This window comes from Rosa chinensis, chromosome 4 (assembly GCF_002994745.2).
Source record: "Rosa chinensis cultivar Old Blush chromosome 4, RchiOBHm-V2, whole genome shotgun sequence".
Classification (NCBI taxonomy): Eukaryota; Viridiplantae; Streptophyta; class Magnoliopsida; order Rosales; family Rosaceae; genus Rosa; species Rosa chinensis.
Genome location: NC_037091.1, coordinates 60,113,553 through 60,184,458, shown reverse-complemented (window position 1 = coordinate 60,184,458; position 70,906 = coordinate 60,113,553). Strand labels below are relative to the sequence as shown.

The 70,906-nt window shown below is 40.0% G+C and overlaps 5 protein-coding genes, 1 long non-coding RNA gene and 1 pseudogene across 32 annotated transcripts; 3 read left to right on the top strand and 4 right to left on the bottom strand.

Moving 5' to 3' along the window:
- Positions 1-408: 408 nt before the first annotated feature.
- On the bottom strand, positions 409-12,049 carry LOC112197898 (protein PHYLLO, chloroplastic). Of its 9 annotated transcripts, none has more exons than XM_024338848.2 (28): positions 11,825-12,049; positions 11,535-11,744; positions 11,251-11,456; positions 10,987-11,104; positions 10,720-10,836; positions 10,150-10,251; positions 9,828-9,908; positions 9,664-9,741; positions 9,342-9,446; positions 9,076-9,270; positions 8,656-8,754; positions 7,901-8,467; positions 7,203-7,427; positions 6,065-6,361; positions 5,915-5,982; positions 5,648-5,806; positions 4,951-5,076; positions 4,727-4,846; positions 4,521-4,638; positions 4,278-4,433; positions 3,862-4,101; positions 3,581-3,748; positions 3,233-3,376; positions 2,235-2,696; positions 1,710-2,009; positions 1,467-1,624; positions 1,205-1,315; positions 409-1,120 (listed from the first exon to the last, which is right to left on the bottom strand). In XM_024338848.2, the coding sequence occupies exons 1-28, from the start codon at positions 11,960-11,962 to the stop codon at positions 862-864; spliced, it is 5,127 nt and encodes a 1,708-aa protein (XP_024194616.1). In that variant the 5' UTR covers positions 11,963-12,049; the 3' UTR covers positions 409-861. The 9 variants fall into 9 exon arrangements, with proteins under 9 accessions (XP_024194616.1, XP_024194617.1, XP_024194618.1 ...); XM_024338849.2 differs by having other exon boundaries at positions 1,205-1,312; XM_024338850.2 differs by having other exon boundaries at positions 9,664-9,732.
- Positions 12,050-12,709: 660 nt separating this feature from the next.
- LOC112199685 (uncharacterized mitochondrial protein AtMg00810-like) lies at positions 12,710-13,481 on the bottom strand. The gene is made up of 2 exons (XM_024340662.1): positions 13,455-13,481; positions 12,710-13,351 (listed from the first exon to the last, which is right to left on the bottom strand). Exons 1-2 carry the CDS (start codon positions 13,479-13,481, stop codon positions 12,710-12,712), a joined length of 669 nt encoding a protein of 222 aa, XP_024196430.1.
- Positions 13,482-25,080: 11,599 nt separating this feature from the next.
- LOC121052573 lies at positions 25,081-25,836 on the top strand. The gene is made up of 3 exons (XR_005809497.1): positions 25,081-25,457; positions 25,549-25,590; positions 25,755-25,836. It is a non-coding gene; the product is annotated as an uncharacterized LOC121052573 (long non-coding RNA).
- A 6,469-nt stretch (positions 25,837-32,305) lies between these two features.
- Positions 32,306-33,939, top strand: LOC112195846 (fe(2+) transport protein 1). Its single transcript, XM_024336063.2, has 3 exons — positions 32,306-33,067; positions 33,168-33,317; positions 33,408-33,939. The coding sequence occupies exons 1-3, from the start codon at positions 32,471-32,473 to the stop codon at positions 33,711-33,713; spliced, it is 1,053 nt and encodes a 350-aa protein (XP_024191831.1). The 5' UTR covers positions 32,306-32,470; the 3' UTR covers positions 33,714-33,939.
- Positions 33,940-52,614: 18,675 nt separating this feature from the next.
- On the top strand, positions 52,615-54,323 carry LOC112200312 (basic leucine zipper 43). The gene has a single exon (XM_024341338.2). The coding sequence runs from the start codon at positions 52,752-52,754 to the stop codon at positions 53,340-53,342; it is 591 nt and encodes a 196-aa protein (XP_024197106.1). The 5' UTR covers positions 52,615-52,751; the 3' UTR covers positions 53,343-54,323.
- Positions 54,324-56,445: 2,122 nt separating this feature from the next.
- Positions 56,446-61,938, bottom strand: LOC112196625 (leucine-rich repeat receptor protein kinase HPCA1-like). Of its 19 annotated transcripts, none has more exons than XR_005810225.1 (10): positions 61,850-61,912; positions 61,675-61,726; positions 61,086-61,160; positions 58,716-58,787; positions 58,450-58,611; positions 58,266-58,340; positions 57,995-58,072; positions 57,533-57,756; positions 56,983-57,061; positions 56,446-56,602 (listed from the first exon to the last, which is right to left on the bottom strand). XR_005810225.1 is itself a non-coding variant. In XM_040518945.1 (6 exons), exons 1-5 carry the CDS (start codon positions 61,154-61,156, stop codon positions 58,042-58,044), a joined length of 456 nt encoding a protein of 151 aa, XP_040374879.1. In that variant the 5' UTR covers positions 61,157-61,937; the 3' UTR covers positions 57,068-57,756; positions 57,995-58,041. The 19 variants fall into 19 exon arrangements, 1 of the variants encoding a protein (XP_040374879.1); XR_005810224.1 differs by having other exon boundaries at positions 61,828-61,899; XR_005810216.1 differs by having other exon boundaries at positions 61,086-61,205; positions 61,675-61,938.
- A 2,843-nt stretch (positions 61,939-64,781) lies between these two features.
- On the bottom strand, positions 64,782-66,191 carry LOC112199684 (annotated as a pseudogene).
- Between the last annotated feature and the right edge of the window lie 4,715 nt (positions 66,192-70,906).

Below are 70,906 nucleotides of genomic sequence, written 5' to 3'. Positions count from 1 at the left end.
GTCACTTTCTGTTCTCTGTTTTGTTTTATTTATTTAGTATAGTAAATCAACTCTGATTCCCCTGAAATTTTGTGTGACTCGTTCTTAGCGTGTCTAGTTCGTGTCTGTAAATTTTCATAATTTTTCGTTGAGTCTAGATAGGGTTTTTAATTTCGTCTTTATTAGAGGTCAGTTTTAGTGTTTTGTCTGTTTTCGAGTCTAGATTTGCATATTAAGCACAATCCTCTGCGGGAGACCCCTTCTTTCCTATACTACGATTGACTAATATTTGTGATTGCAGGGTTAAATTATTACGCCTATTTTAGGTGTACCAATATCTGACCATATTTCTTCCCCATAATTTGTTTTTGTTGTTTACATTTGGCCATAGTTACTGATTGAAGACATTTTTTGCTTGAGCATTCACTATAGTAATCATCCACCCCCTTTGAACTGGGAGTGCATACTTCAAATTACAGAAAACATGGAGCCTCCATGAATATAGCATTATTGAAAAGGTGCTCTCAAAGTAGTATACAAAGTACCTTGGCCAACGGCCATCATCATTGCATCTTGGGAGTTTTAATCTGTCGTAGACTATCTAGTATCTATCTTATTCTGGTCCGGATGCATGCCAACCAAAACCGAGTATAACTGTTTCATTTACGATACCGCGTCACATGTGACACATGATCAACATTCTCAGACTAAATCCTTGTTAGACCATCTCCTATAGCAGCTGACATAGATGCCGAGTTCAGTTGAATAACTAATGCGCAGAATCTTAGAACCAGCAAAAGCTGACGAGCACACGATGTGAATAAGCTGCAGATGATTACAGCATCCTTGAATGGATGTATGGTGGTTAATTTAGTACAAACCTCAGTTCAGTTTCGTCACAAATTGCCTTAATGCCCTGATTACAGGGAGAGGGTTTTCCAGATGAGCAGCATGTCCACAATCTGGGATCTCAACAATCTCACAAAGGTCGTTGGGTGCGCCATCATCTCCAGTCAATTTGCCATTGCCACTACCAATCGCAAGGAACATATCCTGAGCTATTGTCTTGAATTTTTTATCTTTCTCTCCAACAATGAGCAAAAGAGGCGTTTTGCAGTGCTTCAAGTCTTCCCACAATGGCCTAACATGCAAAAAGAATGATTTAACTTTGAATCAGAATATTTTCTGAGAAACAAACATTAAGTAAAGTACTCAGATTACTTACAGCTGCCTCCCAACACTTAAAGCAGACAGAACTTTAGCAAGACTCTGCACATCTCCATGATGCAGGCGGTTGGCGGCTATCTGATGAAAGTGAGGGTGTTCCCTTAAGCTGCTAAAATATTAACAAGGTTACAGATGTATACACAAGAATTTTTTTAGTGTAATGAAGGAAATCATAGGAAAAAAAAAAACACCTAAACCCTAAAACCTATAAAAAAAAAAAAAAAAAAAAACACCATAAAGGAGATGAATCTTAGAATCACCTGTTCCAAAGCTCTCCAGCATACCAGGTGTCTAGAAAGTGCTTTAAGCCATATGCAACAAGGAAGCGTGCTCTAGAGTCATCTTCAGCTCTACGAATTTTTCTTGCCATTCCATCGTTTAATCCAGGGCTGCCAGATATGATAATAGCTCCCTTAACCTTCATGATAAAACCAATACTTAACACCACAGAAACACGTGTTAAGCTCAAATTTGAACTAATATTCTTCAAACCACAGACATACTTTTTTAGTAAGCTTCAGAGCCATGCAAAGGGCGATCCTGGCTCCCATAGAATATCCGACAAGGGTAACCTTCCCAGGAGTAATATGCTCAATCACTTTACATAAAAGATCGGCAACTACCTCAACACACAAACCTGAAGCCTGTACAGCATCCTTATCACCATGACTTTGTATCTTGGTTCCACCATGACCAGGAAGGTCAATAGAAACGCATCTTCCACATCCTGATAAGGCCTTCATGATAGCAATCCAATCTTCACCAGTTCCAAGAAACCCATGAAGAAATACAAATACATTATCCTGCATCAGCTTAATTTTGGTCAATTGAGAATACAATTTAAGGAAGGTAACAGATATCAATGCATATCAAACTTTAAACATGATGGCTACTGAATGCAAGGCAATAGAATGGAGAAATTTATGTCCACAAGATACTCGGGAATGCAGCATTGCAGCTAGAGAAAGGAAAATATAAAAAGGAATTGAGAGAGAGTAAGTGGATAAGTCAATGAAATAGTATCTAACATCATATCCTTGTCCAATCTCCTGAATTTTGATGGAGCAAGATAAACCCTTTGAATCTAAAGGCAACTGGTATATACAAACTTGCTCTCCAGTAACCCTTCTATGAATTATGTTTCCATTGATTTGAAATTGCTGCAGAACTCGATCAGAATCAGCAACAGATGCTTCTACGAACCCACTACGTGGATTACGATTTATCTTGAGAGGAGTAGTCGTCAAATCTTCTTTTAGCCAGCGGTAAGTTCCTAACCCATGGGCTATGGATGAGGCTAATGGATAGTTCATCATTGTACAAATCTCTGAATTCATCTGGTTGAGATAACAGGAAAACTGAATATATGCTGACAAACCTAGGCTGCTTTCAAATGCAGCACTAACAACAGCCATTTTCTGGTGCTGCTGGGCCCATTGGGCAATTATTGCTGCATTTTCAAAGCCACCAACAACACTTGGCTTGATGACCTGGTAGAACAAATATAGGAAACCAAAGTCAGGAAGAAACCATTGAATTATTGCAGTAGTGTTCATAAATTTCAAGAATAATCAACTTGCAGAAAAATAAATTCATTCTTTGGTAATTAAATGATTTCCTGTGATTTTACCACTTTGTATTACTCATTTATTGTTCACTTTCCCACAATGCCACTGTATTATTCAAAAGAGGATTCAGCAATGGTGATGAACCCAAGATAATCCTATGTACCAGCAATGCACTTGAAGTGCATGAAGCTTGACACTTGTGGACAATTTTACCTGCCTAAGCAATTGAAGCAGTGGCTGGAATATGGCATCGAGTAGCTTATATGGATCATTTACCAGTACGACATTGTTTCTAACTATGTAATCTTCAAACTTAACTCTACCAGATATGACTTTAAAAAGTTGATATCAGCTCTAGTAGTTTATGCATATGGCATACCTAACCCCAGTTTCTTTGCTACAATGACATGCTAATAAGTGCATCCATATATTTTACACCCTTGAACATGAATACTTACAACAGCTACTATTCCTGGATGGGCATACTTTGAGAGCTTTATAAGTGGATGTTCTCCAATATTGTCAATAGTTTCATCCAGTGCCACAGGCAACCCACTTTCTTTGCAAAACTTGATAATATCTTCTTCAATTTGAACAGGTTCCTGAAATAAATAAGCAGTCCTACGGTTAATAGTTACAATAAATTAATATGGACAAGTACCATCAACCCTAAATTGATACAAACAGAAGGTGCAGCACAAATTGGAATCATCAAATTATCAAAGCCTGCCTACAATGCCAACAAGAACTATCCATCCAGATGAAGATGTCGAATAAAATTTTAAGAAAATTTTAAGACATTATACCTCAATATACTGCAGATCACAATCCTTTACCAAGGAACCAAACTGGATAGCTTCATCATAGGTCCAGTTCCGATTGGCATCTGCACGAATTTTAATATGGTATCCAACTTTTTTTCTTACTTCTTGTATAACTGCAGCATCCTGTAAGGGACTCCCACAACGAGCTACCTTTTGCAAAATCATTGGAACAAACCAAAGCATTTGTTTAATTTGATGTATAGATTACCCACATTTACATATGCTCTGTAAGAATGATGTTTTGAATTACAAGAGAGTAGTACCTTAATCTTTACTGCAGTAAATCCTTCTTCAACAAGTGTAGCAATAGCATCAGCTACTTGTGTGGGTGTCCCACTGGAATCAACAAGGGCACAAATCTGAACTGTTGACGACGATTTAAATATATCTCCAACTATCTGGGGATGGAGTATTCCTAATAAATTGGAACCTTTTCTATTTGCTATGGCATTGAGAATTGCCATTTCCAAACCACATCTCACACTAGGAAAGAGCGTACATGGCTGCATCACAGTCAAAAGAAAATGTTCTCTGAAGCAAAACTCCACAATAAACAACACAAGATATATTTATATGTTATTAAACAATGCTTCATCCTTTTCTCTTTCTGATAAGAGGCAACGTTTCCTTTTTCTCTAAATTTTTATACTATATGAACATGAAAAGTAAGTCGATATACCAGGATTCCAAGGTTGGACCATATCCAAGATGAAAACGAGCCCTTTAGCAGAGGAAGGAAGCAACTGATATGAGATCCTTTCATCATATGGATGAGAAACCTCAGTTGCTCTTCTACATCTAGAAGGTTTTCTTTGTAGATGTCTAGGGGTGAAACCTGTTCAATGGAAGTCATGAATGGTCATATAATAATCATAAGTACTCAAGTGGAGTAAGGAGAAAAAATATTAAACCAACAGCTAACCTCGCCAAGCCCAAAGCTTCCATCTTCAAAATACAAAGTTAAAATAAACCCTTCCCTGTGGAAGCTGGTGGTACCGCCATCAACAGAAACCATAGTATGAGGAGCACACAGTGGCATTCTATAACAAAAAACAGTATAGTTAAATCAAATATTTTATATTCAGCGTATCAAATATTTAAGTTTATTCCAAGGAGAACAAAATTCACCTAAACAGTGAGTACTCCATTCTATGGACTCTGCAGAGTAAAGTGCCATCTAATATCGAGTCTTGACTAGAAGGCTTTATGACTTGATCTGCTGCTTGGCATGCAAATGTTTTTAAAGTACTGAGATAAAGAAACAACATTTATCAGACGTGAAATGAGCAAATATGTTAACCATCAGTTGATAAGCTTTTTGTTTTCTTCATCAAGGTAGTGTAACCACCAACCTGTGAAAGCTGGCATTGGTATCTATGCAGCTCTCAACTTCAATGACACAATCCATCCCTCCATGTTGAGATGTGAATAACGCTTCTTCAAAATCCAACTTTGTCGTCGCATGTAGATGCATCACACTGCAAAATTAGAACTTTATTAAGTCTTAAGAAACAATTGATTTGCATATACATGACACTAAGTCAACAATGGAAATCAAATAAGCAAGTACCCATTGAGTTTCTCATCATAGATTCAGGCAGACTCTAGCTAGATTCCAAATAACATATTTGTCTGGTCTTCCACCTATTGGAATTGTACACCTTGTGATATCAAAGATAAGATAAGCTCTCTATTCATACCACTGCATGAATTTATTTTGGCTATCCTCACTACAGAAAGCAGTATAAAATTGATATCCCCTATCTTGGCAATGTGCTGTGTATTGTCTCACAGGTTATGAATTAAGTGGGTGATCACTATTCCAATATCCTCACATCCTATTTGATTTTAGTTATCTTTTGAATTGACTTTCAGGACACATAGCACCTTTAATCTCCTCCAATTCCGACTCTTCGAATAATGAAAAACAACAAAATGATTTGAAACTTTTCTTGTTCTTTTTGTTCAAAATTATCCCAGAATAAAAATGTATGCTTGTATGACTACATGAATAACATCTTCAAATGAACTCTATACAAAGAAGTTTACCCATGTGCTACACAAAGCTCACGGATTGATATGTTGTGAGAAGTGTAGAAATATTGGTTTAGTATTCTTGGTCTGACTCTATCTGCAAGAGGAAGGAGACTGAATATTGCACCACCATGATTGTTAATCACAACTATTGTCATTGGTTTCCGGAACGTCCTTCACCGCATCATAAATATGTTAAATCAAGAGGAACAAGATACATGTATGGGGGATATACCAGAAGACAACTCAGAATCCTGAAAAACTAATAGAAAAAGTTCTTACCTCTGGTTCACAATTGCTAAGCCATTTGTATCATGGAGGAAGGAAACATCCCCAATCACGCAAAGTACCTGAAACAAACCAACAAGCACCTTAGTGCTCCTGGTTTTTTTTTTTTTTTCCCAAGAAAGGGAGACAAGTATCAAAACTTACTCGTTTATTGCATCCTACAGCAAAGCCAACAGCTGTACTGAGTAACCCATCAATACCACTTGCACCTCTATTCCCAGCCACCCGAATCATTTGACAGGGTAGTTTATAATTCATGGCAACAATACTACGTGTATACTCTGACCAACCACGCCCATACATATCTGCATCACGTATTGCCATACTGTTCCCAATGAAAAGAGCAGATTCAGCTGAAAGTGCTTCTGAAATTAGGTATGCGACTTGAGGTTCTGTCAAGGAGTGTCTAGCAGAAATTTGAAATGACAACTCCCTTTCAACCTATAAGAGAGAAATAGAGAACATAAAAAAGAAACCCCAGAAAAGGAGAAAAATATATATAAAGAATAAATATGAAGTCTATCATTCCACCATGATTTTCAAGAAGTTTCACTCATTTTATCATCTATCTAGATTAAATGAGGCTCTGAGAAAAGGGAAAAAAATTAAAACTTTCCAACTCCTCTGTTCCAATAGATAAGATACATGTATGCATTAGGACAGAGCTACTGTGAATTTTCACCTTCATTCAAAGGTGTCAAATTGCGGACCAAGTGGTGTGTCAAAGGTTTAAAGAACAAGACCAATTGTCAGCCTGTATTCAAGTATCAACATGGATCACATGCACGTTGTGCGTGCAAAGTTGATAGAGGTAAGGAAGAAAATGGGGTGTGTTGGATATTAATGAACCAGTTGGAAGTACTATAGCCTTGAGTTCAGAATATATTTTGCAGTTGTTTAAAGTACCAAAGGTATACTTCATCAACAAAAGAAAAGTATTACGGTATACTTGAGATCTTGTATATGAAGTAGAAAGGAAATGTCTAACTAAAAATATAGATAGTAACTCTGGAAGAAATTATTCAAAAGAAGAAAAGAAATAACAATAACTATAATTTAGTAAACCAGATATATCCTAGCCTAACTAGTATGTGACCAAGTGGGTGTCTTTAGGTGATAGTAATCAGACGAACTTTACTATGTCTCTTCCAAGTCCAACCAGTGCTGGCACCAGCAAGACCACCCAACAAAACCATTTGGAGGTTTTTGTTGAAACATGTCAAAAGAATCTACCAAATAGTTTAATATAAGATTTAGAGCCTAATTCCTTGAAATTCATTACCATTGCATTTATCATTTGAAGATAAGTGCTCCATTCCTTGCTGAGATGGGGAAATTCAGCTTTAAGGATATAATCAGCAAATTCAAAAATGTTACTGTGGACTCTATGAGTTACAATATGAGAAGGATCGTGACGAAATGGATGCTTGTCAACCATGATATATGAGCAGGGAAAGGATTCCTCTAGCATCTTAGCAATACGCTTGCTTGTAATCCTGCTCCCAATCTGTTTGTCACAAAAAGCAAGGCAGAAAATTAACAAGAGAGGAAATAGCTCCACAGGCAATTGACATCTGTAGTGTGAAGTTCACAACCAAGGTTATGAGACTAGTAAAGTCCACACAATGGATATAAATTTAGCATATTAACTTATGGCATTTCAGATTTCTCTTCAACTACCACCATTATACCAACAATCCCAACTTCCTAAAACTATAAAGCCAAGACCAGGCACTGCATTATCAGAGTTTATTGGGCTATAATTTTAGAATTAAGGTTACAAAGTAATTCTATTTGTCGAGAATAACTAGGTTACAATTACGAATACTCTTACAATGCAAAAAATTATTCTACATTTGCATTTTCCCCCCAGCAACTATAGCCAAGGTGACTGACTTCCATAAAGAATAAAAAACACCTCTACGGCCATAAAATAAGCCAAGTAGCAGAGGTGAGTGGAGGATGGAGGAAGTGGTATACCTGAATAATCACATCAATGTTAATCCATTTACTGACAGAATCTGACAGTAGGGCATGGTCAAGATGATCAACAAACAATAAATCATTGTCAACTTCAGGGAAACTAGTCAAAAGCTTTCTCAATCGTAATCCTGACAAGATGTCAGCTATAACAGGCCAGTGAAGGTGTTTAGCCAAGAGAAGAACTGCCCACATCTCATCTTCTGAATGGATTGCACCGATAAGTAGAAGACCCTTGTTAGTTCCCTTAATTACATTTAGAATTTCTGACATTCCGCCACAACCATCATTGCTTGTATGAGCATGTTGTACTTGAATATACTTGGTAAATGGTTCAGAATTAGACATCCAATGGTTTAATCCATTTAAACAACTCAACATCCATTTTCTAGGGCTATCTTCTAGTGGCTCCCTGAAAGGACAGTTAATATGAACAGGCCCACATGGTGAAGAGGTTGCCCAATGTACAGCATTGTCGAGTGTTGTAAGCACCATGCGAGCTGAAATATGATCTGTGGGTGCAGGAAGGCTAAAGAAAAACCGTGCAAAAGAGCCAAAATGGTTTACCTGGCATACAAATTCTAAAACATGAAACTAAAGAAAAATACAATCCATAATCTCAGTGAAGCAACTTATTTATGCTTTTATGAAACTATGCTAGTATAGAAGCTTTATACCTCATAAATTGACAGATTCTTGAATGACACAATTTCCATTGAAATAAAACTGGAAAGTTTCAATTGATTCTTATATACCTGATTGATTGCTTGGTTTGCTCCAGCATCCTGAAGTTCTGCAGGACGATCAGCTGTGAGCAATATAAGTGGTACAAAATCTTGACTAGCCTCGACCACCTGGACATTTTTCTTCAATGTTAGCACAACAGCAGATTATTTAAGAAATTATTGCGTCATAAACACATGCGGAATGAGGGTTCATAACATTAACAATGAAATGAGAAAGATTCATCATAGCAATGACAAAAACCACAGAAAAAAAAAAATTAATAAAAATGCCCCAGAAGGCCAAGTGGCTGACTAAAGTATGAATACCATAACATTGCAGAACTGATGAGAATAAAAGACGAACAGTTTTTGAAATACCTTATAGGTTACAAAGCTAAAAGTCACAGAAGATAGATATAAATGTCTCTCATAAAGTTCTAATAGACTCACAGCAGGAAGAAGATTTGAAACTGCAGTGCCAGATGATGTTATGATTACTGCTGGTTTGCCAGATCCTCTTGCATACCCAACAGCATGAAATGCAAGTGAGCGTTCATCATAACATACAATACATGTAATAAGTGGATGAGTGGATGCAGCAACAGCAAGGGGGGATGATCTTGATCCTGGAGCTACACAAAAATACTAGAATGAAGAAGGAATTAGAAAAACATACGACATCAAAGATGAAATAGAAAAGCAAAGCTTAATCTCACCGTCAAACCAAGTCGAGAACATTCTTCAACTATAAGTGATGCCCAAACAGTGTTGATGTTGCCACAATCTTGCACTGAGAAGCACATTTTACTGGCATGATCCAACTGATAGTAGAAAGAGACAAAAATCCTGAACAATATTCAATGAAGTTTGTTCCCTCTAAAATATTTTAATTAAAACTAATAAGTGGAAGAGAAGTATGACTAGGATGTATGTGACATGGTGCATTATCACAAGCCACTCCTGTTTTCTACTTGACAGTGCTCCAAAGCATGCAATGTGACTTTTCCTATATTTATCTAAATAAGGACAGTATCATACCATTTTATTAGCAACAGCCATGGTAGGTGATAGCCTCACACAAAACTGGGAGGAAGACGGAGCCTCTTTCTGCAAAAGCTACAAAATGGTAACAGAACAACAGTAATTGTCTATATAAGACTCAAATACTAAGTCAGGCTCCACAGAAGAAAATGAACAATTACCAGGAAAGGAAGGGGGGATACCAGTGCCATGATGTCAGACAAAATGTTTTTTCCACCTGCTAACAGCATGTTCATGTGTACCTACAAAGTCCTGTTAATCAGAGATTGAATATGAAACAAATGGACAGCCAAGTTAATATGGAACCATTAACAAAATTCCAACCCAGATTCTAAAGTTAAACTTGCGAACAACAAAGAGATCCAGCAACTTATATAAATTGGTTTTTAGCAATCTCAACATTGAGAATCATGTAAATACTATATAGATGAGACAAATAAAACTGTTTAGTAAAAAATTATTTCAACATGTGGATAGTTATACCATAGAAACCATTCCATCCTCCAGAAGATTGAGCTTCCTAAGAGTAGATCTTATATTTGTGGTGTGGGATTTCTTTGTTGTGGAACAAACTTGACAGGTAACCTGACAAACATATATAACAATGAAATCATGCGTAGAGGAATGAGTACAGCTACGAAAAATTGAAACTGCTTCTTAAGACTTCAACTTCATCTGTTGTAATTAATGAACGATTCTCGGGAGGAACAGATAACACCAAAAAAAAAAAAAAAAAGAACAATATATTTTCAACGTTTAGAAGATATGTTTATGACAATGTAAGATTGCTTTAAATAAAAAATAAAAACAAAATAACTGTGAGGAATGAATGAATCACAAAGAATTTGAATATGCCTAGATAACATTTATCAGCAATAATTGAAAAACCATAGTCTGAAAATTTCATCAAATTTGTTAATGTACATGAGTAATGGCCCTTAATCTTTCTAATTACCAACCAAACACTAAAATATACTAATTCCAACAAATGGCGAGAAAAAAAAAATACAGAAGCAGAATAGTGGAAAAAGGGAGACTAAAACCTCACGATACCTGGTTGAAACATAACTCATAAGAAAGAACAGCTTCCTCAAATGTACAAAGGGAAGACTCACTCCAACCAATAGTTGCTGCTAATACAGAAGCGCCCTCATGCTCATGTAACTCAATCTGTTAAAACACTGCACACCTTAAATAGTAATTCTACTGAATAAACCTCAATCTAAAGAATCTAAATTTCAAAACTTAAAAGGAAAATCGAAAGGATGCACTGAATAATCACATTAACAAGGATACCAAATAAAAAAAATGCAAGTTTACCTGAGGAATAAAAAAGTAATATGAACCTGGCTCATGCTTCATATAAGACGACTCTTGGTCGTAATTAATATCCATAAAACCATAAGCTATTACAAAAGCTGATTCATTTGATAGAATTCTGCAGAGAAAAAAAATGATGGATATCTCCTTTAGCCTATTTTCATAAATTAATATGCCATGTTCAGTTACACAGCGATCTTAGTCTGCTGTAAAAGTTCAAAATTTTAGCAAGCATTATACTTCAATCTTTTCCAGGTAACTAACCTTTTGATCGAAGAAGAAGAATTAGAAGAAGGTGTGAAGTAAATTGCAGCACCGATTCCGAAAACTCCTCGAGTTTCATTCACATACAATGATTTATAGCTCGGATTTTCAGTTTCCTTGGAAACAAAAAACAGTGGATAGACCGCAGACGACTCCGGTTGGCAGCAAAACCAGTTCAAGGCTTTCGCACTCGGCGGCACAGCTACCTGGACAATCGAATTCAACTCAAATTCACAAAACTCAATCCACATTGTATCAATCCGTAATTTAGAAACCTTAATTACCTGAAACCTGAGAATTCCACTACAAGTTGAAGGAGGATGGAGCTTCAACTCCTCAACCGCCTCCTTGATACTCTCAAGCCCTTGCTCAATAGACAACGCCGGAGTCAAGTTCCGCGTGAGGCAAGTCTCGATTATCAAATCGCCGTCGTCGGTGTGCGTCACTTGGCTGATATCGATGGCCGGGCCGTCGAATCTAACGCCTCGAACGACCTGATATAGTTAAATTAAAGCATTCAGCATAGGATTTCATAAAGAGGCGATACTGAAGCAGAGAGAAGCGAAAATGAGACCTTGGAGTTAGGAGGGAGGCGGAGATGGCGGGAGTTTGGGTGAAGGAACGGGAAAGGCGGCGGCGCCGAGGGTTTGGTGTGAGGGAGAGACCTTGTGTTGGAGTGTAGGAAAGAGAGAGAGTTTGTGAGTAGTAGCATTGTGGAGGTTGATAGCAGATATGGAAGCTAGCTTGAAAACGAAGAATGTTCCAGGGAGAATTCTATGAACAACGATGACTAATTTTACTAACTGAGTATAGAAAGGTACAGGTAGAGTGCATATATAGTTAGAGATGATGGCTTAGATGAGTGACATGTGTCACAAATCAAGAGCACAAGACCTAACTAACCGTGCATGCTAACAGAATTTAGCAACCCAATTAACCAACTAATTAACTGATTAACTAGCTTAATTGATTACAACATAAATGACTTTTATAACCCCTAACAACCCTCCTCAGCTTGATGGTGGGATAGCAACATCAAGCTGCTGCAAAGATCATTGTGTTGGGGTGAACAAAGGCCCTTAGTGAGTAGATCTGCAAGTTGATCTTGGGAGGCAACAAACTGAAGCTTGAGAGAACCTGCCTTAACTTGATTTCGAGTGAAGTGAACATTCACTTCAATATGTTTGAGTTTGGAATGATACACAAGATTAGTAGCAAGAGCAATTGCAGAAATATTATCACAGTGAAGGGTAGGAACCTCAATAAGATCGATGTGTAGGTCATGCAAAAGATGAATGAGCCACATGATTTCTAAGGTTGTATCAGCCATTGATCTATACTCTGCCTCTGTTGATGATCTTGAAACAGCAGTCTGCTTTTTACTACACCAAGAAATAGGTGAATTGTAAAGCAAAATGACAAACCCTGTTGTTGATTTCCCGTCATTTGGGTCCCCAGCCTAATCAGCATCACAGAAGGCTTGAAGTTGAGGAAGATCAGTGTATTCACCTCGTTTGTACATGATCCCATGATTCATAGTACTTTTCACATACCTCAATATTCTTCTTGCAGCAATAAGATATTCATCAGTGGGGCAATGCAGAAACTGACATACAGAATTGACAGCAAAGGCAATATCTGGCCTAGTAAAAGTGAGGTATTGCAAGCATCCCACTATGCTTCGAAATTGTAGGACATCATGAGATTGCAAAGGTGAACCAGCAGTTTTCAGTAATTTTAGACCAGACTTGCAAGGAGTGCAATGAGTGTGACAATCAGCTAACCCAGACTTATGCAATAAATCTTGTGCATATTTGTGTTGAGAAACAAATAGACCATTCTGCAAATATGTAATTTCTATTCCAAGGAAGTAATGCAAATGACTCAAGTCTTTCATATCAAACTCTTCTTGTAATGCAAGTTTGACAGCCGAGATAAGATGTTCACATGTCCCAGTGATAATAATATCATCAACATACAAAAGTAAGAATACCTTGGATGCATCTTGGTGCTTGACAAAGTGGCTAGGATCAGTATAAGAAACAGTGAAGCCAATAGTAGGTAGAAAATTAGTAAACCTTTCATTCCATGCTCTAGGTGCCTGTTTTAATCCATATAAGGACTTATTGAGAATGATTGAAATCATAAATAATATGAAATTTCAATGCGAATGATTCTGCTGTTATGTCTATTCTTGCAGCTACTCTGTCTAGTGATGCTCTCTCCTTCATTGTTAGAAGTAAGACCTCTAGGAAAATTTGGTGTCGACTTAAGAAGAGATATGTTGATGATTCAGTGTATAACATAATGAATCTCAAGGCCTCCTTATACAGCATCCAAAAAGGCTCAGACTCTATTGATAAGTACTTACTTCGAGTCAAGTCAATTTGTGATCAGCTTGCTACGATGGGAGTTTATATGGCTGATAAAGACATAGTACGTAGACTCGGTTCTTCATGGTTTACCCTCAGAGTTTGCTACCATTAAAACTATAATAAGAATCAAAACACTAAGCTCATTTGTTTCAATGGAAGAATTCAGATATCTTTTGTTGATCACTGAAAGTGAGATAGAACAAACTATGAAGTCCATGCTTGAGAGGTTCAAGACTGAAATGATGGTACATGGTGATAGTTTCAATAGGTATGTTCCTGCACCAACTCATGTTACAATGCCAAATAGGATGGTGGAATTCAATACAACTTTGGAGCATTTGATTATGGTATTACTCAGCAAAATGGAATATTTCAGCAAGGACACAACTTTCAGCAAATTGGAGGTCTCATGCAACAAAATGGCTTCCCACAACAAAATGGTAACTTTTCTCCAAATATGAACTATAGCTACAATAACAATGCGGATTTTTCTCAGTCCGGAGGTGAAGGTTTTTCACAGCAAGGCAACTCTGTTTATTCATCCAATTTTTGTTCAAAGAAACAGAAAGAAGCTTCTGAAGCTATTCTTGAATCACTTGATGCCTCCATATGTGATGATGTTCAATTGGCTACTTGTGTTTCAAATGGTTGTGCTGAAGACGATGGTTTTGAAGTTGTTCAGGTTGATTCTAGAAAATTTATTTTGGACGACATTAGTTTTATCGATTCTGGTTGGAAAGGAGAAAACTCAGAGACTGTTGTTGAATGCTTGGACGGAGATGTTGAGTTATCAGAGTATGAGTGGTCTCGATATGATAGTTGTGATACTGAGCTTCTTGGGAAATCACAGAATTTAAACCCAGAAGTTATATTGGTGAGCGTGGATGGTTATGTTTTGATTGCCCCCATCTCAGCATCAGAACAGAATGCAAATAATTTTCATTTAGACATGCCTCAGAATTCTTGGGCCACTGATTATATTCATAAGCTGGATGCACCTAGAACTAGTATGGCAGCTAGCAATGTTTGCAGCATTCAGAATTATAACAATGATACTTGTCTCCAGGAGGTTGAAGTTTGTGAAGGAAAAGAAGAACAGACTTGTCTAGCTCAAGAAACTCAAAAGACTTCAAGGCAGGAAAGAGATCTTCAGATGCATAGTGATTTAGAAAATGTATGTGCTAAGAAGGTAGAGGTTTTCGAGAGCTGCTTGGAGCTAATAGATCTGGCATGTGACACTGAAGATGGAGAGTTGAGGGAATCAGATGTGCCTTATTGGGAGGAGAATGATTTTGAAGAAATTGAACCTGTTGATTATGGTTCTGATACATGTGACACTAATGCTGCTGATGGAAAAGTGGAATGCAGAGAAACTGAATTTTGTGGGATAGAATCTAGGAACATTAACATGAAAGTGCAGGTTGGGCGAGGATTAAGCCTAGATTACGATATTATGTGTGGATAAGTTGAACATTGTGCAATTGGAAATGCTTTGAGACAATCTTCAGTGGGTTCAAAGACGAGAAATTCTGGAACTGAACAATTGCCCAGAGATATATGCACTACTTGGAACCATGTTGGTGGTAAAATTCTTTGTCCAAAAGAGGGGACACATGCACTACTTGGAAGAGCTTCTTTTCTTGGAGGTTCAATGCGAATGATTGAAATCACAAATAATCTGAAATTTCTGAAATTTTTGCCTCTTATCATGCTAGTTCTTCTTATTTCAAAGGTTGTTGGTGATGCATTCAGCGAAGGCTTGTATGAAGGCTTCCCTATGATTGATCATTCTAGAAATGGTGCAGTGAAAATATATGCCGAGATATTCTGTTTCCTGATACAAGTGAAACTTACTCTGTTTTCAATGACTGCTGTGTGGTACCAATTGAAGATGCAGGATTTGGTCCACTTGATTAGTTGGAATAACCACTCTGAGCATTATGAAAAGGAAGTGAGCCGTTTTATTGCAATAGTGAAAATGAGGCACCAAGTCAATCACTTTTTATCTACATTACAACAATATGTAGAGTCACAACTATCACATGTATCATGCTGCAGGTTTCTATACTCAAGCATAAGGTCAAAGATATGATGGATCTTACTCTTTCATCTACTGCAATCTGATGCTGGTTCCCTCCCTTCAGCTTGAGGGGGGATGTTAAGGGTAAAAATGGTAAATTATCCCAAGTCAAGTCAATATCGGATATCTTGTTGTAAACAAAAACAGACTGTAATTTTCATCATCATAGTTAGGTACGAAACTCTCTCTTTTTCTATGAAAGCTATGTGTGAAGAACATAGAATTTAGAGAGAAAAAGAATTTCTATTGATGGAAGATGAGGCTCTGATACAATGATAGAAAACTGAGGTAGCTACTAGCTCTATAAACTAACTATGTACTTATGCTGCAGATTGCTTACACGATGACTACAACTGTATGGCGGTTGTCCGGCTGTGAGGGTCCAACCGTGGCGGAGGTGCTACACTTCTATGAATTAATATACGTGCGGCACCAAGGTTGCAGTGGGCAGATGAACCTGAGTCGTCGTCAGGGGGCGCCCAAATTAGTCGAGAATTTGAAGGATTCCATGTCACCTTGGCGGGGGACCTTCTGCATTGTCACCACCGGATGGGAGTATCAAGCGGGGTCGAATGAGGGGGAGCCGACATTCAGGATTAAGTCAGAATTCCAACCTATTCGAGGTTGTCGCTGGCTTCCGCTGCTCAGGGTTGGTTTTGGTTGCACAATGATTCATGTTGTAGTGACTCGTTTTTTTTGTGTGTAGTGGGTCTGCGCTATAACCTGATGCGTGAAGAAGAGTGCCACGTGGCAAGAATTCGAGGCTGTTGGCAGAACTGCAACCTACTAGATCTTTGCCTACTCACCGGGCGGGAGTTGTTGGTCGATCAACAGCTGACACGAGCCCTTGGTAAGTACCATCCGCGGATGTGTGTTTTAGTTCGTTGTTTTGTTAGGCTAACTCTTTCTTTTGTATAGATTCTCCGCTGGGCAACAGAGCGAGCCGCGAGGCGTTTGAGAAATCCATAGACCATGCTGAGATCAACAACTTCCTGGAGAACATGTACGCCTCTGGGCTGGCGGCCCAGAAGACCGTTGTTGATCCTAAGACACTGGCGCTATGTCAGTCTGAGGCTCCTGTGCTGCTACCAATGCCGCACCGCTCTCACCTTGGTCCCGATGGTTCGCCCGTCTTTCAGGTGGGAACTAACGTGGACCGTGGGGCTGCCGGCAGGAACAAGGCCTCTGCTGCAACTGTGAAACAAAAAGAGAGAATGCCCGCTAGCTGGTATGGGTCGCAGAAGGAGAAAGTGGTGCCGCCGGCTGAAACAGTCACCATTGCGGGGTTGGGGCCACAGAAGAGGTCGAGGCCTGCCGCCGCTAGATCCACACTGGCGGTGCTATAGAGGAAGCGTCGCCAAAATGACACCGATGAAGAAGAGGAAGGAGACGACGTAGAGACCATCGGTGCCCATCAGCAGAAGAAGGCAAGACAGGCTCCGCCCAAGGTGACCGCCCTCGCCAGCGGGGAGGTGCAGAGGAGTGACCTGGACTCGTTCGCCGAGTATGCCGAATTCCTGGCTAAACCGGAGCGGGAGTTTTTGTTCCACCTCTGCGAGAGGCTGGGATTATGCGGATTGGATGGGACCGTCCGTCCAACGGTGCTGCAGTAGTCGCCGTTTAGCTCGGCCTTTGGCCACTTGTCCGTCGGGTTGCATGAACTCTTCCTAGTGGCCTTGAAGCAGCCCGAGGTCGAGCTGCAGTTGCGGGAGGAGCTCGAAGTCCTGTGGGGGGAACTGGCTGATTCTCAGGCCAGACTGGCGGATAAGGAGCGACAGCTGACCAAGGCGGAATGTGATGCCTCTGATGCTCACGGCAAGCTGAAGATTGCCATCGAGCAAAACCTTGAGTGGAATGATCACATCAACCGGGTTTAGCAGGACATAGTTCAGCTGAAAGAGCAGATTGCGGCCAAGGTTAAGAGGATTGACATTCTTCAGAAAGACTCTGCCGCCAAATCTGCCGAGGTAAAAAGATTAGAGGGTGTGGCTGCCCAGCTGGAGGCAGAGAAGAGCGGTGCTGAGGCCGCCGCTGTGGATGCCTTTAAGCAGTCTACGACATATAAGCAAGCTTTGATGGATGCGGCGAAGGTCGGTGCTGTTGCCAACGTGGAGCTTCTAAATAAAAAGGGCGTCATTGATTGGGCGAAGGCGTCCGGGTCCGCCAGCACACCTAGCAAGCCGTCAGCCCCAGGGGGCGGGTCCTTGGCGATTTAGCCTGGCTTGCACTCCGGCAGTGGGGAGAGTGATGATGACCCGGCGGAAGCCTCCCAGCGGACTTCGGTGCCTACCCAGTCCGAGGTCTCCAGGGCTAATGTTGTGGCGGATCGTACCTAGCCGGATGGGACCATCATGACCCCTAGCCGGACTGCGCATGGCTCTGACCAAACAAGTCGTATGGGAGCGCGGCAACCGCTGACCCAGGGTGAGGAGCACCCACCGGTCGAGGGTGAGCAGGGCGGTACTGAAAATCGTTGAAGACGCTGCCCTCGATACCTTTGTATTGTAATGCCGCCGAGGCCTGCATATGTACTTTTTCTCTTTTTCTCTTTTTCTTTTTTTGTAATTGACTATGCATGGATGGAAGTGTGAGAATTTTCAGTGTCGTATGCCTTTTGATTATTTGTTGTTTGAATGTTGCTTTTACCGCTAGAGTTTTGACTGCTGTTTTGCGACTCAATGAAACACAATGAAACATTAAAGGGATTAAAATTGTTCCAAGTGCATGATGTAGCGGACGTAGTCCGCCGAACTTTGTTGGCGTTGCCCTTTAGTTCTTGTGCTTGAACTTGGCGACAATGGTTTGAATAATTCCTCGTTTCATTGATAAATGATATGTCAGTGTTTACAAAAAGCGGGGTTGTACCCGTTGGGTAGCTTCCCTTAGCTAAATATTAAGTCAAAAATTTAGCTAAGCCAAGATGCTCTAGGGTAGTGGCTTGACTACATGTAGTAATACCGAAGGTGTTCAGTATTCCATGGGTGGGTCGTTGTGACGCCATCCTTGTCCATTAAGTAGAAGGTGCCGGGGCTAACGACTTCCACAATTTTGTATGGACCTTCCCAAGTTGGGCGGAGTGTCGTTGGTGGCGGAATAACTTCCTTCATTACCCAGTCCCCCAGCTAGAGGTTCCGGGTTTTGACTCTGGCGTTATAAAAATGAGAGACCCGTTGCTTGTTTTGCAAATTGTGTAGATGGGTCTTGTGTTGTTTCTCTTCTAGGAGGTCCCTGTCGATATTGACGCCTTCACCGTTGGTCTCGGGGCAGCAGGCTGAGATACCTCAATAGGTAGGACGGCCTCAGTTCTGAACATCATACAAAATGGTGTTTCCCTCGTGGCTGAAGGTGGGGTAGTCCTGATGACCCATAGAACTTCCGGCAGCTTCTCTGCCCATAAACCTTTGGCGTCGTCGAGCTTCTTTTTTAGCAGCTTCTTGATTATCTTGTTTGCTGCTTCGACCTAGCCATTGGTTTGGGGGTGAGCGACAGATGCAAAACTCATCTTGGTGCCCTGGTTAGCGGTGAAAGATATGAGTTCCTTATTGTTGAACTGTGTGCCGTTGTCTGTGATGATTGTGTGGGGGACACCATAGCGGCAATAAATGTTCTTCCAGAGGAAGTGATTACCTTGGCGGTAGTTATTGCCGTCAGTGGCTCTGCCTCTATCCACTTGCTGTTGTAGTCGATGGCGACAATGATGTACTTGAACTGGCCTTTGGCAGTTTGAAATTTTCCCATCAAGTCCAGGCCCCACGTGGAGTGAATCCATGGACCAATGATGATAGACAGTGGTTCTGCCAGGGCATGTGGGAGATCAGCATATTGTTGACATTTGTGGCAAGATCTTGATACCCTCCTAGCGTCATCGCCGAGCGTAGGCCAGAAGTAGCCCTGTCGCATTGTACGATTGGCCAAGGATCTGGCGCCCGAGTGGTTTCCACATTCCCCGCCGTGTATCATTGCCAGGACGACTATTCCCTCCTCTGGGGTTAGACACCGGAGGTTGGGGTGGGTGAACCCTTGGCGGTAAAGCTTGCCATTCTGGATGTTGTAGCGGGTTGCTCTCCGCTTGAGTTGTCGTGCTTCGACTTTGTCCTCTGGCAATGTCCCATTGCGCTTGTATTCGATGATCTCGTCCATCCAACTGGGATTGACCTCAATGTTGAAGATCTCCGCTAGGATTTTTGTGATGCTTGGCTTGTCAAGACATTCCACCTTTGTGTCCACTGGACTTTGGTGTGGCTGAGCGGTTGCTAGTCTCACCAGTGAATCAGCCTTGGCGTTCTTTTCCCTTGGGATCTACGTGATGGTGTGGAATATGAATTTTTTGAGAAGCGTCTTGACGTAACCCAAGTAGGCCGCCAACTATTGGTCCTTGGCCTAGAAACTGTCGTTGACCTGGTTGACAACTAACTGGGAGTCGCTGAATATGTTGACACTGTCAGCCCCTGAGTCGATGGCGAGGAGTAGGCAGGCTATGAGCGCTTCATACTCCGCCATGTTGTTTGAGGCTTTAAAGTTGAATTTTAATGCGTATTCCACCTTTAGTCCCCCTGGCCCTATCAAGATAATTTCGGCGCCGCTGGCCTTGGTGCAAGCAAAGCAGTCCATGTGTAGGTTCCAATCTGACTGCTGGGGAGCCGGTTCTTCAGCGGTTACCATTTCAGTGCCAGGTTCAACCTGTCGCTCGGTGAGCTCAGCAATGAAGTCTGCCACCGCCTGGCCTTTCATGGCGGTTCTTGGTTTGTAATCAATGTCAAACTCGCTGAGCTCGATGGCCCACTTGCTGAGGCGCCCCGAGTGCTCAGGGTTATGTATTACCTGCCTCAGCGGTTGATTTGTTAAGACATGGATTGTGTGGGCCTGAAAGTATTGGTGGAGGCGTCTAGCGGCGACGATGAGTGCTAGAGCGAGCTACTCTAGGGGGGATATCTTATTTCAGCCCCATTCATGCCTCTACCGGTGTAGAATACAGGGAGCTCATCCTGGCCGTCCGGCCGAACAATGGCGCAGCTTACCGCTGATTGTGATACCGCTAGGTATATATAAAATGTCTCCCCCTGCACAGGAATAGAGGGGAGCAGAACTGCTGCCAAGTACTCCTTCAAGCTCTGGAATGCTGCCTCACAGTCTGGGTTCCAGTCGATGACCTTCTTGTGGGTTGTCTTCAGGACTTTGAAAAATGGGAGACATCTGTTAGTGAGTCTGGAGATAAATCGCAAAAGGGCGGTTAGTTTGCCCTAGAGGCTCTGAACGTGCTTCTTCCACTCTGGAGCCTTTATGTTGAGGATGGCATGTACCTTGTCAGGGTTGGCCTCTATGCCCCGTTCAATGACTATGTAACCTTGAAATTTGCTGGCGGTGACACCGAATAAGCATTTTTCTGGGTTAAGGCGCATACCGTAGGCAAAGAGTATGGCGAATATGATTTTGAGGTTTGCCACGTGTCCGCTGGCCTTTATGCTTTTTACCAACATATCGTCCACGTAGACCTCGATGATTTTGCCCAGATGTTCAGCGAACATAGCATTCATCAGTAGCTGGTAAGTTGCACCGGCGTTCTTCAAACCTAAAGGCATGACATTGTAGTAGTATATGTCCTTGTCGGTGGTGAAGGAGGTGCACTCCTGGTCACCAGGGTGCATCTTGATCTGATTGTAGCCGGAGAAGGCATCCATCATGCTGAGTAGCTCGTGCCCAGCGGTTGCATTGACCAGTTGGTCTATGCGAGGTTGCGGGAAACTGTCCTTGGGGCATGCCTTGTTGAGGCCCTTGAAGTCGACACACATTCGCCACTTTCCGCTGGGTTTTTTGACCATGACCACATTGGAAATCCACTGAGGGTAATTTACTTAGCGGATGAATCCAATGTTCTGGAGCTTGGCAACCTCTTCCCTTGTTGCACGGTATCTCTCCTCATCAAAGGCCCTTCGCCACTGTTTGACAGGGTGGGCGGATGGCTTGATACTCAATTTGTGTGTGATGATCTCGGGGGAGATGCCTGACATATCAGCGTAGGACCATGCAAAGACGGAGGCGTTGTCACGTAGAAACTGGGTGAGCTCGGCCGCTACCTCTGGGTCTAGCTCGGCGGTGGTTGTTACTAGGACTGACAGATGGTCTGATCGGACCCACGACCAGTAGGGCTAGGGGTTATAATTGTACCATCCGCTTCGGTGTGGGCGGCCAGAAATCCAGAACCGGAGACCTTGGACTGAGTAGGCGGTGGGGTCCGTTGAGAGTCATCTGCCGGACGCACACCGCTCTCTCCGCTACCTGAGCGGGCACCCTCAGCCTGAACGGGAACCACACCGTTTGCGGGCGGTGCATTCTGACCTAAAGGCCCAGCAGGCTGGGACTCCTTGACCCAGTCGATGGCGCCCTTTTGGTTCAGCAGTTCCACGTTGGCGACGACCTCGGCCTTTGCCGCCTCCATCATTGCCTTCTTGTACTCCGCCGACTTCTTGAAAGCCTCCACAGCGGCTGCCTCCATCCGGCTCCTCTCCATTTCCTGCTGGGCAACCTCACCCTCCAACCGCGCCACTTCCGCGGACTTGGCGGCAGGATCCCGCTGAAGGATCTCGATCTTCTTGACCTTTGCTTCCAACTGATCCAGCAGCAGAGCCATGTCTTGCTCCAGCTGAACAACCAAGGTTGTTCAGCTCAATGTCCCACGCAACGGCGACATTCAGCTTGCCGCGAGCTTCCGCCGCGTCACACTCGGTCTTGGTCAACCACTGTTGTACCTCCGCCAGCTTGTCCTTAGCCTCCCCTAGCTCCCTCTGGAGATCATTCACCTCCCCCCTTAACTGCCACTTAGCACGGGGCTGGCTCGACGCCGCCAAGAACATCTCGTGCAACCCAACCTATAGGTGCCCGAATGCCGAACTGTAGGGCGATTGGTCAATGGCAGTCAAGCACACAATCCCCTCTAGGCCGCCAAACCCTAGCCGCTCGCAGAGGTGGTAAAGAAACTCCCGCTCATGGTCGGTCAGAAACTCTGTGTACGCGGCAAACGAGTCGAGGTCACTCGCTTGCACCTCACTGCCAGCGACCACAGGCACCTTGGGCACAACCTGTCTTGCCTTCTTCTGCTAGCGGGCACAGATGGTCTCCGCGTCGTCTCCTTCCTCCTCTTCATCGGTGTTATTTTAGCGACGCTTCCTCTGAAGCACCACCCATGTGGATCCAGCGGCGGCAGGCCTCGATCCCTTCTGTGGCTCTAACCCGCAATGGTGACAGTTTCCGTCGGCGGCACCACTTTCTCCTTCTACGGCTCACGCCGGGTAGCCGGCATTCTCTCTTTTTACTGCACAATTGCAGCAGGGACCTTATTCCTGCTGGCAGCCCCACGGACCACGTCAATTCCCGCCTGAACGACGGGCGAACCATCGACACCAAAGTGAGAGTGGTGCGGTATCGGTAACACCAAGGCAGTCTCGGACTGACACAATGCCAATGTCTCGGGATCAACAACGGTCTTCTGGGCCGCCAGCCCAGAGGCGTACATGCTCTCCAAGAAGTTGTTGATCTCGGCGAGGTCCATGGCTTTCTCAAACGCCTCGCGGTTTGCTCTATTGCCCGGCGGATAATCTACGCAAAACAAAGAGTTAGCCTGACAAAACAACGAATTAAAACACACATCAGCGGATGATACTTACCAAGAGCTCGTGTCAACTGTTGATAGACCAACAGCTCCCACCCGGTGAGCAGGCGAAGATCTAACAGATTGCGGTTCTGCCAACAGCCTCGAATTCTTGCCACGCGGCACTCTTCTTCACACGTTAGGTTATAACGCATACCCGCTACATAAAAAAAAAAACCGAAGTCATTACAGCAGGAATTATTGTGCAACCAAAACCAACCCTAAGCAACGGAAGCCAACAACAACCTCAGATAGGTTGGAATTCCAACTTAATCCTGAATGTCGGCTCCCCCTCATTCGACCCCGCTTGATACTCTCATCCGGTGGTGGCAGCATAGAAGGTCCGCAGCCAAGGCGACATGGAATCCTTCAAATTCTCAACTAATTTGGGCACCCCCTGACGATTACTCAGGTTCACTTGCCCACTGCAACCTTGGCGCCTCACGTATATTAATTCAAAGAAGTGTAGCACCTCCGCCACGGTTGGACCCTTACAGTCGGACAACCGCCATAGAGAGTTGAGCGAGTTGAGTGTCATCAGCAACTGCCACATGTTAGGGAAAATTTGCCCAAAGGCGAGGCCAAATTCACAAACTAAAATCTGGAGATTTGGCAGTAGTGGGAATGTCACTCCCTAGCGGAAGATCGGCTCGTGCACGGCGGTATGCCCCACTGGTAAGAACGACGCTCTCTCATCCTTTAGCGGCGGTTGCAGCTTCACAACACCTGGCAGGCGGAACACCCGCTTCACACGGTCGACGACGGCCACCGTCATCGGTCCTCCCGCCTAGTCAACCTTTGTACCGTCGCCAAGAACCCAGGCTGACTCAACCTCTTCCTCACCAGCCTCTCTCACCCCATCAGCGGAGCCGCTAGCGGCGCTATTGCTCGCTAGCCTCTCTTCCAGCCTTTTGCGAGTAGCGACATCTTCTCTTGACCTAGAACTCTCGGGACGACCAGCACAACCCATGGCAACTTCCCAGGGTATGGTATGTAGCGGCACAATGTCTAGCGGTTCGGACTGTGAGGTTCTTGCAGGGTCAGACGGACGCAATGAGTCAATAAACACCTTATCACCCACGTTGAGCGACTCGTCTGACTCGGATTCCTCACTGCTCGAGATCTCTACGACGTTGGCCATCCCAAAAAACCCTAAAACCCAAACCAGTCAGTTCGCACAGGATCTAAGCTATCCCTTTATCAGTTGTAACCAAGAACATCAAGAATAATTGCCCAGAAAATGCCAAAACAAGAACAAAACGCACCCATATACTCAACCCAGATTTGACCATCTAGCAAATCCCTAAACCCCAACTCTCTATCAAACATCAAAACCCATCCCCAAAACTCGCTTTACACCCTCAGAGCACACCGGGGAGGAACAAATAGCACCCCAAATCGAAAACCCAGAAACTGACAGAAGCAAACACACAGAAATCCAATAAAACAGGGATGGGATTCAAGATACCAACCTCAAAGAAGAAAGCTTTAGTGCTAGGGGTGGGCATAAATGACCGAAAAACAGAAAGACCGGAAGGGACCGATTCGGACCAGCCGATTCGGGCCGGGCTTTAGACTGAAAATAAGTGTTTTCGGGCCGGTTCGGTCCCTATACTCAAAGTGGAGGTTCGGTCCCGGTTCTTGAATATAAGTGTTTTCGGGCCGGTTCGATCCCTATACTCAACTTGGCGGTCCGGTCCCGGTTCTTGAATATAAAGTGTTTTCTGGACCGAAAAACACGAGCTTGTGTACGTGTCGTCCAATTATACGTTTGTTTTCCGATGTACATTGTGTTAGTATGGACACGACCACATGTGATTAGTAAGTAGACCTAAAATCTAAAATCCCAAGTCAATCTTCCTCAGCTCTCTGCGACTCCGCCTCCAACTCTCTGTCTCTCTCGGTCTCTCCCAGAAATCGATCTTCCTCAGCCCTCAGACCTAGTTAGTCCGTCCCTCTGTTCCTCACAGTCAATCTCCCAGAAATCGGTCTTCCTCACCTACGGCCTCTCAGCTTGCTCCTAGCCTTGACGATCTTCTCCAATCTCTCACTGCTCGCTTGCTCCTCTTCGCTTCAGGACCCCCAGATCGCCAACGCCGAGTGTAGAGTAAGCTTTTTCCCATTCCTCATTCCCGATTCAAATTTCACATTCCCATTGGGATTGTGTGTAATCGTTGTTTGTTAATTTTTGGTTACAGATGGAGACCTCTCATATCATCAAGGTTTTCTTGACGTTAAAGGTAAATTCTTTGTGTTTGATTGGACTCGTTGTGGAGATAATTGAACCCAAATGTGTGGAAATTGAGAAATTTTGATGGGTCAGGAATAAAGTCTGCGTCTTTAACATGGTTTGCGGTACAGTCATGTCAAAATTGATGGATATTGTTTGCTTTTTTTTCTGCAGGGGTTAAATTGATGCATCTTGGGTTTTGAAGCTGCTACATTTTATGAACTGGACTGCGAGCTTTATGACATCGACATCGACATCGACGACATGCACAGGGTCTGTAAGAATTAAGATGAACACATTTGATTTATATAGTTATAATTGCTCAAATTCTTGTAATTGCAAAACATATAGGTCTGGGTCCAGACACCAAGTGTGTGTATGTTTTGAATGATTATGTTTTTGGTTAATGTGGTTTGCTTATACATGTATATCTACATACTGGTGGTTCACGTGATGATTAGCCATGTACAGATTTATGCTTTAGTTTCTGTATTTTACCTACCAATATTGGTGAACTAACAAAACCATACTTACAAACAGTTTATGCTGTTTTATGTTTATACAAGAGCAGTGTCATTCTTTTTCTTAATCTTGCCAATCAAATTGAATGAACACTTTTTATGTTTGAGATCTGTTGTTTAAGAAGGCTAACGTGTGCTTGTGGTTTTTTTGTCTTACTTATTCAGGGGCTTGCTTGAGCTAAGATGACATTCAGCTTGCTCTTTTCTTAGGGCCTAAGGACGAAAAGAAGGTGCTCTGATACTTATCTGTTTCTCTTTCGATTATTCTGTTTTTATATCCTAGTCTATATCTTTTCTGCGCTTGTATATTTTATGTTAGGCCTGGTATATTGGGTACTAATTACATAATTAGAATCTTAAATATGCAGGCAGCAGCTAACAGCTATACAACAACAATTTATTAGAGTGGCCCTACTGCTTCGAAGTTGAGGATTTAAAAGCTCCAAGCATCCATGGTATGCTACATTTGTGATTTGTTATATAGGAAATACTAACATGTTTCTGTAAAGATGGTATCTTTTTATGGTATTGATTGGTATGTTGTGTTTTTTTTGTTAAATATCAATGACTCGATGTGGTACATCTAAATCAGCAAGAAAATTTGGTGTTTGTGGTTTACATTAAGAATCGTTTGCCTTTTTTCTACAGGAACATACATTGATAAGAAGTGCCCTTGAGATGCCATGGTGACTTTGTGAGGGACTGAGGGCTACTGAACAATATGTGTTGTTGAACTTGCTGTGTAACTGTGTTGATTGAAATCATTGAATGATTGTTATTTGCAATATGGATTTATTTGCAGCCTTGCTGCTAGTGCAGATTGCACTTTGCATAATGGTTTATTCGTTTTATTTTCAGCATTGCAGCCTTGTTGCTAGTTCATAGAATCATATTGCATTACTCTTTATACTCTCTAAACAGAAGCAGGAGCAGCAAAATGCAGCAGTGCTGCAAAGATTGACTGGAACCGGAAACCCGAAAAAAGGGCCGGTTTTGTCACGGTCCGGGTTTATCCCGATCCCTGTTATCTGCAACTACGGTCCCGGCCCGAATTAAGACTGCCGGTCCCTGTTCCAGTAAAACAATTACCAGTCCGGGTTTAGGCTGGTCCCCATTCTCTGCATCTGCAAGTCCGGTTCGGGTTTAGCTTTGCCGGTTCAGGTCCCGGTCCCTGTAATAGCAGTGTCGGTCTGGGACCGTGCCCAGCCCTATTTGGTGTGATCACGCTTGTCTCCACTGCAGGAAATTTTCGTGCTTCAAAAGATTGATAACTTCATCGAATCGTAGCAATCTGCTTCTCGGAATGCAAAGCGAAGCTTGAAGGCGACGATACTAGATCAAAGTGCAAAGTACCAAACCGCTAGGTTTCCCTCTCTTTTATGTCAACATCAACCCAATCTTGATCGTCTGCTTAAAAACGACATCGCACGATAACCGTACAAGTGACCCATGCTTACATTTACTCTCCAGATTAACTGAGATGATGCCTCGGTTACAAAATCAATAATTACCAGTATTTATGGAGAGGCGACGGGCGTGCTGCACAGACATAAAATCATACGCTAACCCAATACATGTTGGCCACGTGTCGAACGCCATCACACGAAGCGTCTATGCAAGGTAACCATCGAAAAGGAAAATCATCAATCATCGGGTGCAAGCGAGATAGTCTCCGCTAAGTGCAACTCCGCTAGCAGAACTTCTCCCCTTTCATCTTGCAAGCGATAGTCTCCGCTAAGCGCAACACCGCTAGCGAGACTTCTCCCTCGGCACCTAGGAAGTAAGATCGTCACCGCTGACCGCAACGCCATTCATTAGGCTACCGCCAGGCAGGTCCTCGTAACATTACCGGCCACTTATCACTAGCGGAGGGACTTCCGCCAACGGCGATGCCCGAGGCAATGCCTCACTTTGACAACGACCACAACTCATTTACTACTTACCTACTGGTATTTTGTCAACATAAGTACATTCACTAAGTTAGGCATCGGAGAAGAGAAGACCGCCCAACGCGGTCTCCCTCTGACGCCCTCTGTACTTTACTTGATAGGTAGCGGAAGCTCTGAGAACATCACAAGTAGCGATCCACCCATCGGATCAGCGTTAACCTAAGTTCAGCTACCGCTGAACTTTAGACATTAACAAGTCTTGAACCTCTTAAGCATGGACTTCATAGTTTGTTCAATCTCACTTTCAGCGATCAACAAAAGAGATCTTAATTCTTCCATTCAAACATAGGAGCTTAGTGTTTTGATCCTTATTGTAGTTTTAATGGTAGCAAACTCTGAGGGTAAACCATGAAGAACCGAGTCTACTCTGTCTTCATCAACCATATAAACTCCCATCATAGCAAGCTGATCACAAATTGACTTGACTAGAAGTAAGTACTTATCAATAGAGTCTGAGCCTTTTTGGATGCTGTATAAGGAGGCCTTGAGATTCATTATGTTATACACTGAATCATCAACATATCTCTTCTTAAGTCGAAACCAAATTTCCCTAAAGGTCTTACTTCCAACAATGAAGGAGAGAGCATCACTATATAGAGTAGCTGCAAGAATAGACATAACAAAATAATCATTCTGCACCCAATCCATGTACTCCTTTGTCATATCAGACATAACCCCACCTTCTTCTATAACTATGTGCTGTGGTGGACGAGGGAATGATCCATCAATATATCTAATGAGGCCACAACCTGAAAACATTGTCTCTACCAGAAATTTCCATAATACATAGTTTGAGTCATCTAGGCGAACTGTAATTAGATTGTAGAAGTTGGATAGTAGACAATTTTGTAACACAGTACTGTTATCCATGATGCAATGCAACACAGAATGGTAAAAGAACCTGAAAGAGACTCACAAATCTTCACAATTCAGTTTTTTTTTCTTGACGATACATCAAAATGCACTTATTTCTTTCACCAATTTTTCATCAATCAACAACCAAATTCTAGAAGAACCCCAATTCATAACAAAGAAAACCTCTGAACTAAAATCCCCAAACTTCTAGGGTTTCGAAGTATCAAATGCTAGAATTTGCAGAGATTGTTGTATCTTCAACTATAATTTCCAGTAATCATATACTCAGAACTGAAATCCAAAGCTTCGATAGTATGAACAATAGTTAAAATTTCAACAAAAAAACTCTCAAATCGATGATGAACTTATCTGAATCTTGAGCCAAAATTAAACGAAAAGCTTGCTACTTTGATGAACAATTGCGGTCACTGATCGACATGAGCTGTGATACCATGATAGCAAATATGGAAGCTTGAAAACGAAGAAAGTTCCAGAGGGAATTCTATGAACAACAATGACTAATTTTACTAACTGAGTATAGAAAGGTACAAGTAAAGTGCATATATAGTTAGAGATGATGGCTTAGATGAGTGACATGTGTCACAAATCAAGAGCACAAGACCTAACTAACCGTGCATGATAACAGAAATTAGCAACCTAATTAACCAACTAATTAACTGATTAACTAGCTTAATTGATTACAACAGAAATGACTTTTATAACCCTAACAGAGGTAACACGCAGTGAAGATGAAGAAGAAGAAGAAGATAAGGACCTGCGTTTTGGCTGGTGACTGTTATATATTTATATGACGGTGGAGAGTGTGGGCCTGGATGGGATTGAATGGGCCTGAACGGGCTTGGATGGGCCTGGACGGGACATAGCACTAAGCCACTAAACAACATATAGTCTCTACAATAATTTTGGAACAAGAAAATGTTATGATATAGATTGGGAACAAATATTACATAGTATAGAGAATTAGAAATATCCACCAGCAGGTAAAGAAAAGATACTATTGAGCACAACCCAAATCAACTAAACAAAGCAAAACTACAAGAAGAAAACAACAAACAGACGTCTTTGTTATGTAACCAAAGACAAACTAGCGACTGAGTCATTCCTGACTGAACCATGAAGATGGACGAGTGAAAATAAAGGCAGTGAAGAAGAAGATAAGAAAAGATGTTACCGCTTATTTTTGGTTTTTGGCTAGTTACTGTCATTTATCTATATAATGGAGAGTTTGGACTTGAATGAGTTTGAATGCGTTGGATCGTTTTGACTAACCATTCAGGTCAATTGATTGACTCGATTTAGTGATATTAGAAATCATTTCCTCTCCTCTTCTTTTGACATTATATAGGTTAGTCTACTCTCATATATGTACAATGTGCACGTATTATGGGTGAGGCCGTGAAGAGAGGAAAATGTGGAAACACCACCGCATCAATCCAATTTTTCTTTCATCAAAAATATTAATTTTAATATTGTTAGAATTTTCTGGAGAAATTATAAAAGTTAGAAAATTTTATTAACGAGCTGTTTTCTATTCAATTCAGAATAGGAGCTATTATTTATTTATTTGTTTTTGAATAAGAATAGGAGCTAAACTTTTTTTTTTTTTTTGAGAAACTGTCAACTCAATTTTATTAATAATAAACAGAATAAAAATTACAACTGATAGATGTAGAAACTACATCAAAATATAAAATAGCAAGAGAAATACTAGATGCAACAAAGCAACGGAAATAAACCCTAGCAAGGGTACAAAGGGATGCACTTAAGCAGTTGATGAGGCACCAGACAGAGTCCGGGCTATGTAAAACGGTACCAATAGTAAGGTCGACCATACTTCCACGCAAAGAAATACGTCGAATAGAGGGTAACCTTCTATCAAGGTAACCGCCGGTAGTGTGACCGACCTTGCCTACTCCACGCAAAATAATGCGCTGAATAGAGAGCAATCTTCTACCTAAGTAACCAGAGAAGCAATTCCAACATGCAGCTAAAATTAGGGCCCAACAAAAGTCTCCCGGAACCCAAATGCGAACCCGAACAGCTTCGGGCTCATTCACCAGCTGCAAAGCCCCAAGAAGGAAGGCCCAGCCCAAATTCCTACTTGAGTAATCCAACATAACAGCAGCCCAGGCCCACAAGAGATTAGGGCCCCAGTCCCACTCAGGAAACCAGAGCAAAGCCCAAAGCCAATTAGGGTTTACCCTTGTATCCAACGAGATAGTGCCTTTAAGCATACCGCCGGCGCCACACCAACCTACCACTCTGCCGCCGGCCGACCTGCACCACGCCACCAGAAACATTTTGACTCCATTCCCACCAAACGACCCAGCGAGAGAGCGGACGCCGGCCTCCATCGTGCCTGCAACCTGCTGGCTTCGAGGGCACAAACCAGTCGATCTAGCCAACCCAACGTTGACACCACGGAAATCAAAACAACCAGGCAGCAGATCTGCAACAACATTTCTCCATTTGCCGCCAGACGACCAACGCCTGTCGATTAGCCAGGAGACGTCTATGACGGAGGTGCTGCCATCCATGGAGAGAAGACCCGAATAGAAACTGACCCGACCCGAACGAACACTTCGAGCCCCGCCGCCATGATCGAAACAGAATAGCCCACTCCTCTGGAAATGAACCTTGACCTTTGAGACGCGCCCGCCTTGGCCTAACTAAGCCACCACCATCAAAAGGTAGGAAATCCGGTAGGCCATAGACCACCATGCCTGCCAGCCATGGTGACGGTGAAGGAATCTGCGACAAAGAAGACACGACGAGAGCCGATCTCAATTTAGGAGCCCCCAAAGAAGACGCCGTAGTTATACTCCATATAGGACGGAGGAAGGTGCAGAGAGGCCAAGCCCGAGGGCGGCGCTCTCCGAACCCTAGCAGAGCTCTGCTAGGTCGAAACATATCGTTCCTCTTTAAGAGTATATAAGATAAGTTATTATGTAGAACTATTTCTGCCCTAGCTTGCAGGAATTTTAGGAGCTAAACTTAAACAAACTTAAATTAATTATTGAATCACTCAATTTACTGTCTGATTAGCCACTAAAATTATAATAAATAATAATGTAAAAAGAGGACTGTAAAAATTATTTAAAGTAACTGTTTTGATGAAGAGATAAGAAAAATGTTTCAAAAAAGATGTTTTGATAAAGAGATAAGAATTGTCTAGCCTAAGAAAATGTTATCTCTTTATCAAAAACAAAAACAAAAAAACTATAACACCACGAGCCAACCGGCATTATCACACGTGATGTTCATGTGATGTAAGCCCTTTCAACTCCCATGTCAGCCATGCAGCTGATTAGGGCAAGAGAAACTGCTGACGTTGCACGAGAGTTTGACTCAAACTCAGGGAAAGCCGAACCTCAGCACACGCTTACCACAGTCTTTCTTCATCCCGGAGTCGACGCTCACCGAGCGTTGAACCTTTGAACCTTGACCTCAACCAGTATATATATGACGATAGTCATATGGACCTCCAACAAATTCAGTTTCACAGTCCACAATCCACATCAATAAGAAACTAAGCTAGGCAACCATGGCAACCAAACACTTCTTGCTTGCCATCTTCGTCCTCCTCCTAAGCTTTGGGCCCCTCAATGTTTCGGCAGTTTCGCCACAATGTGGGAAAGAGATCACACAGTGCCACAACAAAGAGGAGGCCTTGAAGATGAAGATCATTGCCATAGCTGCCATACTAGTCATGAGCATGATCGGGGTTTGCTTGCCATTATTTTCGCACATGGTGCCGGCTCTTCAGCCCGACAAGAACCTGTTTGTGGTGGTCAAGGCGTTTGCATCCGGTGTCATACTCGCGACCGGGTACATGCACGTGTTACCCGATTCGTTTGAAGACTTGACATCCGAGTGCTTGCCTGAAAGGCCGTGGAGGAAATTTCCCTTCACGACGTTTGTGGCAATGCTCTCGGCTATTGTGTGTATGATGGTGGATTCAATTTCGATGAGTCGTTATAAAAAATCTTTTCTTCGAGCTACTGGTAATGGCGACTTGCGCAACAGTACCAAAATTGAGAGCGCCGAATCAGCGGATATTGGACATGGTCGTGAAAGGAAAATTGAGGAGGGGATCAATACTAAGGAGGAACAATTGATGAAGCATCGTATTGTGGCAAAGGTACATAAATTCTCTAATTGTCGAATATTTATGGTTTTGGATCAATATTTCTGTATTGATTAATCGAGTGTTGGATGGAATCTACTTGGTGTTGATGCAGGTATTGGAAACAGGTATTGTAGTGCACTCAGTAGTGATTGGATTGTCAATGGGGTCATCTGAAAACCCTTGCACAATTAGACCGCTCATTGCTGCAATTTGTTTCCATCAACTATTTGAAGGAATGGGTCTAGGAGGGTGCATACTTCAGGTGATTAATTAGTCTTATATAACTAATTTAAAATTGTTAACGTGGCATGAATATATGATCACTATTTTCTAATTTTGGTATGACTTGTAGGCTGAATTTGGAAGCAAGATGAAAGTAATCATGATGTTCTTCTTTTCATGCACAACACCATTTGGGATAGTGTTAGGGATTGCGTTGTCTAATGTATACGAAGACAACAGTCCGAAGTCTCTGATTGTGGAAGGGCTGCTAAATGCTTGTTCTTCAGGGCTACTCAATTATATGGCACTGGTGGATCTGCTAGCCGCTGAATTTATGGGTCCTAAACTGCAATCAAATATAAAGCTCCAAGTATGGTCGTACATTGCAGTTCTTTTAGGAGCAGGAGGCATGTCAGTAATGGCCATTTGGGCATAATTTAGGATCTAGAACCATGCCAAAAAAAACAAAAAAAAGGGAATTCTTAGCGTACGTTTTAGTTATCCATGGAAATATTCCTGCGCCTTATTAAGTACTTTGTACATGAAGAGCAAAGTAGGAACAAATAACTGAGAAAATGGTTCTTTAATTTTTGCACCTTTAGAGAGAATTACAAGTTTGTCTCCATTGCATTTTCCAGCTGAGTTAATGAAGGACAATTTGGGTTCCATTTACTGAAGTACTCCATTGAGTACGTGCATTCATTTACCTTGAGTCCATGACTGGTTGATCGAGATATATATATATATATATATATATATATATATATATATATATATATATATATAGCTCAGTATATCACCTCTCTCGATCAGTTAGTTTTCTCACTGTTTCTGTTTCTGTTTCGGTTAAAGTAATTAAGCAAAAGGGTAAATTTGAATGGCACTACCAAGAAGCAAACACCTAATAATTGAACCGGCCACAAACTTATGGTAAATAGTGCATTGTATGTCTTGAAATCTAAAAGAAAATCGAACACATTTGGGACGTACTGTACCGAAGATTTTTCACAGAATTATTGTTTCCAAGGATGAAGATGAGCCAGGTATACTCACAATTGACCACACATGCATCATGTGGATTGTGGAGTAGTGCTAGGAGCTAGAAAGTGAAAAGGGTTTATAATTAGGATGATAGTTAGACTAACAAATCTTGACCGATCGTGGTTATAGTCTGTCCGATCCTGTGTTTTTGAAATAGATGATTATCTCCCATTCAAGATTTGAGAAGACAGTAGTAGGCCTCAACTGTCTCTCAATTATATCCACGCAATCAAAAGGATACTCATTCCTCTCAAGACCCTTTTCTAAAAGCTTTGGCTGTAACAGTTGGCTTTGCTTTCAAAAGGGAGATATCATGCTATATTTTCATCTTATAAAAGAACAGTAATTACTTACCTTCAAGAACATCTTAGCAAAACATTCTCCACGAGAAAAAGAAAATTCCAAAAAAAAAAAAAATGAAGAAATGAAGCCTCTCAATAACCATGGTTCAATTAATTTAACTAATACCATTCGGTGGCTGTTATTCACACAAAAAAAGTGGGAGGAAACTCTCAAGTGGGACAATTAATCTAGTAATGGAGACACCAAAAGCCCTGAAGTTGACAAGATCTCACGCAATTAGTACCTTCGATCAGTTAGGTTTAAAGTGATGACGATCATAACCACATAGACAAATTAATTGGGCATTTTTTTCCCACACAATGTCAATGTCGAGTATATCATGCTCAAGATTTGCTGTCATTACCAAATTAGTTGCTAGTTTCATTATGGTGGAAGTGTGGGACAAACAAATGCAAGTTTGTGGTCCTCGATACTTAGAGAATATAATCCTCGAATTAAGTATCCAAGCAATCGATCTATTTCTTGGCTTAATTTTATGGTAGGGCCTCCAGCTAACTATAGGGAGTAACCAATCAATATATACATATAGAGTTAGATAACTTGGGTTTTCAATAATTGGGCAAGTTGGTTCATTTATGTACCAATTAAGATGTGGAAGTTCATCATTGATAACTAACTAGCTATTCAAAGAAGATTAGGTTGGGGTGTGGTCTTGTTTCTTTGGTCTGGGTTTTGCCCTTGCCACAAAAAAAAAAAAAAAAAAAAAAGGAAGGATAGAGACTGATCACTTCGGCACTTCTGTTTGGTTCCAAGTTTGGCAACAGTAAGACTTTAGCCTTTGGGATTGTACTAGGAAGCTTATTATGGTGGTTGGTAATCAATTCTATAGTTTTGGCATGTTGATACTAGCCAAATACGTACCATGTTTATATTGATGTCCTAACACTGTGGTTCATGACGTACTTCTTTTTGATAAAAATTCAACATTATCAAACACTAAAGCAAGAATGTGATAAATTTGTTGACTCTTAGATATGTATTTCAAAATTGATTTTAAACTGATCGAAGAGGTAGTTCATATAGCGAAGTGTTAGTCTAGCACACATAGATGATATCTTACTTAATTGTTAAAAGTTCGAATTTCTCTAAAATAAAAAAATAAAAAGCTTGTCCAATGGCTCGACACTAGGGGCTGCTAAGTGCAAACTATCTTACCTTGTTGAAGATGCGTCTTTTCGATCTACTGAAGAGGAACCTAGATAAACAAAACCTAATTGCTTTGGAACACCTAAAACAACTTTAGTATCCACGTTGTTAGTAGATTATGACCCCAATTAAGTTGCGTAAGCACACGATAAGCATGGCTTACTTTTATTCTAGTATAATGCGTCAATATCCCATCGTAAATAATGTAGGACAAATTATACTCCATAAACAACAATGCCATAAGAAGATTTGAAGAATAACAAATCTACTAGAATTTTAAATGGGGTTTGGAATAAAACTACGGAAGCACATATAAAATTCAGCAGAAGACAAAAGGTGATGAAGAAGAAGAGGATCGCTGATGATGACCTTATCCTATACAGACCAATCAGTAGAAAGTGTCAAAGTGTGATGAGCGAAGCTGATTGGGAATTGAAGTGAAAGGTCTAGTTGATTGAGTGGGGGGAAAGTGGAGACAGTGGTATCTATATGGTACAAGTGTCGGTACCAAAAATCAAATTGGAAAAGGTCTTGTATCATATACGTGATGGTGGTAAAATCCCAAATGGCCGGGGCATGTCAATAATATACTGATCGTTTGGTGCAGAAGAAGTACTTACCTTTCAGGATTTGGATAAAAATAATTATCAAAAGTCATCGTTTTTCATGTTCATTAACAATATAAATGTTGTGTTCTGCGTGTACAAAAGTTTTCTGTGATGCCATTGGATCTCAAAAGCACACCATTACAATGGCCAAAAAAAGAAGAAACAAAAAAAAAAAAAAACATGTTTCCATGCATATCGGATGAGCCTTTAAATACTGTTGGTCAGAAGTAGGATCCTATTGAGTAAAAGAAAACACTCATCCAAACATGTACAATTGACAAAAATTAAACTAACTGTAATGCTGGTTTGATATGTGGAACCCAAAACAAGAAAACAAGGAAAACCCTAATGCTGCCACAAGAACAAAGAGTACACCATCACCATTGAATCGCCCCCAAGCACCATCTCGCCGCAAAATGAGCAACGAACACCAGCAGTTAACCCAGTTCATGACGTCAAACTCCAAAATTAAAACCCTAAACAGAAAAACACCCCTAGAAACACTACCAGCATTCCCAAACCCGGCGCAGCACCAGTTTCGATGCCTAGAATAGTTATCTTTAATACTTATATTCACAATAGATATGACATTGATTATAATAAGTTCTCCGCCATACTGTAATAGAATGAACAATGTGCATGTAGATACCCCTAGAGTTTTAGCTCAAACGTTTCAAAAAATTTAAGTTATAAAGTTCAAGGACAAGGGTCATCTCTAAACCCTAAACCGACCGATGTGCACATCTATGTAGTCGATCGATAGCTAACCATTAATTGGAGCTCAATCGACATTTAGAATGCTCAAAAACACAAGAGTAGTTTAACTCCTATCTTGGTCCATGATCACATTGATCAGTCTAGCTATATATGTAGCAACTGTGCATTTGTTAGCAGTGAGCGGAAGACAAGGGAGGCAGAGAGGTGGGTAGGGGTCGTCTCCTTATTTTGTTAGGGCGACTGAGTTTGAGTTGACAGGCCATGGCAAATGGGGCAGTGCTGGCCGGCTCCCTAAATGGGTTGGTCCACCCGGCACCCGACGCCAGCGACTGAGCGAGAGCTTGTAGAAGCAATTGTGCATAATCATTTCATATGTTTCATATTGGTTGCCCTCTAAATTCCAAAATGATGCAATTATATAAGTATATATTGTATCAAAATGGGCAGCTGTTAAATCTAGTCCCCTCCGTACGCACCACTTTCCTCTCTCCTGTGTCTGCATATAGTATCTTCATAGCTAGAACCCTGAAACAACTATAAATTAGACCAGGCACATCTGCAAACCCTTGCAGCCATGGCTGGACCGTGTTCATATCTTTTGCTTCCTCTTTATTCCTTTGTTGTTTTCCTCTAATGGGTAGGGTCCCTAAATTTCCAACTTTGCACTCTCAATGGATTTTATATTTTAATAATTAGATACCAACAATTACAAAATTTGATTACTCATGGATATTTTTCTGTTTGCCACAGTAAGGCAATTTTGGCATATTTTAGGCACTTGTTTTTCTTTTACTTTTACTTGTTTTCTTTATCAACCACAAATACAAAACTTTCACTATATAATGGCAAGAACTTATTTCATCACATGCATGCATACGGCATACCCACTAAAGCAAAAACAAAGAAGAAGGAAAGCTTGTTACATACATTGCATGCCTTTGTCTTAAGATGTTTAGTTTTCTGGGACTGCTCTTTATAAATCAACCATACATCCTCACTGATCCTATCCTGAGTTTGCTTTAGAATTTAGAAGAGGAATACAAGTTTTCAGTGGAGAAGCACCTAAACCATGCATTGTTCATATAAAGGTATGAGACAGAATGTATAACTGTTTTAAAATATAAGATACAAAAAGATTTGCGTCTGGAAGTAGCTGTCTGGCTCTGAGATTTGGCCAACACTTTATTAGTCGATCTAATCTTCTTCAAGCATTCATACTTTTCTTTAAAAATTGAAAGTAGGTTTCAACAAGAGAGAAGTTGGCCACAAAACTATTTCAAGAATAATTATTTATTTCCATATCAGTGACTGGCTAGCTACCACTTATATTTTACTTGTTTAGTAAGGACTGATCATATATAATAATAGACATAGTTAGATTTAGAACAGTTGTTTCATTGTGTTTTAGCCAGAACCTGATACGTACGTCATGAAAGAATAATGATAGACTTGTAAATAACTTGGAAGAGGCACTGAACCTTTCAAATCACATATAGATAGTGGTGGAACCTTACGTTAACAATGATTAATGGCTTTTATATCCTATAATACACACAAGGTCTTATATCACATTCAATAGTAGTTTATACGGTATCACTGGCGTTTTGGAATAGTGTCATTTAGTTCCCTTCCAATCATCACAACAACTTTGCACTGTTTAATTAAAAAAAGCTTAACCTAAATATTGGGACGAGAAAAATGCACCAACAGTCCCTCAATTCTTGTGCACCGACCAACTTGATACCCACACTCTCAATGGTATCAATGTAATACCTGAACCCATATTTCGCTATCCACGAGATACTTCCGTCAGATTTCACTGACAGCTACGTTAGATGTGTGACGTAGCAAGCACGTGGGCCTAAAAATTCCATGAAATGACTTAAATGACCCCAGACTCTACCAAACCTTGATTTCCCGCCATTTTCCACAGGGGAATGACCACCATTCCCTCTATTTTTGTACTGTACGTACCACACAAATTTCCATAAAATGAAAATCTAATTTAGTGGGGAGAATGGGTAAGCATTGAAAACACATGTAATGAGCATAAATCTAACCAAACTTCCCATTCAATTATCACATCAGGTCTTACAAAGGAGAAATTAAAATAGGGCAACATATATATTGTTCCATGATGCATAATTTGTCCAATAGCACTTAATACACAACCTCAACTAAAACTGAAACAAAAGAGTTGAAAGTGCTGCAACCAATATACTCCAAAAAATCAGTAATGTAAAGAGGTTCAAAGTGTTTCCCATTCAAAGGAAGCTTGACTTTGTTGCATAGGCTGGGATGACTTCTTATGTGCACCTCTTGCAACAAGATTTTGACTACTTTGAGTAGGAGGTTGCTGCATACTTTGTGAAGCTAATGCACTTGTATTGACACCAGAAGTACCACTAGCAGTTTCCTTCATCTTCTTTCAAGTCTTTCTTGACCTTATGATTTGGTCCTTCAAGTTAGAACACCCGTTTGGAAGAGATGCTCTCTTGGGCTACCAAAAATCAAAGACAAAGAAGCAGGACAATCACCAGAAATGTCATTTCAATATCACTAAAGGCAGAAAAAAATAAAGCATTTTGGGAAGTCAAATTACAAGTTGACAACATAATCTGAAGTTCAATAAAGCACACAAACATGCTGCAATTTAAAGTTCAACAAAGCATAATAAGTTCAACTTGTGTCATACCTTGTTGTTGCTTCTCTTCCTTTTGTTACTAGGATTTGCTCCATTAGATGAACCCCCTCCCTGTTGAAATTTGCAAGAAACTATTAGTGCGCACACACAAAGTAAATGGCAATGGCCAAACATAAAAAAATCTCATTATTAAGGACTTACAGTTGCTGCTACCTTTGTGATTGGACAACCTAACTTGTTGTGTCCTTACTGCTCACATACTCTACAAGAAATTTTGATACCAGTCCTAGGCAACTTCCTCTTTTAGGTGCAGGTGGGGTTGTGGTCTGATTCCTCTCTCTTGGTTCCTTCACCATTTTCATATTAGGCTTACCAGGTTACTGCTTGAAAAGTGGAGGTGCAATGGTGTAATCAACATGTTCTCAATCCTCTTGGCTAACAATATGGTAGATTATGGGGTTGTAGGCCTCTATATAGGTTGAGGGCATAAGGTAGTCATCACAATATAATGCTGCTTCCTGTTTCTTGAACCTTATTGCACAGATGGCATGAACACAGGGTATCCCACTCAGCTGCCACATCTTACAATTGTGCAAGTATGGAGGCCCAAATCTACAGCATGTTTGCTGTCATGCTCTCCACAGCCAATGATCTGGAATATGAGCTCCCCAGCTCTATGTGCTCTGTATTATGTTGCTCTCTGACTAGTCTTGTCAATGATCTTCTTGATTCTAGATCCAACCAAATCCTTCCACCTTTCACAAGCCACTCTTCTGTTTGATTGCCTCACCATCATATCCATTGTAATCTTTTCTAACATTGTTATGATGGGCTTATCTCTAGCTGGCACAATGGCTGCATTGAAAGACTCACAAAGGTTGTTGAGCAGTATGTCACACCTGGACTCATCTCTGAAGTAGGCCTTAGACCATTGTGCTGGATTCTTGTCCTAAAACCAAGTCCAAGCTGCCTTACTTAGCTTCCTTAGATCAACCATATTCTTGTTGAACCACACCATAGTGCTTGATCTTACTGCATTCCAAATCAATTGTTTTAGCTCCTCTCCCAGATGCTTGGCCTTGAAATTGTTATATAAATGCCTAACACAGTGTCTGTGTTCAGCATTTGGAAACCAACCTGCAAATGTACAAGTCCAAATTAAACCAGCAACAAAAGGTAACACTTATAAATCCCAAAGTGGCGAAATCAAATCAACAAAGTAAATTCCAAATTAAACAAGAAATACCTGCAATAGCATTTCCCCAGCCCTATTTGCTTATCTGGTATGAATGTGTAGCTACTATCGGTTTCTTTCTTCAGATCCCATTTCAGCAGCTTAAGAAACTAGGTCCATGTTTCTTGGTTCTCAGCCTCAGCAATGGCATATGCAATTGGGAACATCCCATTGTTTGCATATATGCCAACTGCTATCAATAGCTGTCCAGAATGGTGCCCTTTTATGTGACACCCGTCCAAACCAATTATAGGTCTGCAGCCATTCATCCACCCATTCTTGCATGCTGCAAAACAGATCTATGTCACGATCTATACAGGTCTTGATCTCCACAGTTGAACCTGGATTACTTCTCAATAATGTTTTCCTGTAAGCAGCAAGGCTGTTGTACTGATCGATGTAGTGGCCTTCTTTCATCCTTTTGCTTTTCTCTTTGCTCTTGTTATGGTTTGAACACCCACATCCAGCTTGTATTTCTTCTCTATATGATTGTGGATCCCAACCCTTGACTAGTTCTCATCCACCAACAGATCAACTCGTACCTCTTAAGCTTTTATGTTGTAATTCAAGAAGTGGCTTGTTTCCACAGGAGAATAGGTGTGCTTGTTGTTTAAGGTCTTGATGATCAAGGTTGGACCCTCACCCTTGGAAGTACTAGCATACAATCTGAATGGGCGATCCCATTAGCAATTGACCTCAATCTTATGCTTTGAATTCTTCTCAAACCACAATCCCAATTAGTTTTTGATTGCACACTCCTTAACAGCCTCCTTAAGTTGCTCTGAGTATGGGAAAGCCAATCCCAACCTAACTTGGGATTTCTCAAATCCACAGACCTGATCCAAGGTTTGATCTTCACTCTCCTATTTTTCTTCTTTGGAAGTGGATTCCCATCCTCATCTTCCTCTGTTTCACTGCCATCTAAACAAGGTTATCAGAATCTCCATGGTCATTTGAATAGTAGCCTCTATACCCTATGTCATCAAATTCCTCAACAACCTTTAGTCATGTGATATTTTCTTCAAAGTCTGTATCATTAAACCCATCATGCTCCAAATCATAATTTGAATCAACATAGAAATTAGACCCTGAATCTGTCTCATCATCCTCAACTACCCTCTCCTCTGTTCTTGCATTGCTATAGCTCCATTTCCTTCTTGTGTTATACCTTGGCTACTTTGGTTTCTTCCCCCTCTTGTTAACCTTTGCATCCTGAACTAGTCTTTTTCCCTTATCAGATATAGTAGCCTCCTTGCTTTGCTATGAGCCTGTGACTGTTCTAATCTCTCCCTCAACTCTTCTTCTAATTTCTTCCTAACAACAACAGTATCCCTTACCCTTTTCTCTGCAGCATCTTGTTCTCTCTTCTCTTCCTCCTCCCTAGCCAATTGCTCAGCAGCCTCTCTTTCTCTCAATCTCTGAGCCTCCTCTTGTTCCTCAACAATAGCTTGGCTTTCTCTTAATTCAGCAGCCTCTCTTTCAACCTTTTCCCAAGCTTCTTTTTCAGCCTTCTCAGCAGCCTCTCTTTCTCTTCTTTCTATATCCTCAAGTTTCATGTTTAAAGCAGTTGTGGTAGAGGCATGCATGTCAACTCCTTTTGGCACAATGCTTCACCCTTTTAGGTTTAGTAGTGGCCTTCCCTAAGTTACCCTTATTCCCTTTAGTTTGACCACTTTTCCTACTGTGTCCTTTCTGCCTTGTACTTGCTCGTGAGCCCAACACATCTGGCACAATATCAAAAAGACTTGCAAATGTGCTTTGACTTGACCTAACCTCAACATTTACTCTACCTTCTTTTCTTCCCACATTTAAGCCCTTACCCACCCTTGTTTCACCCTCATTACCATCTGAACCACCCTCATCTTCAAGATCAATTATCTCTGGAACACTGGTCCCCACAGTAGCTCTCTAAAAGGTGATGTATTTAATTGGCTACCAAGCAAGTTAGCTGCTTCAAACATTCTTTCTTTCTCTTATGTTGTGCACCTATTGAGTGGATTTTCCTAATCAGGATCATCGGGCTTCAGATCATCCAACTTTGCCTCTCTCTTCCTCCTAGGACCACTTCCAGTTATGTACACTAAAATCTGCCTTTTATTCAGAGGAATCACCTTCACCATTTCTATAGCATCTGCAACATTCTTGATTGGAATAAACTCTTCAGTGCTTGATGTCCGAGACAGCTTGAAAAGGTATGAGATGAGCTTCTCCCTATATCCCAATGCATAGGTAATATTGTTCATCTCCACCCATGAAATTAACTCGGGATCTAGCCCAACTAGGTAGATCCCCCCCCCCCTCTTGATTGGAATAAACTCTTCAGTGCTTGATGTCCGAGACAGCTTGAAAAGGTATGAGATGAGCTTCTCCCTATATCCCAATGCATAGGTAATATTGTTCATCTCCACCCATGAAATTAACTCGGGATCTAGCCCAACTAGGTAGATCCCCCCCCCCCCCCCCCCCAAAAAAAATCTTGTTAAACCTTGCCTACTCTTTGTCCCATCCAATTGCTTGTCAAAATACCCACCATGAAAGATTTCCATGGTGTATAAATGCTCAGGAACTGTAAAAACAACAGAATATGAACCCTAACCATCAATACGAGACAATAACATCCTAACCTATTAGGAACCCTCATTGATAATGTAAGATACCCAATATGAATCGTATTCAAACTTTTCCCAAATCAATTTTTCTGGATTGGGAATAGAACATTTAAAAACCCTAATTTGAATTTAAGCGTCAATCACCAAGAACAAAATAGTTATAAAACCCAGAACGCACAAATCCATTTCCATATTACTCTTTCTTTAATCAAGTAGCACGACCAAATCGATTTTCATATGTTCGTCGCTTTTGGCTTTGACAGATTCCATGAAACCCAGATTTTTTTTAAAACTTGTTTCATTTTTAAAAGTGTGACCATGCTTGTTTGTTGGCATCAAACTCATTTCCCCTAAGCCCTAAACATCATATAAGAATAGAAGATTGAGTAGAATCCAAAACTTACTTTCTAGGGGTGGTCCAGACTCCCTAAAGATCCTCTACATCTTCGCCATCTCGCTACTGTCAGAGATTCGATTCAGTTTGTGTACTGCTCCACTCAGACTCCCAGTCAGATTTTCAAATCTTTTGGAGATAAAACTATAAAAGGTGAAATTTTGGAGGGATAAAAGTTTTGGTCCGACTTTGACAAGCTTTTTCAAAGAGGACTTTGTGAGAATGGAGGGAAACTCGGGCTTTTGATCATTTAGGGTTGCAATTTGGGTAAAAAGACATGTTTGCCCTTTTTTTGGGGCCTACGTGCTCACCACATCACACATTTAAAGGAGCCGTCAGTGAAATCTGATGGAAGTATCTCGTCGATAGCGAAATATGGGTTTAGGTATCACATTGATACCATTGAGAGTGTGGGTATCAAACTGGCCCATGCACACGAGTTGGGAACTGTTGGTGCATTTTTCTCTATTGGGACTAGACACCATGATAGGAGCATAATGATGCAACGTTATTATTGTTAATTCTCATATTTACCTTGTTAGTTTAACTTATGTGACATTATTATTGTTAGTTCCCATATTTACCTTGTTAGTTTAACTGATTTTATGGTTAATTTAGTTGTTTTTATGTTTTATATGTATTTGGAGCAAAGAAGGAGAAAAGAAGAAAATCTGCCTATACAGATCAGTCAATTTCGACAGATCACTGAGACCAGTTCCGGATAAACCAGATGTTGATCTTTATATTAATGGAAAGCCTCTGATGTCTAGTTTCCAAATCTTTTTACGGCTCGTCAATATCATTTTTCTATAAGAAGTTATGGCCGATTTAGTACAAGAATGTCAGGCTGTGAGTGAATCTATGGTTGGACGGGAATTTAAGTTTCAATGCCCAATTCACACCGAGAAGCCCAAGGATGAGTTTGTACTTCATATTCCAACTTAATATGGACAAGTGGCGATATGTGAATGGTTGGAATGAGTCATCAAGTTCAAGAGCCAATAGGAAAACTCCACCGGAGCATGCTAACCCTAATTCTTTTAGGTTTTGGATTTTCTACACAACAAGAAAGATGAAGGCAACCTCTAGGCATATAAAAGGACATCAATATGCAGCAGCTTGCTCTCTCTCTCTCTCTCTCTCTCTCTCTCTCTCCCTCCCTCCCTCCCCTTCATTAGTTAGTTTTATTTCTTCCATGTTTAACTAGCTTTTATTAGTTAGGGGGCTGCTTGAAGCCGCTAGACATGAACTACAAGATGATTTGACCTTTGATTTTATTTTCTTTTAATTCAAGATGAGACTTTAGTTTACTAATTTTTCATTGATGAATGCTTGCTTGTATGCTTTGAATGCACGCTTAGTATGCATGTTAGGGTTCTAATGCTTTGATTGTTTGATGCCTGTGTCAATAGTTGGATTCCTCAAACCTTTTAGAGAAGTAATTGTTAGTTTTCACTATCAAGTAAACTAAGTCCTAGGTTTAGCAAGGTGCTAAGTTGACCGCGATGCCTAGTGATGTCTCAAACTCTTTTAGACCTTAATGATCTCTTCTTATTGAATCTAATAAATGTACCTTTAGGTTGCATGTTAGAGAATAGCCTAGGTGTAGAGCACTTCCTGCCTAGCTTATGAAGTAAGAAAGGGTAATAGGTTGTGTTCAAGTGTACCGAGCCAACATGAGCATCTCCATCTAGATTAATTGAATTAAGATTGAACAAATTGTCTTATGTGTGATTGTTAGGAGTGGATGCATGTTCCCTAACTATCTTCATCATATTGTTTTCAAACCATCTTAAAACCAGTTTTCGTTATTTTCTGCTTCTGTACTCTATTTTTTTGTATTTATTTTAAATAGTATACGACATCCAAAAATTCTCAAATTTTGTTTTTGAAAGCCTTGCGTGTCTAGTACATGTCTGTAAATTTTCGTATTTTTCTGACTGGTATAGATTGGGTTTTTAATTAGATTTTCAACTGCTGTTCGCTAGGAACAGTGGTCACTTTTGTAACATTGTTTTGAGTAGTTATAACCTTAGACCCTTATTTACCCTTGCTACAATTGACAATCTTAAGTGTGAATAAGGAAAATCAATAGCTTATAAATTGAGCTATCACACCACAAAGAAATGTTACCCACCTCCGATCCATCTGTTTTCGGTCCAATAGTAGTCTCTTTGGTATATGTTTTTGTCTAACCGTTCTCAATTTTGAAATGCAATCATTCATCATTTCAGACCATTCTACAATCTAGTTATCTAAAATTAAACCCACAAACAACTTAATAATCATATAAATAAAAATAAAAATATTGTTTTAGAGAAACGGGAATTGAGAGAAAATCGATGTGTATTCTCATTGATAATAGGGGCCTCTTTATATAGAGGATTACAAGGCATATAATCTAAATTGTACAAGGAAAGGTAATCATACATTGAATAGGAATCTCTAAGATTCTCCGAGATTATCTAATTAAACCCTATTATCACTAGGTCAAGTAACCTAGAGTTTGGGTCAGACACAAAATAGAGATTTACTTAAACACTCCCCATTGTGTCGCCCAAACTTGGTGCTCCTCTCGTTGCCTCGTTAAAAACCTTGTCGAGTAATAAAAACATTGTGGGACAAAAATAACCTCTGTCGAAAAAGAAAAAGAGTACAACACACCCTTCACGTTTCGAGATGAACATGTAGACATCTCCCCCTGATGTCAGCGCCTCCCTCTGATGACTACGATCATGAGAGTTCAGATAGCTTCTGCAAGCCAATGCTTGCCACATGTTTCTCGAACGTGGATTTAGGCAATGACTTAGTGAACAAGTCTGCCACATTATCCTGATATCGAACCTGGTTCACTTTGATCTTGAGGAGCTTCTGTTGTTACTAATTGTAGAAGAATTTGGGCGATATGTGCATGGTGTTATTGCCTTTGATGTAGCCTTATTTCATTTGTTCAATGCAAGCAGCATTATCCTCATAAATGTTTGTTGGCTCATCTGTGGTAGACTTCAGACCACAATTACTTTGAACATGCGTAACTATGGATCGAAGCCATATACATTCACGAACCGCTTCGTGAAGAGCAATAATCTCTACATGATTTGAAGAAGTAGCGACTAAGGTCTGTTTTGTAGACCTCCAAGATATCGCGGTCTTTCCTATGGTGAATACATAACCAGTTTGGGAGCAACCTTTGTGCGGGTTAGAGAGGTACCCAGTATCAGCAAAACCTTCCAAAACACTTATATCGTTTTGATATGGGGAGAGGGAACGCAGTCCACCATGTGTGGCGTCCCTGGCACTTGATGGGTCCGAATCTATCATCTCTTTGAAGGGATAGAACAAGCCCATATCAATCGTATCACTTAGGTATCGAAAGATATATTTAACACCACTCAAATGACGTCGTGTTGGCGCAGAGCTATATCTACCTAATAAGTTCACAGCGAAAGAGATGTCCGGTCTCGTGCATTGTGCTGAGTACAATAATGCGTATATTGCACTTAAGTAGGGCACTTCTTCATCGTCATCTTTTGGACAAAATGGATCTTTCTTTGGATCAAGACTACGGACGACCATTGAGGTGCTTGAATGCTTAATCTTGTTAGTATTAAAAGGCCTAAGCATCTTTTGGGTATAAACTGATTGATGAATCAGGTTACCATCTTTATGGTGCTCAAGTTCCAAACCGAGGCAAAACCGTGTTTTCCCAAGATCTTTAATCTCAATCTCGGATTTCAAGTGTTCAACGGTTTCTCTTAACTCTTTAAGGGTGCCAATTATGTTCATGTCATCAAAATAAACCGCTACTATTTCAAATCCGGAACTTGTCCTTTTTATGAACACACATGGGCATAGTTCATTGTTAACATATCCCTTACCAATCAAGTAGTCACTTAGACGGTTATACCACATCCGTCCGGATTGTTTCAATCCATATAGTGAGCGTTTCAACCTTATAGCAAACGTACTCCGTGGTTTAGAACCACTTGATTTGGATAACTGAAGTCCATCTGGAACCTTCATGTAAATCTCAGTATCTAGATCCCTATATAGATACGCAATAACCACATCCATAAGCTGCATGTTCAATTTTTTGGAAACTACCAAACTGACAAGGTAGCGGAACGTAATGACGTCCATTATGAGAGAATAGGTCTCCTCGTAGTCGATTCCAGGGCGTTGTGAGAAGCCTTGCGCCACAAGGCGAGCTTTGTACCTTACAATCTCGTTCCTCTCATTACGCTTTCTAACGAATACCCATTTATGACCAACAGGTTAGTGTTGGGCGGTATTGGTACAACCTTTCCAAATACCTTTCTTTTCGCTAGAGAATCAAGTTCTGTCTGGATCGCATCTTTCCATTTTGGCCAATCAGCTCTACTTTGTCATTCATCAACGGAGCGTGGTTCGATGTCATCGGTCTCAATAATCTCACGCGCTATGGAATAAGCTAATACATCATCAATGATGATGGAGCTTCTTTCCCACGTCCCATGTACACTAGTGTAATTTACAAAGATCTCTACGTTCTCATAGATAGGTTCTGACATCGAGGCGTCCCCCAATGATGTCTCTTGGACATAGCCATAATCTGGAACATTCTCATGGGACATATTTTGAGTATCGATGATCAAAGGATTCGTTTGTGCCTCATTCGCTCTTTTTCTAGGGCTAGTATCCTTCGAACCAATCAGTCTACCATGCTTCCTCACGGGACCTGCGGCCATAGACACCATATCACTGCCAATATGGGTAGTAACGCCATCTCCTGGTACCTCAGGAGCGGCGTTACGTCCAGTATTTGGGACGTCAATCCTTGTAGGCACGTTTGCAGCATGTATGTGTGATCTCGTCACTTTGGCAACATCAGAAAATGCATCAGGCAGAGTGTCTGCTACGTTCTGGAGCTCGATAATTCGTTGCACTTCAAGTTCAGACTGTGCGGTACGGGGATCAAGATGAGACATAGTGGGGACAGACCACGACAATTCATGTCGTTCATGTTGAACATCTGTGTTCTTATCTCCCCCTAACGATAGGAAGACTGTCTCAAATCTAGTGATAAAGAGATCGCCTGTCAAGGGTTCAAGATAGCGGACGATAGTTGGAGATTCATAACCAACATAGATGCCCATTCATTGTTGTGGACCTATCTTAGTAAGCTGTGGCGGTGTAATAGGCACACCCAAAAATGCGTAAGTGCGAGATTTCAGGCTCGTATCCAGTCACTAGCTGTAACGCAGAATAAAATTGAGTTGCAGTGGGTCATAGATGAATTAGAGTCGCTGCATGCAATATTGTATATACCCAAGCGGAAACAGGGAGACTGGTGCGCATAACCAACGTCCGTGCTATCATTTGTAGTCGTTTGATAGCGGCTTCCGCGAGACCATTTTGGGTATGAATATGAAGAATTGGATGCTCTATATCAATTTCTAGTGACATGCAATAGTCATCGAACATTTTCGATGTAAACTCCCCAGCATTATCAAGTTGAATTGACTTAATTGGGTGGTCAGGGTAGTGAGCCCATAGACGGATAATCTGGGCGAGGAGTTTAGCATAAGTAGCATTTCAAGTAGACAACAGCGCAACATGTGACCAGGGTGTCGACGCATAAACCAATACCATAAAGTATTTAAAAGGCCCGCATGATGGTTGAATTGGTCCATAGATATCCCCTTGGATTTTTTGTAAGAACGAAATGAGTATTTTGGGATCCTTTGCGTAAGATGGTCTCGGTCCTAATTTCTCGAAGGAACAGGCTTTGCAAAATGAGCGGGGGGCCTTAGAAGCAACCAATGAGGATTTTGGTTGAGCCTGAGCGTCTGTAGCGCTATTAGAAGCAAAATGTGTGACTACATCACCCATCATGGCGTTGGGGCCATGGAAAGTGGCATCCATGGCGTCATGGCCATAGGGAGGAACTTACATGGCGTGATGGCCATGGTTGGGGCCATTTATGGCGTCGTCATAAGGGACTTGGGCGGCCCTATGGCCGCTCAGGATGGCGGCAGCACCAGAAGCAGCAGTAGCGGCAGTCGTACTAAGTCCGGGAAGCAATTTTTGATTTTTTGCTTCGTCTTACTCTAAAGAATGGATGTCTGTGTAAAGTCTTTAGTATACGGATCATCATATCACGACCAGTATGTCTTAGTCGGTCATGCCAATCCTAGTATGTGTTAGAATCCAAGAGATCTTCTCTTATCACATTATTGGATTCAATAGGTCTAATTGTAGTAACATAAAGTCCACTAGATTGACACATAAGCTTTTCCAAGATGCGCTTCCATCCGCAATCATTAGAGGTAATGCAAAGGAATTCTTTTCCGTTATCAGTATGCATTTCCGCATAGAATCTGTTGGCTCTTATATCTTTAAAGCTTAATAAGGTTCGATTCGCCTTAGGAGCGTAGAGAGCTTATGTGACTTTAATTAAGGTGCCATTAGGCAATAGGAATTGGGCCATGCCATGTCCTTGAACTAAACCTGATGGCCCAACCATCGTAGTCACATAGGAATATGTAGGCAACATCTTTAAGAATAATTGCCAATGGCGTATAATGGTGTGCATAGTCGTACAGTCCGCAAGACACTGTAGTTCTCCAAAATCAATTCCTTGAAAAGTTGCTGGAAATCTTGACCGGAAAAAGTTGTTGAAGATGGTTGGAGGTCACCGTAAAAGTGGTCGGCGATGGTGGCCGGAGCTAGGCTGGGCTATGTGGGACTGCTGTAGTAGCTGTGCAGAGGATATGCAGGGCTCGTGCAGGGACTGTCAGCAGATGTTGTAGGGGTGTCGGCAGATGTCGGCAGCAGGTGTGCAAGGGTTCGGCAGGTCTCGGCAGGGGCTTGTGCGGGGCTGTAGGCAAATCTCGGCAAGTCTCGATAGATGCGACAGGTGCTCTCGTCAGGGGCTCGGCAGATCTTGGCAGGGGCTTGGCAGATCTGCGGAGGGCAGGCACAGGCCAGGGGTTAGTTCAGATTTTTCGACGGCCGGTTCATGTGGATTCCAATCAGTTTCGGTGGTTCTGCCACTGGTTCTGGTGAGGATGGGTTTTCGATATGTGGGGCGGTGGTTGCTGGGATTTGAGGGCTACGGAATTAGGGTTTCAAGGTTAGGGCTTCGTGCTGATAACGTGTTTTATAGATATGAGAATTGAGAGAAAATTGTTGTGTATTCTCATTCATAATAGGGGTATCTTTATATAGAGGATTACAAGGCATATAATCTTAATTGTACAAGAAAAGGTAATCATGCATTAAATAGGAATCTCCAAGATTCCTCGAGATTATCTAATTAAACCATATTATCACTAGGTCAAGTAACCTAGAGTTTGGGCCAGACACAAAATAGAGATTTATTTGAACAAATATAATAATAGTTGTCAATTTTGAAATACAATCATTTATCATTTCAGACCATTCTAAAATCTAGTTATCTAAAATTAAACCCACAAACAACTTACTAATCATATAAATAAAAATAAAAATATAATAATAGTTGTCAAATGGCTAATCGATTTCCATAACATTTAATAGAACTCTTAACATGAATAGTCTTTAGAAAATGACCTAAGTAGCAGTGATAGGGCTCTGCTCACTGGATTAGGACGTTTGCATAATTTGGTTGCTTATATCTCAAATTAATAGATGAATATTATGGATCTTTCTCCCGCAAGACAAGTAATTCTATCTTTACAAGTTTGCCTAAACATAATAATGAGTTAATTAAACAACGAGAATCAGGCAACAAAGCCAAGAACTGTGTTGCCAAGGGCCATACTGCGGGAATCTGCAGCTCAGTAAAAATAATCAAATTCTTTTAACAGGGATATGGATATTGTTGGGGGGAGGGGGGGGGGTGTGGGGTGGGTGATATTTGATGCTAACAATTTAGATAATTCACCTTGGTGGGTCCAAGGGAAGTGCTCAGTGAGTCATCAAATTTTTTTCTTAATACAAATTAACATGATCCATCACAAACTGATTACCTTTTAAACTGGCATTGCGTCATATGGAGAAAGTGAGCTTTGCACTTGTAATTTGCGTCTGAAATTGGTTCCAGTCCTCAAGAAGAAAAAAAGAAGATCACTAATTGACTTCAACTCAACTTCTCAATTCTCAATTTTCCTCTTCTTCCAAAACCAAAACATTCCTTGTAAACATTATTACCCCCCAGCCCCCTCCCTTTTTCTCCTTTAACCCATCAGTGTGACCCTAAATGATTTATCCAAATCTTTCATATTGTCATAAATGCATGATCATGTATGCACAGTCACATATAGTCATAGATACAAACACAGTCATAATAAACATCACCAACCAACTCAAATATAAGATGGTCTAACTAATAAAATTTAATTTCTTTTGGAGCCAAAAAAAAACTCCCAGCTAATACCACCAACAATCAAATGATGAAATAGTATATGGTCCATGTGTTATATGCATATATCTTCCTCCACATGCTACATTACACACACTTGTAGTTGTCATTTCAATAATTGTTTAATTTGCTTATGTAAGCCCCTGAAGTGTTACTCTAATTGTTGCCAACTCTGGCCCGCTATCGTTCCCCCATCTTTTCCCTCCTATAAAAACCCTCTCACTTCTTCATGCTGTCATCCCATGCCCTCTAAACAACCTTTGGATCAGTACAATATATCCTTCGAGTACTGAATTGGATATTAGCCTAGCTAGCTACCTTAAAAAATTTGAGCCATGCTTTCTGGTGAGATTTCAGGAATCCACTACCTGACTACACCTGAAATCCAGGTTCCAAATCCTGCAAACTTTGGCAATATTATCATGCAGGACAACATACCGTCCTCCTTCCATTTCAATGGAGCATCAGTCTTCAGCAACTTACTCCACACTCAAATCCCTCCTCCGGGACATGATCAATTGTTAGCTACTCCGGTGCAGTCCTCGAGTCTCAGCAACAACTCCAGTACCTCCGATGAAGCCGAAGAACACGTGCAGCAGCTGGGCAACATCATTGATCAAAGAAAGCAGAGGAGAATGATATCAAACAGAGAATCGGCTCGCAGATCACGGATGCGGAAACAGAAGCACTTGGATGAGCTCTGGTCACAGGTGCTTCGGCTTAGAACCGAAAACCACAACCTGATGGACAGGTTGAACCATGTGTCCGAGACCCATGACAGGGTTCTTGAGGAGAATGCAAAGCTCAAGGAAGAAGCCTCGGATCTTCGACAAATGCTCTCCGAGATCCAGATCAGCACCTTGAGATCGACAGAGCTGGAAGTAGAGGCCTGCAGCACAACTTTAAGCACTGACTTGCTCCGTTGAGATGAGATCATAAATATCACTGTTCCAGCTAAGCTCTCCATTATCACTAGCAGCTGCTTTAATTTGTGTTCCTTTTGTTTACTATAATTGGTAATCGTACGTTTTTTCCGTCATCGCTTTATTGTATGGGAGTAAAAGACAAAGGCCGTGCAGGAACGCACTTAACAAGCCACCATCTTATCTGCACAATTTGGCTAATACATCGCCGTCTTTAGCATTTAAACCAAACCAATATACTCCAAACTAAAAACCAGTCAAGTACTATTTAGAATCACCTCTCGCCGCATAAGTATCTAATGTACTTGCAGAAGTCATGCATCAAACACTCAATCATGTACGGCTTGTCTTTCTTTTCTCATTTGATCATCAGAACCCTACCAACGACTTGAAAACGATCATAAGGAACACGAAACAGCGCTCCGAAGATCCAAAAAGGGTTACAACTATATAGAGCATAGACAATAGAGAATCTCATATCAGAACTGCTATATGTTGAAGATACAGACTTTGTCCAACGTACTGAATTCTGGAGAAGTTATAGAGCAATCAAAGGTCAGTTTGTGTGTGGAGTCGGTGGCCTTGTGGGAAGCTTCGTACACTGAAAGGTGCAGTTTTGCAGCGACTAAGAGGACAAGATGTGGTGGATGTGCTAGCTGGTGCTAGCTAGTGGTGACTCATCATGTATACATGAGAAACATAACATTGAAAAAGCTGATCCACTAGCCTAAAACACCCAGGAATATTTGTGGATTTTTACCTTTAAAACAATTGTGATGGCATCAATACGCCTTGTCTAAAATTGTTCCAGCCATTGTTGTCATGAATTTGAAACCTGCCAAGAAATTGGCTACGTTTCAGGTGTTGCTAGAACAGTGCCTTCACTTTTTTTTGTACGTAGTACTACTGTTCACATATGCCATATAATGCAGCTAGTGGCATTACCATATAGCAATTATTTCTACTAGAGCTACAGTTTCTACAGCTGTGGAATGTGATATGTTTGTTCCTCTTGTTTTTTTGGCAAGGGGCCGGGTATTTGAACGGGAGAGGTAGCCCACTATCTCAGGAACATTATGAAACACTCGTGGCCTGCAGGAACCTAACTAACATCTGGGTCCATTGCCAATTGCCACGTGAGAGCAGTCAGACTCCGGAGGCCTAATGTTTTTCACTTCGAATACTCGCAGGCATCAAACAGTCGGATCTCATGATGACTCAAACTCTTAGAAAGTTGACACATTCACCAACGTCACATGGGGATTCAACAATACCCCATAACATTGTAACCTACTAATAAGAGACTTGTGAATATTGAGACTCGAATTTAATTGGGGATTTCAAAAAAGTGTCTCGCCATTCATGTCAATCCTCATCGGCATGTTTGTTCTTAAAGGCAACCATATACAAAAAGGATAAAAACATCTTAAAACTTGTAATGGATGAGGCATATTTGACTTCTTTATTATATTGTTGACCTAGAGCTACATATTGGTCTCCTTCACATTAGCTCTGGCCAGCATTTTGACAGTTTTTCCATATTCTAATCCCAACCGAATACCACAAATATGTCAAACAAGAACTGTGGTGCATTCATATTGAATTATTGATGACCTAATTGGGCAATACTCTGACTCAAAACGGTCAGGAAGCTCATTCATCGGTCATGTTCATTCTCTTTTCTAAATGTCATTTTAATCAAGCAGCTAGTCTCCAATATTCACATCCACATGCATATCCGTGTGTGCCCGAAATCGTGAGAAAAATAAAGACCATAGAGGCATAGATCAATGATAGTGAAGAGGAAAAAAACTTTGAGAGTTGGGATAAGAGTGAGACAAGCCGAAATTTCAAGTGGAAGAACACAATCATGACACACATGCATTCGATGCATATACAAACCACAATATTATAAGGGATCCTGTTATGACAAGGATTAAACTTTTCTCAAAGAAAAAATCCAAATGAAATGAGGCTATGTTTGTCGGCAATCTATGCAAGGAATAAATCTACTTATGAACTTATCCCAACAGGGGATAACCAAAACAAATGAACTATCAAATACTATATTTACATGAGTGATACGTACTGATCAACAATAGCTAGGAAAATAAAATGATGCAACAAATGCATGCGGTATATGATAGACGAATGAACTCCATTTGTATATGTTATCCAACTTATCTTTGATTTGTATGTGCAAACAACTCCAGTTGATAATGTTATCCTTGCATTTTATGGTATATGTTTAGCCTTTTCAAGCAATCAAGCTAGCCAGCTGCATGCCCCGTAATCTTAATTTAACCTTTTTTAGGGTCGATCTAGTCTTTGGTTCTAAATTACTCTAACAAAACTGTCCACTATAAAGCCCTTTTGATTTTCTCTCCGGCAAGCTTAGGCCGGCACTATGCCAATAATAGCTTCAGACGACAGATGATATCACTACTAGAGAAAACCCATTCAGAGACAAAATCATTTTGTCTCTAATAGCTGAGAATTCGGCCCCCAAAAAAAATTTAAGACGGAACCGTTTTGTGGCTAAAGTCGTCTCCTAATGCTCGTCCCAAATTGTTTAAGGCAACGACCAATAAATTCCGTCTCCTAATATATTTGGAGAAGAAATAAAATTTGTCCCCTATTCAATGAAATTTCATCCCCCATTCTCACTGAGCATTAAGAGAATGGAGGGAAAATAAAATAAATTGGCGCCAATCAAAAGAATAGGGGACGAACTCACTCCGTCTCCTTTTATTTTCAAAATTTAATTTTTTTTTCAAATTTAATGGCGCCAATTATATAAATAGGGGACGAAACTCACTCCGTCTCCTTTTATTTTTTATTTTTTTATTTTAAATTTAATAGTGCCAATCAGACTAATAGGGAACAAAACTCAATTCGTCTCCTTTTATTCTCAAATTTTAAATTATTTTTAAATTTAATTTTTATTTTTAATAAATTATTGAATTATATTAGACAACAAATCTAATGGTTGTCGCCAATTATAAAAATAGAATTTGTTCTCCTAAAAAAAAATAGAATTTGTTTTTACCAAAAATTTGAATTTATTATGGATAATAGTAATAAATAGAGCCTAGTTTTCAAATCCAACAAACATGAACAAATTGAGCACTTTCATAATTTGCTTCACAAGTCTTCAACTATAAAAAATATCTGTAACTAATTAAGAACAATAATGCAGACGGCTTTTGATGGAGAACCAGAGGCATATGGACTATCCTTGAACATGTGTCTGATCAGTATACCTGCACCATAAGCCTTAATAATAAAATACCGCTGACTCCAAGAAAATTCATGAAACTGAGGAGATGCAAATATATGTTGGACCTTGATAAAGGAATATTGAAAGGAGTAAACAGGATTTCATAAGGAAACATCAAAGAAAGCAATCCGACATTGATTCATGATGAGCATAAAACATTATTTAATAAGTGCAAAATATCAAATTAAACAAAAGTTAGTTTTTAGTACCAAAACCGCACACTGAATGCTTACCAACTAATCAAAGCAAAAATACACACAAGATATCAATGGTTTAACTTGAGTTAGACAATTAAAGACAAGCAAACAAACATGAGATAAAGCATGTGATCAGAGCTATAGGCCCAAATAAGAAAGGGTTTACCTTAACTATAAGGGGATCAAGGTAGAAGCCTACCACATAATATATTAACCTTCATGCTCCTAGCCACATATCGATCCAACTGCATAATGTAACGTCGAACACCAAAAGTTAATATCAAGAATGAAAATCCATAAGCAAGCTAAATAAAATTATTTTTATAGTAAATATCAAGAATGGAAATCAATACCAACTTGAAATTTAAACCATGTTAAAAAAAATGGAGAATTCCTAGAGCATTCGACATTGATTAATCCAATTCTATAAAAGTGGATATTTAGTAAGAAACATAGACAATAAGCAGTTGTGATTTTGATAAGATAAGAAAACAAAGTCTCCTTGCACACATGGTCAACATCATAAGTAAATAAAAAACAAAAATGGAACTAACAGACCATACTGACAAAAAAGACCAAGTTAACAATAATATGTAATTATGCTAACGACCGAAAGATGTTTAATTATGAGTTAGGAAGGCATAACCATATAGAGAAAAGTAACTAATGATGATTTGCATACACTTTTCGAGCCACGTACATTTAAAATCATTTACCTTAATCCAAGTCACTGTATCCATCACTTTCTCGAGTGTTATCTTCATCTCCTTATAGTAATTCCTCATCAACAAAGTTCAATAATTATTTGATATGAATTTTATATGTAATGAAAAAGATTGACATACCTCAACTCCCAATTTCTTGTCACGTTCCAGTAAAATGAGTACAAAGAGTTCAAAATGGCTTCGCTGTGCTCTGTTATCACGTTATTCCAGCAGATCTTGCATAAAGAGATAATAGAGTACCACTTAGGTTCAGACCCAGGTCTATTATACTATTTCAACAGGTGTTCAATATAGGGTAAATTAAATACTTAAACTCAAAATTTGACATGGACCAGCCCTTGCTGCAACTTCTAATCTAGATGATAGGCCTAGTACTCGTTTGATTTGAATAATTACCAGATAAGAATGCCAATGCCTACTTTTGGGAATGAAAGTTGTAAATGAGTTACTAACCTGCCAATGGGTATCCACAAAATCTGATATATCTCGCACTTTATTCCTTAACTGAGTCTTTGACGCGGCTGGGAACTTCTGTTGCAAAGCATGTAACACCTTATTGGTACTTTGGGAGCACGACTGAATGACTAAGGAAAGACAATTAGAAATGCAATGCATATAAACATGAACTCATACATTTCCTGTTCTATTCTGCAGATTGTATTAATCATTCCCATATTTCAAGTTACTCCTCTAGAAAATGAACGCTTTAACGTACAACACTTACAAATGTATCAGAGGCATATTTGAGTTGAACAGTTGAGATGGAATGCTGCCCGAGAGCTGGTTATTTGAAAAATGACTGTATTTAAAGCAAATACAGAAAGAATCAGAAGGACATAAATTGGAAAGAACAATGCCAAGGTACCATGTAAATGTTAAGTTAAAATTACTAATAAGAGCGGGCTTACAAGTGCTTTGTTTTATTTAACATATCAAGACCAGGTGCAGTCCCATTAGAGAGTGGAATGGAATCCCCAAGCATGTTGTCCGATAGGTCCAGAAAGACAAGATTGGCTAGATTGCCAATGGAAGGTGGAATTGGACCACTAAATCTATTGTTTTTCAGAGATCTGCAATAGCATACAAATCAAGAGTTCCGGAATTACTGCATATCAGCCTAACATATCATTACAAGAAAAAGGAGAGCAGGGGATCAAAAATTTGGAAACTTTACAGATAAGAAAGTTGCTTTAAAGATCCTATTGTAGCTGAAACAGGACCAGAGAATCTGCAACCATCCAGGATTCTGGTATGCAACAAAATTTGTTAGGAGGATAAACAATCACATAGAATCTAATATTACTCTTACACTCGACGAACAAAATCAAAAGAGAAATAGTCGAGCTGAGCGAAGAGCAACAACACACACCAAGTGTTTGACGAAATAACTATAACAAAACTTCAAGAATCAACCTCAATTACTTGTAGAAAACCACAATCGAACACCGAGTATGTAAAATCAAAGCTTCGAAGCTAACAATTACAGTAAATTTCAGCAACAATCTTCATCATCTTGTAGAATTAAACTTCTTCCTCAAAACAAGAAACTTATCTGAGTTTGTGTAGGAAATTCACTACAAGAGAAAATAGCAAAAGCGAGGAATTTCATTGTGACGACCCAAAAATCGTCGCAAAAACTTGGCAAATACGAGGGAATTTCAGTTGTCGCACATGATCCCATCGGTGACAACCAATTTGTCGCATAAAGTAGGAATTTGCAAGAAATTGACAGTTGTCGCCCATATGACATTATGCGACACCCAATTCCTCGTAAAATGTTAATTAGGCGACAATTTCTACCAAATTGTCGGTTAATGTTTCTGTGACAACTTTAACTTCCTCGCAAAAGATTAATTAGGCGACGACTTCTGTAAATTGTTGCTTAATGTTTATGTGACAACTAGATTTTTGTCACTAAAGACTGATTTAGCGACCTCTTATGTGAGTTGTCAGTTAATAATTATGTGACAACCTTACCTTTCTCGCTGAAAATCAATTTGGCGACAACTTTATTGAGTTGTCGCTTAATGTTTATGTGACAATTTGAATTTCCTCGCTGAAAATCAATTTGGCGACAATTTTATCGGGTTGTCGCTTTATGTTTATGTGACAATTTGAATTTCCTTGTTGAAAATCAATTTGGCGACAACTTTATCGGGTTGTCGCTTTATGTTTATGTGACAATTTGAATTTCCTCGTTGAAAATCAATTTGGCGACAACTTTATCGGGTTGTCGCTTTATGTTTATGTGACAATTTGAATTTCCTCACTGAAAATCAATTTGGCGACAACTTTATCGAGTTGTCGTTTAATGTTTATGTGACAATTTCAATTTCCTCACTGAAAACTAATTAAGCAACGACTTCTACTAGTTGTCGGTTAATGTTTATGTGACAACTTCAATTTCCTCGTAAAAGACCAATTAAGCGACGACTTTTACAGGTTGTCGCTTGATGACTATGTGACAACCTGAACTTCCTCACTGAAAATAAATTAGGCGACAACTTCTACCAGTTGTTGGTTAATGTTAATTTGACAACTTTAATTTTCTCGCAAAAGGCCAATTAGGCGACGAGCTCAACGGGTTGTTGCTTAATGTTTATGTGACAATTTGAAATTCCTCTAGTAGTGGTCTACCTCCAGATCAAGGGCAGTCCACTCATCACGGAGGGCATGCACACACTGGCAATAGCACGAGTCTCAACTAGTCCACTACAAGAGGAACTAGCAAAAATAAGGAATTTCATTCTGACAATTCCAAATTTTGTTTATTATTTACTTCAGTTACCTGTACATTATATTTTAAAACATGACATGCTCATATCATGAAAGTGCAAAGTCATAATCTTTAACCACAAGGAGGGGCAAACGAGCAAGTAAGCACAGCTAGATTTTTATCCTTCACTATTTGATTTAGATCTAATGGAGATTAACTACAATTGAGCAAGAAATCGAATAAATAGTGTAAGTAAGAAGGACACTTTGTTATAATCTCACCAAGCGATAAAGAAAATAGATCAATCACATCAAATGTTCTAAAAGTTACATTTCCTCATAAGTACATTTTATGTTAATCTCTCATATTTCTATATGCTATTGTGCTTCTGAATTAATTTAGAGAACGTAGCCTTATACATCATACCAAATTGGTGCATTAATAGTTGTTGATTTTTTTTTCTTTACGAGACAAGAGTTATACTAGGAAGACAAGATCCTAGCTTAGTTGTCAGACTACAATTCATATATCACAAGCTTGCTCTTCAATGAAATTTGTTGAATAATGCCCCGCGGCAACAGTGTGCTTCGAGAGTCCAAAATTTAAAATTTTTCTTTTTGTACATTGGAAAGTAGTTGAACCTCGGTCTAACCTAATCTCAATCTAAGAGACTAGAATCCTAAGTTTTAAAGCTTTAATATATGAATACCAGATTTAGGATGAAAAATATTCTAGAAAAAAAGAAAAAGAAAAAGAAAAAAAGGCACCATTTGATTAAAGAACAGAGGCGCAATTCTTCAAAAAAAAAAATCACAGATTTTCTTTTACACGGTTTTTAGTTTGTTCAAGTTTCCAATTGATGCTTGAAGTTGTCCCTTCAGGTCCTCGTTGAAAGTCATATTCCTATATGAAAAATGACATAAAGCCAGATTCCTATTTGAAAAATGACTGTATTAAAGCAAATACAGAAAGAATCAGAAGGACATAAATTGGAAAGAACAATGCCAAGGTACCATGTAAATGTTAAGTTAAAATTACGAACAAGAGCTGGCTTACAAGTGCTTTGTTTTATTTAACAGAGTGAATGATTATATAATCTGATAGTGTGAATGCATTTTATGGGTCTGGCCTTCTGCCTCAGATTTGGTAGCATCATGGTCATTGATTACATAAACTAATAATGTAAATGCAACTATATAGTGAATCCTCTAGTTATTGGTTAACCTAGGAACTCACTGTCAAATTCAGAAAACCATAAACTACTTCTAGACATTGGAGAAACATAGGAAAACAAAACTGGGTCAGAAACATGAACGCCAACAACCCAGAGCTTTAATCGAAAATTAGATCAAACCTTGAATGAAACAAAGCTTTAAATCAATGAAAAACGAATCTCAGAGAGAGAGAGAGAACGAACCTGAAGCCGGAAACAGAAAACGAATCGGAGAATATTCAGGAAGAGAACGAACCTGAAGCAGAGAAGAAGAAGATTCAAAGTGAGAGGAATTGAGATTGGTTTGCGAGGAATAATGGGTCTGCAACTTTGTTTTGTGTTGGGAGAGGAGAAAACCCGAACGGAGACGAAGGCCAACCTGCTGCGCACCCTACACCCACGAAAAGAGGGAGACGAAGGCCAACCTGAGTCGCGGAGAGTTATACTACGGCAAAAGACTACACTTGTGTAAAATAATGGAAAAGAAAAATAGATTCGTATTTAAAAAAATCAACAAATTGGAGGCAATTAATTTACAACATATATAGTTATTTACTTTTTTTTTTAATATCTAGAAATATAATGAACTATTAAATTAAGTACCTTACGTCCCTCTCATAGTGGTATGGTTGAAAATCAAATGATAAAGATTGCAACAGATATCTAGGTCAATCAAGTCAACGCAATTGGTTTCAATAAGAAATCATATTTAATATAACATATTTTCCGAATTGAAAAACACAGACATCATTAAGCCTCTAAACCTTACGCCCCTCTCATAATCGTGTGGTCGAAAATCGAATGGAAAAGATTGCAACAAAATATCTAGGTCAATCAAGTCACCTCAATTGGTTGTAATAAGAAATTTGAAATTATATTCAATACAAAATGCTTTCCCAATTGAAAAGAAATCTCCTCTAAGTGTATCTGGGTGAGGAAAAATTCTCTCAAAGAGTTCAAATTAGGTGAGAAGTAACTCCTCAAATACAAATTTGTGTGAGGAGAAATCTCTCATCTCCTCAAAGAGAATCTGGGTGAGAAGTATTCCTTTCGAAAGAAATCCGAGTGAAGAGTGGAATCGAAGTGAGAAGAAATCTTCTCAAAGAGAATCTGAGTGAAGAGTATTCCCTTTGAGGGAAATCTGAGTAAAGAGTGGAATTCAGGTGAGGAGAAATCTCCTAAAAGAGAATCTGGGTGAGGAGTACTCCTTTTAAGGGAAATCCGAGTGAGGAGTGGATTCCAGTTGAGGAGAAATTCCCTCAAGATGAATTTGGGTGAGGAGAATTCACGATGAAGCAATTTTAGCAAAAGAAAATAAACTTGATGAAGCCATGTCTCAAAAAGTAACTCATTGTAATTTAAAAACTTGATGGAACCACCTATAATATCTTTTTGGACGTAAATGAAGTTAACATTCATATTTTGTTATATGTAAATCTAATATGTTGACATTCATATCACTAAAGTTGAAGAACTCGATCACACTTGTTAAGGTCGGACTATCTAGAGACTCAAATCTTTGTTGCGCATTGGCTAAATTAAATGTCCGAGTAAATTTTAATTAAAGATAAATTATATAAGATAAATATAATTAAAAAAAAATAATAAATAGATGACCCTACATCATATGATCATAACCTTTTTTTACTTAAATACCCCTTATACATATACAATGAAAACCACATTAATTTAGAAGGGTAAATAAGTAAAATTAGAGATCAGAAGTAATAAGGAAACCCCAAACCATGATTTGGTCCTACGCTACAGAAATTGGCAGATGGGAAGCGAGCCTTTGCACTTGGCTAATTGGCTCGTACCTAGCTGCTCTCAGCTAAAATTGAATGCACTTAAGTCTTAAGGTGTTTGTGAAAATGGCTCTGAGAACGTCCCTTGGCCATTTTGAAGGATTTTTTCTTTCTTTCCTAATACTCACCCTCTGGCGCTCTACGTTTTTGGGTTTTCATCCATTATTCATTTGCTTAATGTATGTGGTCTGCGTCTTGTAGCTCATGCATCACACAAGTATGTGCAATATCACTTTTTGTGGCAACGACCTCCTTTTAGTCCCCATTGTGGACCACCAAATAGATGGATCATTGCCTCAAAAAAAAAAAAAAATTGTTCCAACTACATCAACTTAAACAAACTAAGCACTTCTGCTGCTTTATTAAGTCTTCAAATAGAAAAAAAATTTATGAAAACCTCCATAAAACATCCATATGTTGAAATAAGATAAATAATTTCCTACTTATAGAGACCTAAATGATAATTACTACTCTTTATTCCCCCAAGCTTTATTAACTTTTGCAAAATCCCGCCAAAAACAAAAGTAAATAAAGCAAAATATTTATTAACTTTGCTAAACCCCGCCAAAAATAAACTTCAATAAAACAAAAATATCGCCAACATATTTAGAGGCAAAAAATTTTGTCCCTAAATCTGTTTGTCCAAATTTTGAAATTCAGCATAATTCCCCACTCAAATTTTTACCAATTATTTACAAATTAGAAAAACATAGGAGACCAAATTAAATCTCATCCCCAATTAAATTTTGGGACAAATATTTTTTATCCCCAATTGAAATTTATTTGTCTCTAATAGCGTTGAATAGACAATTCTGAACAACAAAACTTTTAGGGACAAAATCAAAAAATTTGTCCCTAATTATGTGTTTGGGGGACGAAAAATTAGTCTGTCCCAAAAATTTGTCTCTAAATGGGTTTTCTCTAGTAGTGTATCTGTCGTCTGATATGCAAATTATTTGTAGTGTATCCAGCTGTCATCTCTTATGGCATCAGACGACAGATATCCTCCGTCGTCTGTCCTCACTCAGACTACAGAAGTTTCGCAAGGCTCTGTCGTCTGAACAACCCAACTTTGAAGGATTTGAAACTTTCTATAGTTACTAATCACATACAACGACACATTAATGTTGTTGAAATGAGATAGAAACTACAGTTTTAATAAAACTTCTGTTGTCTAAAAACAAATAAGAAGACATCTATATGTTGTCTGAATTGAGCTTCAGTTTTATGTTGTATTTCTGTTGTTTGATAGTGAATTGAACTTCAGTTTTCTGTTGTCTGGTAAAAGTATTATGTTGTTTAATAGTGAATTAAACTTCAGTTTTCTGTTGTCTGTTAAAGGCATCTCTGTTGTTTGATAGTGAAATAAACTTAAGTTTTCTGTTGTTACAAGTATGAAGGAACCACACAGAGATATTCTTTTATGTTGTTAATGTATTTGTGATACAACATATCATAAACCTGCATTTCAAATCCAACAACCATAGCAAACCTCATTCTGTACACTAGTCATCAAAAAGGCATATTAATTATAAGATCTGAAATCAACAAATTCCTCATTGCATCAATTAACCCACCAAATTACATTCCCATCAGTAGCATAACACTAAACTAGCTAGCATGCTAGCCTTTACACTAACCGATTTTAATTACTGCCATTGTTGCATGGACCCTAATCTAACTAAGACAAAAACCTAGTAGCATAATACTAAACTAGCTAGCATAATCCTCATCTTCCCTCATTGGTGGATTTCAGCTCAAGCTTCTGGAACGGGCTGCAGGTTGGTTCAAATAGCATTTCAGTCAATAAGTTGCAATGTAATAATGAGGTGAAAAAGTAAACCCAGAAAACGGTGAATGGTATTAAAAGTGATAGTTTACTTCCTGAGCATAAATAGAAGAAATCAATAGCATTCTATATTTTGAACAAAGCAAAGAGTTACAATACATCAAATTCATAGACCAACAACAAAATGAAGGAAAGCTACCTGCTATTAGGATCATAATAGAAGCCGTTGATGGAGCCATCACTACATGAGAAACACAGAGTAAAAGCTGGCTATAGTCAAACCACAATCTGTGCCAACATTCACAAAGTATTGCTCCTTCCATCTCTGCACCAGCAAATCAAAGAACTCAATTTCATTTGACGTTTGATTTTTGCTGATTGACAGGTGATAATAAAGCATTTAGACCAGTTACCAACTTACCAAGAATATGTATGGATAGTTGCTGAGATCTAATGATTTGCCACCATCAACTTCCACTTGGCTCTGTAAGATGTGGAATTAGCTAGGCGACAACAGAACAACAGATATGAAAGACAACATTAATTAAGACTCCTTAGCTTATATCAACTTATATCATCATCTTGTCTGTCACAAGTTACACAAAAATTTGATTGTTATTCACCGTCACAACTAGCTAAATATGGGTCCTTTCTCAATTGTAGATAAAAGAACAAAAAGCCATACATTGCTTCCCACTTCTCAGTGAATGAAGTATAATTCTTGGTGTCAACAATCTCCCCTTCCCAAAAGGTGATGACCTACCACACAATGAAAAGAAAGTAAATGCTCAATGAAGGCTTCCTATGATGAAGATACAACAGTTTCTTTTGAATCGAGATAACATTAGTCAATACATTGATGATAATGCAGAAAATAGAGAATTAAAAGATAAAACAGAATAAAGTTCAATTCAATTTATGTCGAAGAGGTTGGGGGTGGAGAAACAAACAACTAGATGGCAATATCCAACAAACAAACATTGACATGAGGCCGCCGATCAGCAAGGAGAAGAGCAATTTCTTACCGGTGTGTCAGCCATGGGAACATTAAGTGCTTCCATGGTTCCACACAGATAACCATTCTCAAGATCACACCCTTGTATCCGAACACCCTTGTATCCGAACATATAATAATCCAATATTTAAGAAAAAGAGAAGGAGAACATACTAGGTATTATCGGAAGCAAGCATGTATAAATTGTAGTTTAATAATAGTTCTTGGACTTAAAATCTTAACTACTTATTTGCTTTGTATCCAACCATTATCACCATATTTCACGGACCTAGCACAAGTTTAATAATTTACTATGAAGTTGACAAATATTCATCAACAAATATCTTGTAATTAAGAACTGTAGTGTCAGAATTTCATTTTCTAACCCTTTCCTGATCTTAACTCCAATCCAAAGAGATCTCCCAACAACACAATTTCAGTATTTTCTAAAATGGTCAAGGTGTCCTACAGCATTACAAACAATAGCTTTACTAATCAAGCCTTGTCTTATTCCAACCCAAATAAGTCTACAGCATAAATTCAGTGCCTAATCCAACAAAGCATATTCAATACCGGTACCTTTCAAAGATTATAACTTTCAATACCAAATTTAAAGCCATATAATGAACGCAAGAACTAATAGTCTTCATGATAGATAATCAATATCATTCACCACTAAAAGAACATCAAAGATCTTCGTATGAACAACACACCTTTATTCTTTGGTAGATGTAAGCAAACTGTTATAATAACACGAAATAAAAACCCAGAAATGGAAAACAATATGAAGCAGCTAAAACAAACCTAAAAAAATCCAACAAAACTTGAATAAAATTAGGTATAAGCTACGAAGGCTCGATACAGATGTAATCAGATCTCACCTTTTCCTTTCTTCTTCCCTTGATCTTCTGCTGGGTTTACATAGGAAGTTAATAGAAACATTAGATCTACTGGTGAAGTGGCCGGATTTGATAGAAATATGGTGAAGAAATTCTGACCTTACCCAAGAAAGGTGCTTGCAGATTCAGCGGCGAATTGGTCAGATCGAGAGAGATGACAAACAAAGAGATGAAGGGGAAAATCTAAACAGAATGGAGCGGGAACGGGTCAGATCGAAATGCACAAGAGAGAAGAAAGAGGGAGTAAGGGCTTTTTTTATCGAAGAGAAGGGAAGTTCACTCTAGGTCGAGAGAGGGGCTGAGTTTCTGTGGAAAGAGAGCTGAGTTTTTGAGTCTTGCGGAAAAACACGGGGTCTAAAGGGCAAAACAGATCCATAAGTTGGTTGTGTCAAAAACATATTTTTGGTTAGATTAAGAGAGATTATTTTCCGGTTTACTCATACTACATTTGAATGTTGTCCTAATTTTTCACTTTTTCATACGAATTTATCAGTTTTTTCAGACGACAGATATCTGTTGTCTTAATTTTCTAACTTACGAAAAAGATGAAAAAACTGAAATAGTATGGATTCTCATGCTATTCAGACAACAGAATTAATTTATATGTCGTTTAAAGAAGTTTAAAAGATTCAGACGACAGAAAACAAAAATTATGTTGTCTGAAATGTGTCGTCTGAAGGCATTATTGGCATATTGCGGTCTAGCTACATTTCAAATAAACAAGTTGTCAGATTTGCCACTGAACAATTCCATGTTGTGCATTTGATATACAACATTCTTACTCCTGATAGTAGTGCACAATCCCTCTGTCATTTTGACATTTAGAAGTTTTTTAAAAAATCCAAAAATTAGGAAAGTTAGGAGAAGGAAAAAGAAACGGTCGATATTTTCATATGAGAAAAATTCACTATCACTGTCTAAATTGTTGAAGGATGTCGACATAATGTGTGCCTCTACAACCTAGGGTTTAGAGTTGTAATAGGAATGTGTTCTAGGTATTCAATTGTAATCAGATTCTATTACATTTTTGGTACCTTGTAACTTCCTATTTAAAGGGCTCCTATTATCAATAATATACACAATTTCATTCTCCTACAACACGTTATCAGCACGAGTTCTAACCCTAGCCCAAAAAAAAAAAAAAACCTAAAAACTCTCTCTCACAAATTCTGCCGCAGCCTCCAGCCGGCCTCCCTGCACAGCCCCTTGCTACTCACCCTGCACCTCCGTACACCAGCCTCACCCTAGCAGCCTAGCCGCAGCCCACTGCAACCCCTGCTGCCCGCACTGCTTCCTGCCGGCCTGCCGCAAGCCTGCAGCCCACTGCCGCACGTGTCCTGCAACAAGCCAGCCTCCAGCCCTGCACACCTGCCTGCATCGCAAGCTCACTGCAACCCAGCCTCCTGCAAGCCCCGTCTTCTGCAAACCCCGTCTTTTGCGAGCCCCGCCTTCTACAAGCCCACTGCAGCAGCAGCCTCCCTCCCACCTGCTCAGCCTAACAACAGCCTCCCTCCCATCAGTCTATCGTTGTAGATTAGGAGGAGGAAGAACAGAGAAAAAAAATAGAAGAAGAAGACGCGAAAAAAAAGGGAGGAAGGGACCCGGCCCAGAAAAAAAAAAAAAAAAAAAAAAAAAAAAAAAAAAAGAAGGGACCCGGCCCAGAGAAAAAAAAACACGCCTACTCCAACACAAGCGTCCTCAAGGCAAGAACCATCACGTAAGTTTTTGTGAATTAAAGTTGCTGTTTTCATGTATTTTAAATTCTTTTATTTTCTGCAAATTTTGGAATATATGAATATATGAACATGTGTGGTTTTTAGTATTTAACAAAGCGAAATTGTGAGGATTCACGCTTAACGAACTAAGAGTGTTTGTATGAACTAAGAGTGTTCATAATTAAACGAACTAAGAGCGTTCGTATGAACTAAGAGTGTTCATAATGCTTGGACTAAGAGCGTCCACAAGCATCAAATTGTGACCATATTAAAACGTCATTGTTTGGTCTAATCCAAAAGAGATTCTTGGAAATTGATTTCTTGGTAGCATAGCTCGGAAATCTTATTGTTTTAGTTTTCGTGGAAGTTTATCTCCGAAACTAATATATTTTCTCTTCTTATTTTCAGGATGTCGAATGAACCTAGACTCGACTTTCCCATGCTTGACTCAACAGGCTCAGATTACCACAGTTGGGTAACCGATGTTGAGAACCATCTCACTTCAAAGGGAATATTACCCATAATCCAGGCACCTAACCCAGATCTTGTGTTCGTGCGAACACCTACAAAGCATGCTCAAGCAGTTATCTTGATGCGATGCTATATGGACAAGGCACTCAGATTGGAGTATATGTCGATCAAGGATGCAAGAGAGCTATGGGTAGCGCTAGTAGAGCGTTTTGGCAATGTTCAAGATTCCCTCCTCCCTGACTTGAAGGTTTAATGGAACAATCTGCGCTTTGCTGATTTCAAGTCTGTAGCTGAATATAATTCAGAAGCTCTTCTCATACAGTCCATGTTGAGGTTTTGTGGACAACCTGTCACAGAGCAAGAGCTAATTGAGAAAACTCTCTCCACCTTCCCTGTTTCAGCCATTGTGGTATCAAAGCAATACCGTACTGAAGTCAATGCTGGACGGATCACGAGGTTTCATCAGCTTATCAATGTTATATCTGTAGCTGAGAAACATGATAACATACTCGTGAGGAATTATAATTCAAGGCCCATTGGAACTAAGAGCGTTCATGAGGCGAATTATAATGCACCCAAAGGAGGGCGCAAGGAGCGGTACCCTAAGAATGGGGGACATGAGGGACGTATGGGCCCATATAACTGCCCTAACCAGGAAGGAAACCGCAAGTTTGGTGTGGATACACGTGGTGGTAATGCCACACGTGGGAGAGGGGGTCGTGGTATCCCTAGCCGTAATGGTGGCGCCATGGGTCGTGGTGGTGGCACCAACCCTCCTAGGGAACTCCCGCAACGTGCACAACGTGCACCTCAATTAAAGGGAGGCAACCACAATGATGAGTGTCATCGATATGGATCAATTGAGCATTGGTTCAAGCAATGCAAGGCAAGCGAGGAACTAGCTGAAAGATACAGGGCATACAGGGACCTGAGAGAGCAAGAAGTGTACCTTGCAGAAGAAGAAGAAGATGGTGGAGATGTCAATCTCACCACAGAGGACTTCAAAGCTGAAGATGAAGTGCACAAGGATGCAGCAGACTTTGATTAGATTAGTCCTTTTATTTTTCCAAGAACTTTTGTAATGGCAATATGCCTTAGTCAATAAATGACAATTGTATTAACTCTTTCTTATGTGGCGGACCCAATAAAATGTGATGTCTAGGAAAGTCATTGAGATTATTTGTACTTAAGAGAGCCTCGCTCCACCAACATCTCTCTCTACTTTCCTGGTCATATTTGATTGGAGTTACCAAACGGATAGAGTGACTACAATGTGTCTTAGATTGATTTTATTTTGGATTAGATTTTGGAAACTTTGATGTAATCATTGGCTATTAATAAAGTGTCAATTCTTTTACTTAATGTCTTGGACATACCTTAATTCGAACTTTATTATATAAGAGCCAATTGTTTTCATGTGGAAACACACTATGAGAATGGACAGAGTTCCTTTGCATCACCTCTAATGACTACGTACATAAACAAGTATTGGAGAAACTTATGTGTCGCTCTAGTGGGTTGTATCCAATCACTATTCTTGTTATTGAATCCAACCATGTCATGAGAGACGACTTATGGGATTCTGACACATATAGGCTTTGGCATGATGATAATCCGTGTATTAAAGACTCTACACGGACATCCATTTTCAGAACGAAGAAAAGTAAGAACCAAGAATTGGTTCGAGGAGCTGCACATGCGCCTCATGGTGCCATGATTGTGCAAAGACCGGCCACACATGGCCGGCGCCTCCTACCCCTTGC

What these genes read in the sequence shown, in the direction of transcription:
- LOC112197898 (XM_024338848.2), bottom strand. Translation starts at nt 11,962, where the DNA reads ATGCTACTACTCACAAACTCTCTCTCTTTCCTACACTCCAACACAAGG. An exon ending in CAAACCAAGCAATCAATCAG is followed by an intron (nt 8,468 to 8,655) that starts GTATATAAGAAT and finishes TTTGTATGCCAG; the next exon opens with GTAAACCATTTTGGCTCTTT. An exon ending in CTGTAGGATGCAATAAACGA is followed by an intron (nt 5,983 to 6,064) that starts GTAAGTTTTGAT and finishes GGTTTGTTTCAG; the next exon opens with GTACTTTGCGTGATTGGGGA.
- LOC112199685 (XM_024340662.1), bottom strand. Translation starts at nt 13,481, where the DNA reads ATGAAGGAGAGAGCATCACTAGACAGA. An exon ending in AGAGAGCATCACTAGACAGA is followed by an intron (nt 13,352 to 13,454) that starts GTAGCTGCAAGA and finishes GGATTAAAACAG; the next exon opens with GCACCTAGAGCATGGAATGA.
- LOC112195846 (XM_024336063.2), top strand. Translation starts at nt 32,471, where the DNA reads ATGGCAACCAAACACTTCTTGCTTGCCATCTTCGTCCTCCTCCTAAGC. An exon ending in AGCATCGTATTGTGGCAAAG is followed by an intron (nt 33,068 to 33,167) that starts GTACATAAATTC and finishes GTGTTGATGCAG; the next exon opens with GTATTGGAAACAGGTATTGT. An exon ending in TAGGAGGGTGCATACTTCAG is followed by an intron (nt 33,318 to 33,407) that starts GTGATTAATTAG and finishes TATGACTTGTAG; the next exon opens with GCTGAATTTGGAAGCAAGAT.
- LOC112200312 (XM_024341338.2), top strand. Translation starts at nt 52,752, where the DNA reads ATGCTTTCTGGTGAGATTTCAGGAATCCACTACCTGACTACACCTGAA.
- LOC112196625 (XM_040518945.1), bottom strand. Translation starts at nt 61,156, where the DNA reads ATGACTTTCAACGAGGACCTGAAGGGACAACTTCAAGCATCAATTGGA. An exon ending in TTAAATAAAACAAAGCACTT is followed by an intron (nt 58,341 to 58,449) that starts GTAAGCCCGCTC and finishes CTTTAAATACAG; the next exon opens with TCATTTTTCAAATAACCAGC. An exon ending in AATATGCCTCTGATACATTT is followed by an intron (nt 58,118 to 58,265) that starts GTAAGTGTTGTA and finishes TTAGTCATTCAG; the next exon opens with TCGTGCTCCCAAAGTACCAA.